This window comes from Nelumbo nucifera, chromosome 1, assembly GCF_055504915.1.
Source record: "Nelumbo nucifera cultivar China Antique chromosome 1, China Antique-T2T, whole genome shotgun sequence".
NCBI classification, from domain to species: domain Eukaryota; kingdom Viridiplantae; phylum Streptophyta; class Magnoliopsida; order Proteales; family Nelumbonaceae; genus Nelumbo; species Nelumbo nucifera.
In genome coordinates this window covers 106,261,884-106,333,972 of record NC_142649.1, presented here as the reverse complement: position 1 = coordinate 106,333,972, position 72,089 = coordinate 106,261,884, and the positions used below count along the sequence as shown (strand labels likewise).

General features: G+C 39.5%; 2 protein-coding genes, 1 long non-coding RNA gene, 1 other non-coding gene and 1 pseudogene across 4 annotated transcripts; 1 reads left to right on the top strand and 4 right to left on the bottom strand.

The window, feature by feature from the left end:
* Nucleotides 1-24,251: 24,251 nt before the first annotated feature.
* On the bottom strand, nt 24,252-28,442 carry LOC148803669 (uncharacterized; annotated as a pseudogene).
* Nucleotides 28,443-28,572: 130 nt separating this feature from the next.
* On the top strand, nt 28,573-28,680 carry LOC148803668 (small nucleolar RNA R71). The gene has a single exon (XR_016081716.1). It is a non-coding gene; the product is annotated as a small nucleolar RNA R71 (small nucleolar RNA).
* A 9,434-nt stretch (nt 28,681-38,114) lies between these two features.
* Nucleotides 38,115-46,074, bottom strand: LOC148803667 (uncharacterized). Its single transcript, XR_016078499.1, has 3 exons — nt 45,204-46,074; nt 41,755-42,370; nt 38,115-38,701 (listed from the first exon to the last, which is right to left on the bottom strand). It is a non-coding gene; the product is annotated as an uncharacterized LOC148803667 (long non-coding RNA).
* A 13,816-nt stretch (nt 46,075-59,890) lies between these two features.
* On the bottom strand, nt 59,891-61,739 carry LOC104590958 (7-deoxyloganetin glucosyltransferase-like). The gene is made up of 2 exons (XM_010249733.3): nt 61,083-61,739; nt 59,891-60,998 (listed from the first exon to the last, which is right to left on the bottom strand). The coding sequence occupies exons 1-2, from the start codon at nt 61,600-61,602 to the stop codon at nt 60,052-60,054; spliced, it is 1,467 nt and encodes a 488-aa protein (XP_010248035.2). The 5' UTR covers nt 61,603-61,739; the 3' UTR covers nt 59,891-60,051.
* A 4,318-nt stretch (nt 61,740-66,057) lies between these two features.
* Nucleotides 66,058-67,937, bottom strand: LOC104608673 (7-deoxyloganetin glucosyltransferase-like). Its single transcript, XM_010274729.3, has 2 exons — nt 67,258-67,937; nt 66,058-67,142 (listed from the first exon to the last, which is right to left on the bottom strand). Exons 1-2 carry the CDS (start codon nt 67,775-67,777, stop codon nt 66,211-66,213), a joined length of 1,452 nt encoding a protein of 483 aa, XP_010273031.2. The 5' UTR covers nt 67,778-67,937; the 3' UTR covers nt 66,058-66,210.
* Between the last annotated feature and the right edge of the window lie 4,152 nt (nt 67,938-72,089).

Sequence of the window (72,089 nt, the reverse complement as noted above, 5' to 3'; positions counted from 1 at the left end):
TTGCATGTATACTTTTATGTCCTGAGTGCAAAATGACAAGAGAGCAAATCAGATGACGGCACTGGTTCCATTTTGCATCGTCAGTGATCCTGAGCCTGATATACTCAACAATGTAAATATGTATTGATAAGGGCTAATTTGGTCCTCTAATGATATGATAATACATGGTATTGCAGAATAGTAGAATGACACGTTGGCATTACGTACGCAGACTCCAAGAGCACTTTGGATGCTTCACAATTGCATCAATGACCTCTGCACCACCCCATGTATCAAGGTGACTTGCTTCTACCGATTTGACTTATTTCTGGTTAGCGACCTACTAGACATGCCGAGCGATCTCCCCCTTAAGTGGGTTATCGCCTTCGAATTTCCCGGGATCATGATGCCACGTAAGAAGAGTTGGTTATCACCTTGTCCACTTCGGGCGGGATTGGATAGACATTACCTGCTTACACAGAGTCCACTTCCAGGTCTGAAACCACCTCCAAACCAGATGGGCTAGAGATCCTTGACGCATTTCGTGAGGCTCACGGCAACTCACCTATATAAGGACCTCACCTCCAACCTCATAAGGTACACACGATTTAGCACTCAAGCTCTCTAGCTCTCTCTTGCTTTCTATCTCTCAAAAAACTCTAGTTCGCTGACTTAAGCATCGGAGTACCCACACCAGGTGAAATAGCTTGGGTACTCTGATCCTTTCTTTCTTTCTTTACAGCTCAACCAAGTGACCTACATAGTCTGGCATCTGAGCTGTCCTCTAGTAGGGAGCATCCAAATCGTGCACCATCAGTTGGCACCGACTATGGGAAACGTACATGAAAGTCGTACTCTCGCACTTCCTTTCCAAGATCAACCCGCTATGCACCTCGGGATCCCCTCTGTGACTTTTGGACAGTTTACCGTGCCCCTGACCTTACAAGGCATTCCCGTCATGTAGAATCCCAACTTCTCTTTCCCCAACGTGAACATACCTCTCTTGCCAGTTGAGTCCTCAGTAGTTTCTATCGAGATCGATGTGCACCAATTCAATGAGTTGATGTAGTAAGTTTGCGGGATAAACCTATAGATGAGGACATGGGAAGGACATTTTACTGCCCTAACAGGGATGCAACATTAACAACAACAATGACAGGATCGAGCCACTGGGCAGAATGCTAGTCAGAACTATAACTAGTAGCCCGACAACCAGAATCATAACCCAATACTTGACCCACCTCATTGCTTTGATGATCGGAACCAGGTCCGAATTGAGGAATTGAGCCAGGCCGTAGCACTGATCGAGACCAAGGCCACCATCTTGATTGAGGAAGGTGCCGCATACGCACACATTGTGCCATAGGAAGGAGATGCCTTGCTCTGAATGACAATGAGGAGGTAGACCGTAGGCTCCATCAAAAGTTGGAACCAATTCATCGACCTGTTTACTATACACTGCGATGAGCAAGCGGTGCCCAAAGTCGGCGACCTGCTTGTTGAATGCCATCTAGTGACCTGATGAGAAGCTCCAGGAGTACATCAAATGATTCAACTTGAAGCGACTTCAGATTCCCAACCTCGACCCAGCCATCCAGCTCACCGCAACGGTTAACAACATCCAACATCCCGACTTCCATTGGGCGGTTGAGTTGAACCCTTCGGCCTCTATGTAGGAGTTCCTCAACCAAGTAGCCAAGTCTACGAAGGCTAAAGAAGCGTTGGGATCTCGATTGGAGTTGAGTAACAAGTGAAAGAGGTCAGAAGACAAGTCAGGGAGCAGCAAATAGCATCAGAACAACAAGTCACCAAGGTGCAACAGGTCCCCTTGCAACCGCCGCAGTAGGTTATCGTGGAAAAGAAGCAAGTCTCCATACAGAAGCAGTAGGCTCTTGGGTCAGCGTTCTTGCACCCTTCCCATCCAGAGGGGAGAGATTCTGATGCAAATCAAGATAGACAAGTATGTCAGATGGCCACCTCATATGAGAGGGGACCCTACCAAAAGAACCTCAACAAATATTGCTACTTCCCTCAAGACATCGGCCACGATATTGAGAATTTTTGTAACCTTAAGGATGAGATTGAGGAGCTGATCCACCGAGGTTATTTGATTCATTTCACCAAGCGAGAGGGCCAAAGTTGACCTACCGACCAGCCAAGAGAAGTGCCATAGTCGAGCAGGGACCAAAATAGAGATCAGCCTCCCTAAGACCCACCACCAACAGAGTGGCCCATCCATGGAATTATCAACATGATCATGGGAGGATCCATAGAGGCAGGATATAGCACCTCGATGGGAAAGAACTCAGTTCATGAGCTTGAGCATGAGGATGAGAACTCACCGAAGTGCCCTCGTGTTGAGGGAGTGATTTAATTCATCGAGGATGATGCTCGTAGGATCCAATATCCGCACAATGATGCCTTTGTAGTCAAGTTAGTCATTAGTGACTTTGAGGTAAAGTGGATTCTATTCGACTTCGGAAGCTCGGCTAATAACATCTTCTTGGAGGCTTTCGAGCAAATGGAGCTCGAGAGGAAGGACTTATAGCCGACTAATGTCCCTCTAGTCAGCTTTAGTGGAGATGTGGTCCGTCCCTTAGTTCGGGTGAGAGTGCTAGTAACAGTGGGATTAGCACCGAACTTAGTACACTTTGATCATGAATTTCTGGTGGTCGTGACCCCCTCACCCTATAACGCCATTATGGGCCGACCTATCTTGCACGCCCTCTGAGTAGTAGTGTTGACCTACTACATGTCGATGAAGTTTCTGATAGACTATGGAGTAGGAGTGGTGCGAGATGATTAGCTTAAGTCTCGCAAGTGATACACGGCCACATTGAAGGGGAAGGGAAAATAGGCCATCGACATCAACTTGGAGCCATCTCTGGAGAATGGTAACGAGAGAGCTCGCCTTATGGAGGACACCACCTTGATGCTAGTCTCGGATACCGACCCTGAGAAGATGGTGCAGTAAAGACCCCTCTGTCATAATATAGATGTTTTTTCTTGGTCGGCAACGGAAATGTCCAGTAAAGACCCCTCTGTCATAATTCATAGGCTAAATGTTGACCCTTTAATTAGATTAGTTTGGTAGAGGAAGAGGAACCATACCCAAGAGCGATGGAGGATAGTAGATGAGGAGGTCAAAAAGTTCCTTGCAATAGACTTTGTTAGAGAGGTCCAATACCCAAGCTAGTTTGCCAACCCAGTGCTCATGAAGAAAGCCAATGGAAAGTGGTGCATGTACGTCGACTATACGGACCGAGCCTACCGAAAGGACAACTTCCCACTCCCTAGGATTGAATTCCTAGTAGATGCGACCTTGGGGTTCAATCTGTTGAGTTTCATGGATGAATACTCCGGTTACAACCAAATCTAGATGGATTCAACCAATTGAAGAAAAGACTACTTTTGTTACCAAAATGGGCTTGTATTGTTATAAAGTTTTGCCCTTTGGTTTAAAAAATGTTGTAGCGACATACCAATGCTTTGTAAACAAAGTATTTTTAGATTTAATTGGAAATAAAATTGAGGGTAATGTTAATGATATTGTTATGAAAATCCAATTTTTAAACTCTTTAATTTCCGATTTTAATTGTGTTTTTGACATTGTAAGAAAATACAACATGAAACTCAACCTAAACAAGTGCGTCTTTGGGGTCATTTGGGAAAGTTCCTTGAGTACATAGTAAATTGACGTGGCATCGAATCCAACCCGGATAAAATTTAGGCCATCCTAGATATGAGACCTCCTAGAACAATAAAAGAAGTACAAAGGATAATGGGTTGAATAGCCACCCTGAACTGGTTTATGTCTATGTCGGTTGGGCAGTGCCTTCCATTCTTTAAACCCATCAAGAAAAACCAAGAATTCAAGTGGACTAAAGAGTGTTAGCTCATGTTTAACGAGCACAAGAGGTACCTCAGTTTGCCACCTTTGTTAACCAAGTCAGAGCTCGAGGATGAACTCAAACACTACCTCTTGGTGAGTGACGATGTAGTTTAGCTTGGTCCTAACTCATGAGGTAGACAGGGTGTAGTGACCTGTCTACTACATAAGTAAAGTCTTGCACACTACCAAGATGAGGTACCCGAATATCGAGAAGCTGGCCTTCTCGGAGGTGTTAGTAGCCTACAAACTGCACCCTTACTTTGAGGCCCACACTATAGTAGTCCTAACTGATCAACCTTTGAGGCAAGTCCTTCAAAAGCTTGAGGTATTGAGAATGTTGACAAAATGGGCAATCAACCTCAGTGAGTATGACATCCAGTTTGAGCCACGCCCAATGATCAAGGCATAGGGCTTGGCTGACTTTGTTGCCAAATGCGCGTTCAACACGCTGACCCCTGAAATTGTCGAGCTTGTTACCATCTCAGAGGCATCAACCAATACGGCACCCAGCCTAACCTGAGACGAAGAGCCCTGGATCCTACATGTGGACGACTCATCCAACTAGCACGGAAGTGGAGCTGGGTTGATACTCTTTAGATTTAGCGAAGTGAAGCTGTAGTGTGCTCTCCGGTTTGCGTTTCAAGTGTTGAATAATAAAGCTGATTATGAGGTGCTAATAGTAGGGCTGTCCATGACAAAGGAGGTCAACACAAAACACATCATCATCTACAATGACTTACAGATAGTAGTCAATCAAGTGAATGAGTAGTATGAGGCCTGGGAGCCCGCCATGTTGGCCTACCTGGCCAAGGTTAGAGAGCTCCTGCCCAATTTCCACTCTTGGTACATCCAACAAGTTTCAAGGTCCGACAACACTAAGGCCGATCCGCTCTTGAAGCTGGCTGGTGCAACAAATGTCACAAAGAGAATGGTCTACATTTAACACCTGCCACGACCTAGCATAGAAAGGGTTGCAGAAGAGGTCACTCTTGTTTTTCTTGTAGAGTCGAGCTGGATGGATCCACTCGTTAACTATTTGCTCCATGGAACCCAACCTACAGAGCGCAATGTAGCTCAAAGGGTAGAGTGGTAGTTAGCTCGCTATGTAATAATTGGCAAGCAACTGTATCGTAGGTCATTCACGCTCCCCTAGTTGCACTACTTGCACCCAACTGAAGCAAGGAAGGTGCTACGTGAGATCCACAAAGGTCTCTGTAGAGGACACTTGGGGGGATAGGGCACTCGCCCAAAAAGTATTACGACAAGACTTCTATTGGCCCACGATGAAGGTGGATGCACTAGAATTAGTTTGGAAGTGCAATAAGTGCCAACAACATGCCAACATACCTCATCAATCTATTGTTGACCTGAGGTACCTTACTAGCCCGTGGTCATTTGCATAGTGGGGGATAGATATCCTTAGTCCCTTTCCACTTGTGACCGGGTAGAGGAGGTTATTTGTCTTTGTGGTTGACTTCTTTACGAAGTGGGTAGAAGCCGAACTGCTGGTATCCATCACAACTTGAAACATGCAAAACTTTTTTCTGGAAGAGCATCCTCTGTAGATTCAAACTCTCTAAGGTGTTGATATCAGACAACAGGAAGCAGTAAAAAGACATAAAATTTCAAAATTAGTGTGCCGAGATGGGAATCCAGCAAAATTTCGTTGTGGAAGCTCACATTTAGGAAAACAGTTAGGCAGAAGTGACAAATAAGGCAATACTTCGCAGACTCAAAGTTCAACTCTCCCGAGCTAAGGGTTTGTGGGTGGACGAGTTGCCCAATGTCATTTGGGTTTACCAAACTGCAATTAAGATGGCGGCTGGCGATACTCCTTTCAACCTAACGTATGAGACGGAGGTTGCCATCCCAACTGAGATCAAGGTTCCAACCTTGCAGTCTGAGATGTTTGATGAGGAGGCTAACGAGGACGAGCTGCAGACCAACCTCAATCTGGTGGAAGAAGTCCATAACATAGCCTATATTTGGACTACGACATATTAGCAACGAGTAACTCGATATTATAGCGCCTAAGTTAAGAGATGCCAATTTCGATTTGGCAAACTAATACTCAAGAAGGTTATGGTACCTCAGCCCAGCATGGGAAAGCTAGGCCAAACTAGGAAGGCCCTTACAAAATTCTCAAGGTGATCAGTGAGGGTACTTACGAGCTCGAAATGTTGGAGGGGAAGCAATTACCACGTGTATGGAACGTTGACAACCTAAGGAGATATTATCCTAGGAAGAGTTTGGAAGTTTCAAGTTGTGTCTGCAAATACTACAAATTTCATTAAGTGTGAAAAATTAGACTGCTTGCCTTGGTGACCTGGTCTAGCCGATCTACGCTATGAGTACTTTGGCTAAGTTGTACGTAAGGGGAAGCTAAACCTCTTTCAACTCTAAGGCCCCCTATGTCGACTTCGGAATACATTGGTAGTTTGATAACTCAACATCATTCTAACTTAGCCAAAATCAAAAGCTTAGTCCCTTTGAAACCTAGGCAATTGGTGCACGTCATTACCCTGACACTTCGGATTGCGTTTCTAAGACTTAGCCTACTTTCTAAGGCAAAATGATAGAGACATAGGTTGTGCAAAAAATCAATTCCATTAAACAGAAGATGGAAAAAGTATATACATGGGGGGTCCAATTCCATTAAGGAAGTCGAGCTTGAAGGCTCAACATATAATGTATATACATGGGGGGTCTAAGAAAAGAGGCAAGAAAGTTAGACATTACGGGGCTCGTTTGCCCCCATGCTCTCCACACCGGCACCTTCCACGATAGCATCAGATCTGCCGACCACACCAACTTCATCCTCCTCCTCCTCGGAGTCAGGCTCTTGATGGACCTGACCCATCATCTCATTCATGCATGTCGAGGAATGAGGCCACTAGCATCTAGCACAACTTGGATCCTTAATGAAAAGCATTGGACCTAAACTCCCCCCTTTCCTTCAAGAAGTTGAGCAAAGTCTTGAATTCTTCAACTGCATGGACCTCGGTAGCATGGACGTCGTTGAGAATCATTAATTGTTCCTCAGTGAGCCCAAGTTCTTTCTCCTGTAACTTATGGTCCTTGAGTCCGAGCTCCTTGGTCAGCTTCTCGATCTCCCTTGTCAGTAGAGGTGTAAAGTGGGTCATGCTGGGCTAGCATAGCACGGCCTACGCAAAGTGCAGGTCGTGCCGCACTGGCCAATGGGCCATCATGGACCATGCTGCCCTCCCTAGTGAAAATTTTGGGGGTCTATGTGGGTCCATGCCTTGGCGTGTTGTGTCGCGGTCCTGGATCAAGCCGGGCCGTGGGCTTGGGTCATGTTGGTCTAGGCCATAGGGCAGGCCTTGGGCCTAGGTTGAACCAGGCCAGACTGATTTTTTACCTTTTTTTTGTTTTTTCTGAAATTTTTTATTTATTTTCTAAGTAAAAGTGTAAAACTAAAATATTTAACTTTCCTTTAAACTTTGGAAACTATTTGAAAAATTAAGAAATGAGAAATGAGAAATGATAAATCTAACACATAAATGAAAAAATATACTTAACCAAATAAGAATGATGGAATAACAAATTGGAAGAAAAATAGGAATTTTATTTCATTCAAATTTTAATGATACAAATTACAAAGCATACAATGGTTGGATACTTGGATGAATGAAATATGAAAATGGAAAAATATAATAAAATATAAAAAATACAATATAGTTACAAATTGAAAATACAAAATTACATTGTTAAAAATAGCAAATAAATTAAATAAAATTAAAACAAAGTTTACAATAAATTGAAAAAAAATAAAAAATTCTATACAAGTAGTCAACTTCATGAATCATGACTTTCATCATCTACTTCAGGTGAAATATATAGTGTAGTATCACACCCTCCTTTGTCTTGTAACCTATCTTTTACATCAAGCCAATCCTTAAAGCAGATGCACATCTCTATACTTTCATCATTCATGCAACTTCTCTTATCGTCCAACACCTAGGTACCTGCACTAAAACAAGACTCCGATGGAACTATAGACACCAGAGGGGTTAGTAGATCACGTGTCATGGTGACGAGAACTGGATAATTTTTTGAATGTCCACTCCACTAAGCTAAAATATCAAAATTATTTGTTTTCTCACCTAAACTAGAAAATATTGCTTGTAAATAAAAATTAAGTTCATTAAATGAACTTGTTGTAGAAGTAGCAGATTTCTGCCTTTTACATATTAAATAAAAACGTTTTTCTCTTCTACTATTGGGGTTAAGATCAAAAGTAGAAGATGTTGTACAAGTTGTAGGATTATTTCCTACTACTTCAGATTCATATAAATTGTACATATCAAATAATAAATTATTAATTTCTTCCTTTTTATTTTCAATTTCAATATTCATATTTTCACAATATATTTCAAGTAAAATATTTAAGCCATATTTCCTAATCCTAGGATCTAATATTATAGCTAAGCAATAATGGGAGAAATGTTTTCCAAATATTTTTTAAATTTATTTTCCATTATTTCAACAATACATTTAAATTGTGGATTATTTCTATATTTTGCAAAACAATTACTAATTAAGGTAAATTACAACTAATTGGATAATAAATACCTGATAATTCATTAGTTGCATCATAAAAATGTTTTAAAAAATCTCTTATACAAACTGCCATTTCCTAGTCTTCCTCGATATCATTAGGCATTTTTGCATTATAAAAATTAGTAAGAATTTGTTTATGAGAAATACAACTTTCTAACATAGCATAGGTTGAATTTCATCTATGTTTAACATCCAATATAAAGTGTTTATATTTTAAACCATAATTTTGACATAAATATTTAAATTCTTGTTTTCTTTCCCCTGAACTTTTAATATATATATATATAATACAACTTCTAATTTTAGAAATATGAGTAGAAATAATATTTAAAGCATCTCGAATACATAAATTTAAAATGTGACATGCACATCTTATAAGGAATAATTTACCATTTAAATATGGTTTAAATTTTGATTTTAAAATATTTATTAATTCTTCTTTTCTTTCCCTTTAACTTTTAATATATATAATACAACTTCTAATTTTAGAAATATGAGTAGAAATAATATTTAAAACATCTCGAATACATAAATTTAAGATGTGACATGCACATCTTATAAGAAATAATTTACTATTTAAATATGGTTTTAATAGAGATTTTAAAATATTTATTATAGAATCATTTTTGTTGGCATTATGAAAATTAATAGAAATTAATTTATTCTCAATTCCATAAGCATGTAAAGTATTTGAAATGCTTGTAGCAATAGTTGGGCCAGTATGTTGCCATTCATGCCTAGTAAAACTTAAAATTCTTCTATTTCAAAGCCAATTTTCATAAATAAAATGGTCAGTAACACAAATATAACTTATGTTAAATTTAGAAGTCCAAAAATCAGAAGTAATTGCAAGTTTAGAATTAAGATTTGATAACAAATAAATTAAATTTTGTTTATATGAATAAAATTTTTTTAAACCATATGATCTAATAGTATTCCTAGAAATTTTTTTATATTGTGGATTTACAGAATTACGTAACCATTTTTCAAGTTTAATATCTTCAGCTAACAAAAATGATTGTTTTGCATGTACAATGTATTTTGGTAATTCTTGTCTCATTTTTTCTTGTGAATATTTAAATGTACCAAAAACCCCCTCCCAAATTGTGCTTGTGTTGTTTCTTTCCTTCTTCTTCTTCCTTCTCACGTGTGAGCAAACGTCTGTTCAAATGGCTAGTACCACCCTTGCTACAATAGCTAAAGTCTTTTCTACATTTTGGTAAACTACTCTTTTTCCCTTCCCCTTAACATCCTCTACCATAAATATTTTCCAAACCGGGCTACTCGACTTAGAGGCCCTCTTTTTCTTTCCCCTAGTATGAGTACCAGGGCTACTCAATAGCATCAATGCTAACACTATCATGATGCGATTGAATATCGTCAACAGTGAACATGTTGGGGAATTGGTTTTGGGAAGAATCGACCTTTTTTTTTTAAATTCTAAAAACATAAAAATTAATTTAATTGGACTTACCCAGATTGCCGGTTTAGAATCCTAACTTGATTTCAACGGTTAAATCCTTTCAACGTCCAAGCCTCCCAAATTGCTAACTTGAGATACTTGAGCTGATTGAGCAAACTTTATTCTTATTGAAACTTTAATAAAGTTGATAATTGGAGAATCAGCCAATTAGACTATTAGATTTCACTCAAATTGCAGAGAATGTATGAGAGGGAGAGAAGAGATTAAGAGAATTGTTGAATTGGTGTAATGAGAATGGTGGAGGATAGGACTATTTATAGGAATTGGAAATAATTTAATTGCCCAAAATACCCTGAAAACTAGTTATTTTTTAGTTGTTGAGAGGGGTATTTTGGTCATTGTAAAGTTATTTATAACTTTACCCAAAAAGCCCCCCTAAACTATTTGTTATATAGCTGTTGGGGGGGCATTTTTGTCATTTTTTCTCCCCTCCATAAGCAAAATACATAAATATCCCTCCTATATAGTTGTTTATAGCTGTTGGGGGTATTTATGTAAAAAACCCCCAAAAAGCATAAACTAGCCATTGGGGGGGGAGGGGGGGGTTCCAATGGCTAGTTTTTGGACGGGTTGAGTGTATCCCGCTACGGGCCCTGCGGGCCATGCCGTGATGGCTCGTGACTGTGCCGGCCTGTGGGCCATGGGTGGGCCGTGTCGTGCCGTGGACTACAAATCCCCGACCCAACATGACACGAACCATCATGCCGGGGTTAGCACGGCCCGCGGGTTGTCGTGTCGTACTGGGCCGGGCCGGTCCAAATTCGTGTTGGGCTGCAGGCGACACAACCTGATTTACACCTCTACTTGTTAGGTCCGCAATGCATCTCTACTCCTTTATGAGCTCATCCTTTTGGTTGCTGATGAAACGGACAGTCCACTCAATTTGGGACCTGTACTCTATTGCTTTCTCCTCAGCAACTTGGGCCCTCACCAAATTTTCCTTAGCCTTCCTCAACAAGGAGTGCGCCAAAGTGTTTGCCTACAAAAGAGAAAAAGGGAAATAAATCGAGAATGGAGATCGGAATGAATACGACAGGAAGTTCAGGAACATATCACCATGAGGCAATGCATAAGCTTTCCACCAAGCTCACTAAGACATGATTTGCGAAGCCTCGCGACCTCTTTGGGAAAGACGACCCCCTCGCTCTTCACTAACGTGGTTGGAAGTCCATGATGGTATGCCTCTCCTCGGATGTATGGGCGGCCTCGGGCTCTAGTGATGTTCTTTCTTGCTGGTTTCCCTCAACTAGGTCATTAATCGGCATGGCCTCAACAGCACTTTGCATGGCAATCTCTGTAGCAGCAACTTGAGGTGCCTCTTGTTGAGTCGAACTATAAAAAGGGAGAAAGTAAAGAAGGAAAGAAAATGCCCAAGACTAAAACGACGACCTACCTAGAGGACTCTACCCGACCTAGATATACTTCTCCACAGCTAAGTAGTCACTTAGCATTGACTTCTGGTCCACTAGGACCTACACTCTTGCCTACATATGTCACTCAAAGTTTCCACTAGGACCTACCCCCTTGTCAAGAATGACCATTTGCTACTTCGGTCAAGGAAGAAATACTTCCTCTTCCAAGCCAGTACCTTGGAGGGAAAGTCGTTCAACAGCTTACACCTAGGGTGGTAAGACAAGTAATAATTATACATCTTGGGAGTACTAGAGAGGATTCTCTTTATATGGCATATGTCGACAATGGTCTTAACATTTATGGGAAGCCGACGTGGTGATAAAAGGAGATGGTGTCGACCAGTGTTCTAATGGAATGGGGATGAAGTTGACTTAAGCTAATGTTATAGTATTTCAGCACCTCGAGAATAAGTGGACGAAGGGGGAATCGAAGACCTACTTTCAAGGCCTCCTCGAAGACAGCAACCTCATCTTCCTCGTGCTTCCATGGGTACTGCTCAAGGGGAAGGGAATATCCGATCTGATTCAGAATCCTATATCGAGCTATGAGCTCGTAGGCGTTCTCGGTAGAGAGCTAATTGGGACTTAACTAGACTAGTGCTTTAACCCTACGGGAAGACAAGACCCTATTATGAGAATCTCGTCGGTCTTGAGCCAAGGTCCTTTCCTCGGCCTAGAAGTACGGACCCCTCTCTTCCCTAGATTCACTATCAGACATTATGAATAAAGCAGAACTAAGGGAGATGACTCACTTAGGACAAGTAAACCGACCTCACCAGCAACACCGACAACGCCGATCTCCGCGATCTCACCAGAACTCCAAAGATAGGGGTGAGAGAAATGGGCCCCTGAGGGTCCTATTTATAGATGGATGAACCGAACTATGGATGGTTGAGATCGGTTGGAAATGGTTCGCAAGGGTGCGATAGTTCATATTCCGAGATGAAATCAGTTTAGCGCATTTTTTACGTCTACACGACCTAATGGTTGTTGCGTGGCATCAGAACGTCCTCGGTACGCTACCTTGTGCCTAGGTCAAACCGACCAAACCAACCCGATCCTAAGCCATTGGTTGGACCATAAACAATGATGGAAATTGGACCAGATCACCTTGGGTTAAGACTACTCCCTCGTTGTACTTAGGAGTGGGGGCAATTAATGAGGGGTAATTTGGTCCTCCAATGATATGAAAACACTTGGCATTGTAGAACAGCAGAATGACACATCGACACCATGTAAGCAGACACTAGGAGCACTTTGGACACTTCACAACTGCATCAGCAACCTTGGCACCACCTTTGGTTGGCTGAACTACAAACATCCGGGCAAGAGCTTAGGTCGGTGTAAGAGGCGACCTGCTTCCATCGATCTAACTTGTTTCCGATTAGCGACCTGCTTGATGTGCCGAGCGACCTCCCCCTTAAGAGGGCTATTCCCTTTGAATTCCCCAAGATCACGACGCCATGTAGGAAGAACTAGTTATCACTCTGCCTGCTTTGGGTGAGATTAGATAGACATTACCTACTTACATGGAGTCCACTTCTAGGCATGAAACCACCTCCAAACCAGATGGACCAGACATTACAGACACGTTTCGTGAGACTCACGACAACTCACTTATATAAAGGCCTCACCTTCAACCTCATAAGGTACGCGAGATTGAGCACTCACGCTCTCTAGATCTCTCTTGCTTTCTAGCTCTCACAAAACTCTAATTCGCTGAATTAAGCATTAGAGTGCCCACATCAAATAAAATAGACTGGGTACTCTGATCCTGTCTCTTTCTTTACAGCTCAACCAACCGACCTACATGGTCTAACATCCAAACTGTCCTCCAGCAGGGAACTTTCAGATTGCACACCATCATGTATTTACACCACAAACAAACGCAGCCTATGAATTAAAACTGGGTTGGGATATGCTTATCTTGCTTGTGCTCATCCTTTCATGAACAAAAGATACCCCACCTTTTCCTATTCCTAGGAGTGGGGATCGATCCGACCAAAACTAGGCCAACATCCAATTGGGTAGCGCTGAAAATGATACTGATGGTTAATACTTAATAATGAATAGAATTCAAATATAGTTATATAGAGATAGGAATTGATTAATAATTTTAGGCTGCATTTGGCATTCGTTATTTTAAGGATTTATTTATTTTTTTTCAGTGAAAAACTGGGTGTTTATAAGGACATTTTAATTATAAAAGGGAGATAAATCCTTAAAATAAGGAATGCCCAACGTTGTAAGACTTGGACCAAACACAAAACGGGAATGATTTTGGGGCTGTGGTCAAATTGTTTGATCATGAGTTATATATTTAATATATTTTATTTTTAAGTTAAAAACACATATGGACATGCTACTTAGGTGGTAGTTGATCTTTTTCGGCCCCAAATGTCTAGGTACAACTCTAGCCATAAGCATTTTATTACATAGATGTACATGTGTTTAAACACAAGTAACAAAACATTTTGAATCTAGTGCTTTTGGATTCGAAGGATTTTTAGTAATATTTTGACATGTCAAGGGTCACTGACTTGTATTAAACTTGAAACCGATTAAACAGTTAATCCTTCAAATGTGAAAGTATTCTTTCTTCAAAAATGAAGAATGTAATGTAGGTGAAAAAACAAAGAAACATTTGGCAAGTTTTATCTTTGACCATGCGAGATTTGTCCGAGTCCCTGGCTCCCTACAACCAAACCAATACATTTGTGTGAGCCTTAGTTTCTCGTTTTTGCCATAGAATCTCCCCCATTTTTCTGATCCTTCCAAGAGGACCAAAACATGAAACTACTTCTGCCACTGAATGTATCGATTCTATGCAAATATTGGGTTCTTCACTTTTGCTTGGAAATGGATCTCGTGTTTATTTTTAATATCTTGTTCTTTGAGCTACAGAATGTCAATCAACATAGTTCATCTTTTGTTATCTACTGGAAATCAGTTTCAAATTCCATGATTAGAATCCTCGGAAGGAAGTTCATTTTTGTGAATCTGATAGATTAAATTGAGGCCTCTTGTTGAGATTCTAATGGTATATATATTTCACTAAATTTGTTCAGTTTCTGAAGATGGAGGCTACCTGAATCAACATATTCTGATACAAGTAGGAATGTTGGTTTAAACCAAAGGTTCCATACCACTAGTTGTCAAATATAGTAAGCAATCTTGCCAATAATTTTTCAGAGATGACCTTTATGTTGCTTTCTGCTGGTTAGAAATAGAGAAGACAAGACATGCAGAAAACAATACAGAGCACAAACACAAAACCAGCATATACAAAAGCATAAACAAATAGAGTAAATGCATACAAAAAGGAACCAACTTTGAAGGGGAAATGCAAAAGCATAAACAAATAGACATAACTAAACCAGCATACAAATATTATTAGAAGAACATTGCTTTTCTCCGGCTATCAAAATAACTCAATAAACAATTTTCAGACGCCAATTTTCGAAAAGAAAGGATGAATCCCAGTCGCCATCCGCAGCTTATTATGTATTATTGGCCTTTGCAATTTATAGTTAACATTTCATCGGTGGATGGAGGCTTTGTTTTCGTTAATAGGTGGGAGAACAGAGTTCGATATCCTAAGGGTTTTATCTTATTTTTCTCTTAATTATTTATTTATAAAATTTTATTTATTGGATTCAGTACTCACAAAAGGGTGCTTACACCATCCTTACAAACCACTTGAGACCTTCTATTCTTCTATATTTTTATTTATGGGAAGATATTTCTCATATTCAAATGTAATTGGCTGTGAGTACGATATAAACACGATTTTGTGACGATTGAATCGAATCTCCTCAGAAAGTTCCGTCCGTTGCAAGTTTAATACAATTTAATTACCATTGACGTGTCAAAATATTATTGGACCGGAAGGGAAAACCCTCCAAGTCCAAACTCATTGGATATTGATAACAAAATGGGTCAGTGGTAATATGTTAAATGGCATAATTAACAAGTGATGAGTTCAAATCTCCCCATTGATGCGTTGGGTGTGGGTCCAGCCCATATGGGGGGCCCACCCCACTTTTACATGCTCCCAAAAGGAGCCGTATTGTGGAAGTCAAAAAGGCTCCCACCTTTTTTTGATTTGGGGCTTATATTTTCGTAACCACCACCTAAGTGAGAAAAGAGAGAAGAAAATAGAGAATCGAGGGTTTTTTGGGTTTTGAGTTTTGTGAAGAAGAGAAGAAAGAGTTGGTTCCTATTACATTCAAGACCAAGTTTGGAGGTGTTTCAAGCCCGTTATTGATGAGTTTAAGTGCTAGAGTTAAGAATCCCACTCCAGTTCAGATTTGTTGACTCTCCCTTCTTCTTCTTCTCAGCTCAGATTTACAACAATTTAGTGAAATCTAAACATTTGTTTTTGTTGTATCCACCTTACATTCGGTGATGTTAATGCTGTACTTGTGAGCCAAGGATTATTTCCTTGATGTTTGTAAGCCTTTAGTTGCAACTAGAGAGGAATGTTGTATCCATTAATTTCTGAATTAGTGGAAGACTTTTACTGACCCATAGGTCCCGTGGTTTTTCCCCGATTTTGGGGTTTTTCACGTAAAAATTCTGGAGTGCTATTGTGTGGTCACTGCTATTTGCATTGTTCTATTACTTGGCTGAATTGCTAATTGTTATCATTGTTGTTGGCAAATCCATTTCGATACACAAACTTAGGGGAAAAGTTCTTGTTATCATAGGTTTGTTTTTTCACTCATTTATGCTACTGTAGTGTACCTTTCCTAACAGTGGTATCAGAGTTGATTAGCTTAAATTAATTATTTGTATTGATATAAATGGAGGAATCCTCGAGTGTTATGATAAAATTAACCTCATTGAACTATGCTATTTGGAAACCCAGAATGGAGGACATTCTTTACTGCAAAGATTTGTACCTACCCATAAGAGGCGATGAAGCAAAGCCATGTGACAAGTCAAGTGATGAATGGGGAATTATGCATAGGAAAACTGTAAGCCAAATTCAACAATGGATCAACCACAGTATCTTTCACCATGTTGCACAAGAAACTAGGGCTGATGTTTTATGGAAAAAATTAGAGTCTACACATGAAAGGAAAACGAGTTTAAACAATGATGCCTTAATTAGAAAATTTGCACACTTGAGATATAAAGATGGAAATAATATGTCTAAACATTTTAGTGATTTTCAAGCTTTAATAAATCAATTGACCACTATGAAATTGAATCTGGATGATGAAGTGCAGGCCTTGTTGTTACTTAGTTCATTGCCTAACAGTTGGAAAACCTTGGTGGTTTCAGTCAGTAATTCAGCCCTTAACAGCATAGTAACCATTGACGCAGTCAAAGATGTCTTGTTAAATGAAGAGTCCAGGAAGAAAGAGCAAGGGACTTACTTAGAATCTCAAGCTCTTGTGGCAGAAAAGAAGGAAAAATAAGGAAGAAGTAAGAGCAGAGATCCCTATAACAAATATGACAAATCTAGAGGAAGATTTAAGTCCAAGAAAAATATCATTTGTCATTACTATAATAAACCAAGACATTACAAGAATGAATACATGATCTGAAAAAGAGGACAAGCCAAAGGAAAAAGTGAAGACAAGAAAGAAGAAAGAGATACTACAACTATTGCAGCCGAGGGTGATGTTATTATTGTTTGTGATGATCATTATGTCAACTTTGCATGCCCAGATAGTGATTGGGTTATATATTTGGGTGTTTCTTTTCATGTTACTTTTCATGGTGAATTTTTCACATCTTACACTACAGGTGATTTTGGACATATTCGTATGGGGGAATACCGGTGCATCCAATATTGTTGGCATGGGAGATATTTGTCTAGATAATAATACCAGTTGCAAATTGATTTTGAAAAATGTTAGACATGTTCCTAATATCCACCTAAATCTTATTTCCATTGGAAGGTTAGATGATGAAGGTTATGAAAACACTTTTAGTAATGGAAAATGAAATCTCAGTCGAGGTTCATACATTGTGGCAAAGGGAAAAAGCACAATACCCTTTATGTGATGCAAACAAGGTTGAGAAAAGGAGAGGTGAATATAGTTCATGATTCATCCATTGAGCTCTGGCACCAGAGGCTTAGACATTTGAGTGAAAATGGCTTCAAATACTTTCAAGAGAAAATCTTCTTCCTTATGTAAAATGTATGCCTCTTGAAACATGTGTACATTGTTTAGCTGGCAAATAAATTAGAGTTGAATTTCATAAACTTCCTTCATCCAAAAAGCCTCATGTTTTAGATTTAGTTCTCATTGATGTTTGTTACATGAAAGATAAATCACATGGTGGTGCATTATATTTTGTGATATCTATTGATGACCACTCCAGAAAAGTGTGGACATTTTCCTTGAAATCCAAGGATCAAGTGTTGGATGTTTTCAAGTATTTTCATGCCAAGGTTGAAAGAGAAACAAGGAAAAAGTTGAAGTGCATTTGAGCTAATAATGGTGGTGAATATAGGGGTCTTTTTGAAGAATATTGTAAGATCCATGGTGTCAGACTTGAGAAAAATGTGCCTAAGACTCCTCAACACAATGGAGTAGCAAAGAAAATGAATAGAACAATTACTGATAAAATTAGATGTATGCTCTCTCATGCTAAGTTACTCAAGTCTTTTGGGGGTGAGGCTATGAGAACTGTAGTTGACCCCATCAACCTTTCTCTTTCGGTTCCTTTGAATGGAGATACTCCAAAGAGAGTCTGGATAGGGAAAGCCATATCATATATTCATTTGAAAGTGTTTGGTTGCAGGGCATTTGTAAATATTCCTAGAGATGAAAGATCCAAGCTTAATGACAAAGCTAAACAGTGCATCTTCTTAGGTTATGGGCATAAAGAGTTTGGGTATAGGTTATGAGATCCAGTGGAAAAGAAGGTGTTCAGAAATAGAGATGTATTTCTTGAGGATTAAACAATTGAAGATATAGAGAAAATTGAGAAACAAAAATCTTCTATTGATGTTTTATTCAACTTGGATATGGTTTCCCCACCTTTCATTGATGGTGATCATGGGGGAGCTATACCAAATGAACAGGATGGTGAAGTTAGTGATGAAACTCCTGTAAATGAAAATATAGAGGAAGTACAAAATGAACAGGTACCTCTAGCCTCTTCATCACAAGTTCAACTTAGAAGGTCCACTAGAGAGAGAAGACCTTCCACTAAGTATCCTCCACATGAATATGTGATGTTGACAAATGGGGGAGATCTAGAGACTTATCAAGAGGCTATGTTATGACAAGAAAGATGAGTGGCTGAAAGCAATGCAAGAGGAATTAAAATCCTTACATGAGAATCACACCTATGACTTGGTGAAATTACCAAAGGGGAAAAGGGCACTCAAAAATAAATGGGTTTACAAACTGAAATCTGATGAGAGTTGCTCACAACTAAAATACAAGGCAATGCTGGTTGTGAAGGGTTTTAGTCAGAAAAAGGGTTTCGACTTTAAAGAAATATTTTCTCTTGTGGTGAAAATGTCTTCTATTCGAGTTGTACTTGGACTATTTGCAAGTCTAAACTTGAAAGTTGAACAACTTGATGTGAAAATTGCATCCCTTCATGATGAAAGCTTGTATGGGTTCAAGTTAAATAAAAGCTTGCAAGTTTAAAATGTCTTTTAGAGAACATTTGGTGTTCAAGTTAAATAAAAGCTTGTATGGGTTGAAACAAACACCAAGGCAGTAGTACAATAAATTTGATTCCTTCATGGTTGGTCATGGGTACACCAGGACCACTTCAGATCATTGTGCATTTGTAAAGAAATTTTCTGATGGTGATTTCATTATTCCCTTGCTTTATGTTGATGATGTGTTGATAGTTGGCCACGATTCTAACAAGATTGACAGGTTGAAAAAGGAGCTTAGCAAGTCTTTTGCAATGAAAGAATTGGGACCAGATAGATAGATTATTGATATGAAGATCTCTCGAGATAAACAAAATGGGAAGTTATGGTTATCACAAGAAAAATATGTTGAGAAGGTTTTTGAAAGGTTCAACATGAGCAATGCAAAACTAGTTACTACTCCACTTGCAGGCCATTTCAAGCTTAACAGTAAACAATGTCCTACAAGTGAGAAAAACAAAGCAGAAATGAAGAAAGTGCCTTAGTATTCAGTAGTTGGTAGTTTAATGCATGCTACGGTGTGTACGAGGCCAAATATTGGTCATGTTGTTGGTACAGTTAGTCGATTTCTCTCTAACCCTGACAAAGAACATTGGATAGCAGTAAAATAGATATTCAGGTATCTTATAAGTACTTTTCAGATATGCTTATGCTTTTGAAATGGTAAAGTCCTGTTGGATGGGTATACAAATGCAGACATGGCTGGTGATGTTGACTCCCAAAAGTCCACTTCGGGATACTTAATGGCTTTTGTAGGGGGAGCAATTTCATGGCAATCCAAACTTCAAAAGTGTGTTGCATTGTCCACCACAGAGGCAGAATACATTGTAGCTATAGAAGCTTGTAAGGAGATCCTATGGTTGAAGTTCTTATAAGAATTGGGCATGAAGCAATAAAGATATGTTCTCTATTGTGATATTCAAAGTGCTATCCATCTCTCTAAAATCCAACTTTTCACTCAAGATCTAAACATATTGATGTAAGGTACCATTGGATTCAAGATGTATTGGATACGGAGTTGTTGAATATTGAGAAAATTCACACTAATGAGAATGGTGTAAACATGTTAACAAAGTCCTTGCCTAGAGACAAATTGAATTCTGCAAAGAAGTTGCGGGCTTGGTGAAGCCCCCCATATGAGATGGAGGGGGAGAATTCTTGGGTGTGGGTGCAGCCCATATGAGGGACCCACCCTACCTTTACATGCTCCCAAAAGCAGTATTGTGGAAGCCAAAAAGACTCCTACCTTTTTTTGATTTGGGGCTTATATTTCTGTAACCACCGAAGTGAGAAAAGAGAGAAGAAAATAGAGAACCGAGGGTTTTCTGGATTTCAAGTTTTGTGAAGAAGAGAAGAAAGAGCTAGTTTCTATTCCATTCAAGGCCAAGTTCGAAGGTGTTGAAGCCCGTTCTTGATGAGTTTAAGTGTAGGAGTTAAGAATCCCACTCCAGTTCAGATTTGTTGGCTCTTCCTTCTTCTTCTTCTCAGCTCAGATTTACAGCAACTTGGTGAGATCTAAGCCTCTGTTTTTGTTGTATCCACTTTACATTCGGTGATGCTAATGTTGTTCTTGTGAGCCAAGGATTATTTCCTTAATGTTTGTAAGTCTTTAGTTGCAACTAGAGAGGACTGTTGTACCCATTAATTTCTGAATTAGTGAAAGACTTTTATTGACCCATAGGTCCCATGGTTTTTCCCTGATTTTGGGGTTCTTCACATAAAAAATCTGGTGTGCTATTGTGTGGCAATTGCTATTTACATTTTTCTACTACTTGGTTGAATTGCTTATTTGTTATCATTGTTGTTGGCAAACCCATTTTGACACACAAACTTAAGGGAATGGTTCTTGTTGTCTCAGGATTATTTTTCATACTCATTTATAATATTGTAGTGTATCTTCCCCAACATGATGTTGTAAGTTAAGCATTTACTGACCTCGTTTTCCAAAACAATTATCACTCCCAACCTCCTATCACCTCGAACCTATCTCTTATTCGTCCTTTCATCAGACTAATTGGATGTAAATATTATGATGATGTTTGGCATTGATGTCGTTTTATGAGAAAATGACGCTATATAGATGTAACATCAGAGAAAGCGGTGCTTCAAACAACGCCCTTTTGTTTGGTACCATTTTTCTCAAGAGAAAACGTTGGTCCATGATGTGTGGCTCATTGTGACACTAGCAAGTGCACTAGCCGCTCAAGTAATAGAGTAGTGAGTAGAGTATCATTCCCACGAGGACTTATGTAGCAAATATTATTAATAAATCAGTCTATTGTTATCTGATCAGCCAAAATGTAAAATTAATGAAAATCTGAAATTCTAACTACAAAGTTATTTCTAACACATTGGACCAAACACCTTGTATGCAAGTGAGGAGACAAGCTAAAGATGCATAGAAAAATAAATTCAGCAACTAGTTTTCTAGGCAATTCGACTAGAATAGGATTCAGCCTTGGTTTGGTGAAATTCCAAAGCAATGAACAGCCTCTCTCGATCGCATGTTCAAACTATGCATGAGTGATGGTCCTTATATCTCTATCAAGGATCTAATCACCATGCATGCATTCAGATCTAGCAATTCTAGGGCTTTATTTCAGCTGGATGATCATCAACTTAGCTGAATGAACACCAATCGAATTGTGCAAGTTATCTCTAACCTTGCACTCAATTCGGCTTTTGATTGGCAGATCTGAAATCTTAGAGTTTTTCTCAAGCACTCTAATTATTCCAAGAAAGAAAAACAATTCGGCCAGACTGAATTAAAGCTACCTAAATTCTTTCTCAAGTAATTCAGGTATTACAAGTTCATGATCTGAAATCACAGATCTGATTTTATAGAATAGCAGTTCGGATCTCACTATTTCATGATCTGAATTTATAGATCTGAGATTGGAAAATAGCAATTCATACCTTGTAAATTCATGATCTAAAATTTCAAAACTGAGATTTCAGAATAGCAGTTCGGTCAACAAACCACAATTGATATTCCAAACAAGAAACTTCAAGATTGAATCTACTTTACTCGAATGAACATAGAAAACAAATTACAGAATTGAATTTGCATAATACATGCTTTGATTACAGCAAGAAAGAAAAATTTGATGGAGAAATTACATAAATCTTAGCTGAATTCAATTACCAATTTGTGCAGAAATCAAGTGAGGACGAAACCTTGATCTCCAAATGTTTTCTGCCCCTTTGAATTCAGCTTCTTCTTCTCTTGAAGCTGCTTGTTCCTCCTCTCTTCTCCTCTCTTGTGCCTATCTCTCTCTCTTATTCTTTCTTAGAACAAGAGCTCAAGGAGAGTTTGAAATCAGATGTTGGACCCTTTTTCCCCCTCTAGAGGCCTCCTTATATAGGCTTTCAAGGAAGCTCTTGTCTCTTCTTGAAGTTTCTAGAATTGGGTGTATTACACCCCTCATGAACGTTCTAGAGTGCTCCCTCCTTCTCTTCAAGAAACTTCTAGGAGTTGCTGCCCCTAGCTCCCTTTGGTCTGTATTTGGGCTGCAACTTAGCTTGCTTTTGAGCACATGTAGGCTGCACTCCAGGCTGTTCTTTGGGCTGAAAATGGGTTGGGCCGAAATTTTCTTCTTGCTAGGCTTCTTCCCTTGGGTTTTCCAAAGAGTTAGCTTGCACTTTTTGGGCCGAATGAAACTCCCTTGCTCTCAAGGCTGGGTTGGGCTGAACTTGATAAATTTTGGGTTTTCTTTTCTTGCTTTTGCCTTCTTTTTCTTGAGTTGGCTGCCCCTGAATTCTTTATTGCAATTAAGATAAAAATAGGGAAAATTTAATTAAGCCGGCATAAAATTTTATGCAAAAACCTCATAAAATATAGATAAATTGTAGGTTCATCAAATACCCCCACACTTAAGCCTTTGCTTGTCCTCAAGCAAAGACATTAGCCATAAACTGAATATTCCGCCCTTTTGTTCTCACTATTTACCTGGTGAACTTTTTAAGAGAGAAACGCATTGAGTAGTCGGGGAACTATTGTAAGTGCTCAACTCTTATTCTTGTAAATTACCATTTAACATATATAAGATCCAAGGAAAGGAGAATACGAATTTCATCAAAGTCCAGCCTTCACTCCTAATCAATATATAATTCAGCTCCTTAATTGTCAAAGTTAATAATCAAATTACACTAAGTTTCACATCTATAATTTTATCTTAATGAGAGTTCAACTTAGTATGCCCACTTGGACCTCAACTATCACCATCATTACTTATTTCTAGGGGTGAGTGCATTTTATGCTCCATCTCACCCTTTTCTTTTTTCTGTGTGAATGCATTTTATGCTCCATCTCACACACATTTTTTTTTTTTCGGTGTGAATGCATTTTATGCTCCATTTCACACTAGTCACATGCTTGAGGTAGATAAAAAGACTTGTGTTCTGAGTTGCTAGTTTTACTATTCAACTCAAAATAGCAGAGTCATTTTGGGTTGAATCTCATGTATCAGTAATTCAGATGTGCACTAGCTTCCTTGACCATTAACAATGAAATCAAGTGCTTTCATACACATGAAGGTAGTTAGGGCTAGTCATGCTGAAAGATATATTTAGCTCCCCTTTTCTCATACATATATCAAACTGAGTTATTCACAAGAATAAAAACTTAACAAGTACCTCAGTCTCCCTCAACTCATTGTATTCCTTCTTAAAAATCACCTAATAAATAGCAATGAACTTGGGGGGTTCCAGTTTACTTGGATATGTCATTGCCTACAAATGTGTGTTGGGGTGAATGAGGTGCATGGCTTCAACCCCCAAATTCTAGTTCTCAGACTCACTCCCTCACACTTAAGATGAACATTGTCCTCAATGTTCATAGTGTTAGGGAATCACACTTTCTAGAGCAAATTGAAGAAAAGAAAAGGATGAACAATGTCCTTAAAGAATTGGAATTTTGAGAAAAAGATCTTTATTTTACTAACTAATATTCTAAAAGGATAAATGACAAAGAGATGCCTTAACCTATTCATGATCAAGCAAAGAGGATTATTGGTTATCAAGATAAACAGTGGATGGAGGGGGTACAGTACCGCCCATTAAATATGGTTTCAGGCGCTGACCATTTACTTTAAATGTGCCCTAAACTGGGTGGGTGACTTCTATAGCCCCATGGGGAAAAACCTGTGAAATGGTAAAGGGTCCAGACCACTTGGATCTCAGCTTACCTAGAAACAAGTAGAGATGGGAATTATATAACAATACCTGTTGTCCTACATAAAAGTCCCATCTCAACAAGTTCTTATCATGTCAGTTTTTGGTTCTTTCTTTATAAACTTTGGCATTCTCATAGGCAGCAAGTCTGAATTCATCCAATTCATTCAATTGCAACTGCCTTTTAGCCCTTATGGCCTGAATGTCAAAATTTAAGAATTTAAAAGCCCAATAGGCCTTGTGTTCTAATTCAACTGGTAAAAGGCATGCTTTACCAAAGACCAATCTGTAGGGGGACATGCTAATGGGTGTCTTAAATGCAGTTTTGTATGCCCACAATGCATCATCTAATTTGATGGACCAATCTTTTTTGGCAGATGCTATGGTCTTTTCCAGAATTCTTTTGAGTTATCTGTTAGCCAACTCCACTTGGCCACTAGTTTGAGGGTGATAAGGGGTAGCTAATTTATGTGTAATTTCATATTTCTGCATTAACCTCTCAAATTGGCTATTGCAGAAGTGAGTTCCCCTATCACTAATTATAGCTCGCGGAGTGCCAAATCGGGAGAATAGCTTCTTTAGGAAGTGTACCACCCTCCTTGAGTCATTTGTGGGTAAAGCCATGGCTTCTACCCATTTGGATACATAGTCAACTGCAATGAGGATGTACTTATTACCAAAAGAATTCGGGAAAGGTTCCATGAAATCTATACCCCAAACATCAAAGATTTCACAAATCAAAATATTGGAAAGGGGCATTTCATTCCGTCGGGAAATGTTTCCCGATCTTTGGCATTTGTCACATGTGGACACGTACCTATGGGCATCTTTGAAAAGTGTGGGCCAATAAAAACCTGATTGCAAAACCTTGGCTGCAGTGCGACTAGCTCCAAAATGACCTCTTGCTCCATCTCCTCCTCGAGGACACATCTCCTTATGATCCGATCTGCACACAATTTATACAAAAAGGGTTCCTCCCACAGATAGTATTTTACATCAGAAATGAATTTCTTTCTCTGTTGATATGAAAGGTTAGGAGGAAGGACTTGTGCAGCTAGATAATTAACAAAATCAGCATACCAAGGATATGAGTATTCCTGTATTGAGTAAAGTTGTTCATCCGGAAATTCTTCTCGAATGTTACTGGTTATCTCCTCTTTTGAGCTTATCTTGTCCAACCGGGAGAGATGGTCAACAGCCAGGTTTGCAGCACCCTTCATGTCTCTAATCTCAATGTCAAACTCTTGCAACAAAAGGATCCACCTGATTAGTCTTGGTTTCGAGTTTTTCTTGGTAAGCAAGTGCCTTAATGCAGAGTGATCTGTGTAGACAACAACCTTGGACAATATCAGATATGAACGAAACTTGTCAAGTGCAAATATTACTGCTAGCAGCTCTTTTTCTGTAGTGGTGTAATTGAGTTGGGGTCCATTCAAGGTTCTGCTAGCATAGTAAATTGGCTGAAAATGTTTGTTCATTCTTTGTCCTAAAACAGCTCCTATAGCAGAATTACTTACATCACACATTAATTCAAATGGAAGGGTCCAATCGGGTGCTACCATGATAGGTGCATGGATTAATTTGTCTTTCAAGATGTTGAAAGCATGAAGGCATTCAATTGAAAATTCAAAAGTCACTTCTTTCTGAAGCAAGGTAGATAATGGCTTGGCAATTTTTGAGAAATCCTTAATAAACCTCCTATAGAATCCGACATGTCCTAAGAAACTTCTCAAAGAACAGACAGATGTTGGGAGTGGCAATTTTTCAATTGCCTCCACCTTGGCCTTGTCGACTTCTATACCTCTTTGAGAGATCTTGTGGCCAAGCACTATGCCTTCTTGCACCATAAAATGACATTTCTCCCAATTCAACACAAGATGTGTTTCTTCGCATTTAGTAAGCACTTGTTCCAGATTATTTAAACATTCATCAAACGAAGAACCAAAAACTAAAAAATCATCCATAAAGATCTCAATAAAATTTTCAACCATATCAGAAAACATAGACATAATACATCGTTGAAAGGTTACTGGGGCATTGCAAAATCCAAAGGGCATCCTTCGGTATGCAAAGGTACCATATGGGCAAGTAAAAGTGGTCTTTTCTTGGTCTTCTGGTGCAATTGGTATCTGGTTGTACCCTGAATATCCATCCAAGAAACAATAATACTCATGCCCAGCTAGCCTCTCTAACATTTGGTCCATAAATGGGAGAGGGAAATGGTCCTTCTAGGTGGCTTCATTTAATTTTCTATAGTCAATACGCACACGCCATCCAGTGACGGTTCTAGTAGGGATGAGTTCATTTTTCTCATTTGGAACAACAGTCATACCCCCTTTTTTGGGCACAACTTGCATAGGGCTTACCCAAGAACTGTCAGAAATAGGATAAATGATCCCGACATTTAACAGCTTAATTATTTCAGCCTTTACCACTTCTTTCATGTTGGGGTTCAGGCGCCTTTGGGGCTGAACGGAAGGCTTGATGTCCTCTTCCATCAAAATTCTGTGAGTACAGATTGATGGATTAATGCCTTTGATATCCTCTACCTTCCAAGCTATAGCATTTTTGTGTTCTCATAGCACTCTTAATAACTTTTCTTTTTGTAAGGGATTTAGTGCTGTGGAAATTATTACGGGGAGATCTGATGGTTCCTCAAGGAAAGCATACTCTAAATGGGAAGGTAATTGCTTCAATTCAAGGGTGGGGGGTTCTTGGGATGATGGCTTACCTGATGGTCCAAGCAATTTGCCTAAGTTCTCTAACTTGAGAAACCCCTTTCCCTTGAATTGAGGCTTATCATTTAGGTATGCTATCATGAGGTTTAATTCTTCATTTTCTCCTTTTTCAAGGTTTCCCTGCTGGAGGCATAGTTCAAGAGGATTAGCTAATCTACTTACCTGGAAGCATTCATCAATTGTCAATTCAATGGCATCAATCATAAAACAAGAATCATCACTAGAGGGTGCATGTTTCATAGTATCAAACATATTAAAAATAACCTCCTCATCTTGTTTCCTAAGGCTGAGTTGTCCTTGTTGGACATCAATCATTGCTTTCTCGGTAGCCAGGAAAGGTCTCCCTAAGATTAGTGGGACTTCTACATCTTCTTGCATGTCTAACACAATGAAATCAACTGGAAAAATGAATTTGTCAACTTTAACTAAAACATCTTCTATGATCCCCGTAGGATGTCTAATGGATCTTTCAGCCAATTGTAATGTCACTCTAGTGGGTTGGGGTTCATTCAATCCCAATTTCATGAAGATAGAATATGGCATTAAATTGATGCTAGCTCCTAGGTCACATAAAGCTTTTTCAATTTTTAGACTGCCTATAGTACAAGGAATAGCGAAACTCCCTGGATCTTTAAGTTTCTGAGGCAGCTTGTTCAGAAGGATAGCAGAACATTCCTCTTTTAAAGCAACTGTAAACACATCTCCCAGTTTCCTTTTGTTTGCCAATAAACACATCAGCAAAAGGAATATTAATGTGTAAACTTTTAAAAATTTCAAGAAACTTACCAAATTCCTTCTCCAATTTCAGTTGCTTCAGCCTGTTAGGGAATGGAACTTGTGGCTGCTGGTGCATCCCTTGTTGTGCTTCTGGGTGTTCCTTCTTCTGTTGTCCAGTCCCAAGACTTGTTTCTGCCTTGGGTTCAGCCCAATTCTTCTTTTCTACCTCGGACAACTCTTTTCAACTTCTTAAGGTAATAGCTTGCACCGGCTCTCGCGGATTCACTTCAGTGTTGCTTGGAAGAGTTCCCGACATTCTGGAAGAGATTAATTGTGCCAATTGCCCCACTTGGTTTTCTAGGTTTTTGATTGAGGCTACCTGGTTCTGGAACCTGGTTTTCGCACTTGTTATAAATTTTGTCATCAGTTCCTCCAAATTGGACTTTGGTTAGGGCTGATTATAAGTCTAGTGGAAAGGCTTTGAAGTATGTTGACTTGGTCAGGAATGATTTGAATGTCCCCTCCATCCTGGGTGAAAGGTATGGTGACTTTGGTAACCCTGCTACCTTAACGAATTACTGACATAGTCGACTTGTTCAGTAGATGGCCTGAACTGATTGCCAACTTGGCAGTCCATGCTGATGTGGCCTTCCCCACACAATTCACGAGTAAGAGGCTGTACATGCATGGCAGCTATCTGCGTTTCATCAATTTTCTTACTGAGTGCTCCTATTTGTGCAGATAGTGTTGTATAAGTATCAACATTATGTAGGCCTTGCTGCTTCCTAGTTTGAGTCCTTTCAGAATGCCCTTGATAGTTGTTGACTGCCATTTCCTCAATAAGTGCATGGGCAACCTCAGGAGTTTTATTATATATGGATCCTCTGGCTGCAACATCTAGTATGGTCTTATTTGAGTCAATAAGACCATTATAGAAAGTCTGCACTTGTAGTCAAATGGGGAGGCCATGGTGAGGAACTCTCCTTAGCAACTCCTTGTATCGTTCCCATGACTCGTATAAAGATTCCCCCTCTTGCTGGAAAAAAGTAGTGATGTCATTCTGAAGGGATGAGAGATCCATCCCATGGACGCCCAAAGATTGTGGAATAAGGGGCGAATTTCAAAAAAAAATTTCTCTCCCTTCAACTGGGAATCACATTCCCTATTTAGAAAATCATATTTTCAAGGATCATTCTTGAACCTTAAACTGAATCAGATCTGAACCAAAAGGAGTAGGGGAGAATTATACCTGATACGGAGAAGTAGTATCTCCCAACGGAGGTGTTCACGCCCAAGGAAGGATCCAAAAACTGCTCCCACTGAAGATGGCGCAGTGCAGGATGGAGCAGAATCAGCAGTGTTTCTTCTCCAAGAACTCTGTCCTTCGCAAGAATCAATAGGATGGTACGTGAGCACAGCTTCTTTTCAATCCTTTCTCAAAGAACTGATGTCAAGATCCAATCTTGACTTCTCCCACAACTGGAGATCGAATTGGCAAACAGGGCGGCAAAAACAAGGAGGCGGCAAGAGAGTATTCGCAGGGTGCAGAATTCTCTCTTCTTGATTTCAGCACTAAAGAAAATCTGATGTTGTGTGTCTTCTCAAGGTTGTCGCCCCCTCCTTCTTTTTTTGTTAACCTAAAAGGATTAGCTCCTAATCCAATTAGGAGCTGCTTATCCAAATCATATTTGGATAAGACTTCTCTTCAGGTGATAGGGATAAACCCTTATCTTATCTGCAAATTAGATTAGCTTTCTCCTAATCTCATTAGGAGGTTTCTAGATCTGAATCATATTCAGATCTGAACTCTCTGAGTGGATAAGATTAAGACCCTATCCTATCTGCTAATCCATCTCAGAATTCGCCCCTTTAATTAACTAAATGAATAGCGCAGTTTGAAATGGGTTTAGGCCCATTAAGCTTATGTGCTCACTTAACCTTCCTAATTGCTGCCTAGTTGGGCTTCCTTGTATGGCGTAGGACCCAAGCATTGATCTACACATCAGCCACATGGGTTTGGCCTAGCCTTTGTTACAAGGCTTGGCCAAATACATTGTTAAAGACAGTGCACCCCCTGAAACCCATCGAATGGGCTCTATGGGCCCAACACTTACCCTAAGTGGTCCCTGGGCCAAGCCACCTTGTAACACCCAGGGACTGTGGGCAGATGCAAGATTAGCCCATCAAGTATTATCTTCAATGGTCTTACACTCAACCTCTCAGCCCATAATGATCACACACTGCCCGACAAGAGAGGACCTCTCCCTCGGCTCCAAGGAACAGTGTTGCACTCTCCAATTATATGGATCCCGGGAATTAAATCCTTTTTGCAAACATTTGAGAAGCCATAATATACTTTTATATCTCATATAAAATATACTTTGCAAAACAAATCTCAATGGTTGAAATCGGCTGCCGGCAGTCTTGGTTTCCATCAGTGAGAGTGCATCCCCGATCATTAATTCTGTCCGACAAAGGGGCTGATCCTGTCACTATGATCACCCACTCAGATGAATTCTCGGACTGTCCCAACATACCCAGGTTTTGACCCCCGCTAAGGATCTCACTGATTGGTATATCAAAGACAGCCCAATCCGACACCTAGTGCAGTATCATAATCGAGTCTAGGGGTCGAGTGTAACTTTCCAGTTTTGCCCATCAATCTCCAAGGTCCAGGGCAATACTGGAAATCTGGTCCAGTTTAAAGATTCAATTAATCCTACACTGTATGTGCCTAGGGTCTCACCCTGGCAGCTGAGACAGGCCACCCCAACCGATTTGGTGGCACCACAGTGTCAGCCTTGTCAGGATAGGTCTCCCCAGACCGACCCACTAGCTGTGAACATTCTAAACTAACACGAGTCTCATTAAGTGTCCAGTTTAAGGGTATTGCACAGAAACATACCAAGGGAACATGAATCAAATATGCACTTTTATTCATTTACAATAAACTCATAAAGTACATCATTTTGATTGAAGCTAAGGGCATACAAAACTGTCTAACAGCTCCCACTTGCACTTAGGTCCAATCAGGTACTAGCCGGAGTCCCATGCTTTCCACGTGTTTCTCAAACACTTTCTATGATAGTGGCTTTGTCAATGGGTCTGCTACATTTTTCGCTGATGCTACCTTCTGAATCAGGACGTCCCTTCTACCAACAATCTCCCAGCAGTACGTGGTACTTCCTCTCGATGTGCTTCGACTTCGAGTGGGCTCGTGGCTCCATAGACCGAGCAATGGCTGTTGTCACACAACAATGGGATGGGTGATGTGCTGGACGGAACTACTCCCAACTCGTGAACGGACTTCTTCATCCACACGGCTTCTTTGGCAGCCTCACTTGCGGTAATGTACTCAGCCTCGGTTGTGGAGTCTGCAGTGGACCCCTGTTTGCTGCTTTTCTAGCAAACAGCACACGATCCTATCGTGAAAACATATCCAGATGTAGACTTTCTATCATCTGGGTCTGACTGGAAATCGGCATCTGTATACCCTTGGATCTGTAGTGAGCTACCATCGAATACTAGACAAAACTCTTTTGTCCTTCAAAGGTACTTAAGTATGTTTTTAACAGCAGTCCAATGCTCCTGCCTTAGGTTGGCCTGAAATCTGCTTACTACACTCACTGCCTGAGCTATGTCAGGACGAGTGCACAGCATGGCATACATGATGCTCCCTACGGCTGAGGCATAAGGAATATCTTTCATGCCATCAATCTCCTCAGAAGTCTTGGGAGACATCTTCTTGGAGAGAGTGACTCCATGCCTGAAAGGAACATTTTCTTTCTTGGAGTTTTCCATGCTATATCTCTTGACTATTTTGTCAATGTAAGTAGATTGGGATAATCCTATTATCCGCTTCGATCTATCTCTATAGATTCGAAGACCTAGTATATAGGAGGGTTCTCCAAGATCTTTCATGGAGAATTGTTGTGATATCCATACTTTCACCGTAGTTAACATTCCTACATCATTCCCAATGAGTAGAATGTCATCAACATACAGAACCAAGGACGTAACCTTATCTCCACTGTACTTCCTATAGACACAGGGTTCATCCGGATTCTGCTCGAAGTCAAACGATTTGACAGCAGAATTAAAACGGATGTTCCAACTTCTAGAAGCTTGCTTAAGTCCATAAATGGATCTGTTAAGTTTACATACCATGTTTTCCTGTCCTGCAGCAATGAAGCCTTACGGCTGCTGCATATAGATATCTTCAGTAAGATCTCCATTCAGGAATGCAGTTTTGACATCCATCTGCTAAATCTCATAATCATGGTATGCTGCTACAGCTAGCAGGATCCTAATGGATTTAAGCATGGCCACAGGCGAAAAGGTTTCCTCATAATCGATGCCCTCTTTCTGAGTGTACCCTTTCGCCACCAGACGAGCCTTGAAGGTCTCAACCTTACCATCGGGGCCCTTCTTCCTCTTGTAAATCCATTTGCAACCGATTGCCTTTACCCCGGAGGGCGGATCTACTAGAGTCCAGACTCCATTGGTCTCCATTGAGTCCATCTCTGCTCTCAGGGCCTCCACCCACTTCTGGAAATCTATGTCCAACATAGCTTCCACGTAAGTCACGGGATCCTCCTCACTAGTCGAGGTTTCCACCAGGTAACTATCCTGGTCATAACCATAACGGACTGGTGGCCTGGATACCCGAGTGGATCTTCTAGGTTGGTCGCTACCTGGAACTTGTGGGACATCTCCCACTGCTCCTGAGCTCTCCTCATCAAGAACAATTTCTTGATGATGAGTGTCCAAAATATAATCAGTTTCCAAGAATTGCGCATTTCGACTGCAGAACACTTTTTGCTCACTTGGGTCATAGAATAGATAACCTACAGAGCCTTTTGGGTAGCCTACAAATAGGCAACGATTGGTCTTGGGTTCCAACCTGTCTGCACTCATTCTTTTAATGTGTGCTAGACAACCTCAAATCTTTAAGTATCTGACACTTGGTTTCTTTCCAGTCCAAAGTTCATATGGAGTATTCGGAACCGATTTGGTTGGAACCCGATTCAGCACATAAATCGCAGTCTCTAATGCGTAACTCCAAAAGGATGTGGGTAACTTTGAGTGTATGAGAAGCGACCGGACCATATCCAATAAGGTCCTATTCCTCCTCTCTGAAACACCGTTAAGTTGTGGTGTAGCAGGAGGAGCTAATTGTGATACTATCCCATTGTCCTTTAAGTAGTCCCTGAATTCGTCAGAGAGATACTCGCCACCTCGATCTGATCGAAGGGCTTTAATTTCTCTCCCTAACTGTTTGTCGACCTCTTGTCTAAACTCTTTGAACTTTTCAAAGGATTCAGACTTGTGTCTCATTAGGTACACGTAACCATATCGTGAAAAATCATCTGTGAAGGTGATGAAATACACGTGTTGATTTCGTGTCCTAACACTCAGGGGACCACATACATCAGTATGTATTAGGTCAAGTGTGCCTGTACATCTTTCAGGCTTACCGTTAAATGGTCATTTCGTCATCTTGCCTTGTAGGCAAGGCTCACAAGTGGGAAGATCTTCTACAGTTAGAAAATCCAAAGGACCATCCTTTACCAATCTTGTGATTCGGTCAACACCGATGTGGCCAAGTTGGTAATGCCACAGACACGTGGGATTAACTGTATCACGGGCTCTCTTCTTGGGGATTTCTGCTGACGTGGTTTCGATTATGTTAGTTTCTAGAGAAGGATGTAGAACATAGAGACCGTTCTCCAGTTCCCCGTATGCGATGAATCTGTTGTTTCTTTTAATTGTAATCATATTACTAAAGAAGACAGAATAACCATCTGCACACAGTTTTGAGATAGAAATCAAAATTCTCCTTAAATTTTGAACATAAAGACAATCTTTCAGTACAATTATTCCTTCTCTAAAAAATAACTCCACGGTTCCTATGGCCGCGGCTGCAACAGTTGCAGTAGTCCCCAAGTAGAGTGTGACTTCTCCTTCACTCAGCCTTCTGCTTACCTTGAACCCTGTAGTGAGTTACACGCATGAGTTGAAGCCCTGGAGTCAATACACTAGGACACAGAAGCTACCAACAAATTGGTTTCTATAACACAAGTTTCGAAGTTACCTTTCTTAGATTCCAGGTAGGCAGGACAATTCCTTTTCCAATGGCCGGTCTTCTTGCAGAAGTGACAGGCATCCGATGCTTTGTCTTTCTTCTGCTTCTTGCTCTTAGTGGCTTTCTTCTGAGGCTTCTTTGCCTTCCTCTTTCTCTTGCCTGTCTTGCTAGCTTCAACAAGCATGGCTACAGGCTCATCCTTTCTAATCAGTTCTTCAGCTCTTTGCAACATATTGCTGAGCTCTTGCAAGCTGACATTCAGCTTGTTCATGTTATAGTTCATGATGAACGGATTAAAGGAAGGAGGCAAAGAATTAAGGATAGCATCTATCTGAGTTGCAAGTTCCAGCCCGGATCCAAGAGCCTCCAGTTCATTGATGTATCCCATCATCCGAAGACAATGGTCATGAACTTGTTGACCCTTGGACATTTGTGCGGTCATGAACTGTTTCAAGACCTTTTGTTGAGTAGAACGATTATGCTCTTCATACATCGTCCTGAGACTGTCCAATATGTCATTGGCAAGTTCGATCTGATCGAACTGTCTCTGTATCGGGTTGTCCAAGGAGGCAATGATGTAACACCGGGCAAGGGAGTTTTTCTCTTCCCATTCTTGATAGTCTCTCCTTCGGGCCTCAGAACCCCTATCACCCGGATGCTCCGGGGCAGGATTCTTTGCCACTTTGTCTAGCTTTTCAGAAGGTAGGACCAGCATAAGGTTCCTATACCAGTCAGCATAGTTTGGGCCCTTCAACTTGTTGTCATCAAGCAGTTTTGCAAATGATACGTTTGCCATTTTCTGATAAAAGAGCAAACATCAGTCCACAACCTAATTTGATTCATGTTCATTTCATAGATATGGATTTTAATCTATGATCCATTTCCATTTATTCATCTCTGAGATTTCCCTCCTTTCTCAGTGACAGAGACTACGAGTTGTCTCTGGAAATGTGGGAAATCACATAGGGTGCATGGAGCCAACTGTTTCAGCTGCATAACCCCATCACCTTTCTGTGAAGGATCATATCCACTCATCATATGAGTTTTCCCTTTGGCCTCTGTCAGGCAAGGTTCAAAGCCGTTTTCAGGTAAACCTTTCTGTCCAATGAGTGCTTACCCATCATATTCGTGAACGCCAAGGTACCATGAGAGAGTTCCCATTTTCTGGTGAAGCCCCTCCCACATCGGTCTATGACGCCCCTATCATCATATGAAACACTCAGACAAGCCCAACAGCAAATGGATAGCCCATTTTCTGGTGCGTTTCCTCATTACTGAAAGACCCATCCTCATGCTAATGATGGAAGGCCTTTAGAGAGTTCATCATATGAATCTCCCTATCACATGCACTCATATTAGCCGGAGGGAACACTTAATTACGCCCTAGTTATTATTTTAGGTCAAACCAAAGTGGCTCCCACTGACTTTCATAAAGCTAGATTTCGGTGGGCCTAAATCGGCTAGGGTTCCGCACGTAACCTCTTGATGAGGTGTGGGGCCCACCACTGAGGGAGGTCATCCAATGACCAAAAGGGACACCATGGCAATGATGTGCATTCAGCCATGGTGTAAGCAAGAGCCACTGTCGATTGAGCATGGGCCAAGTATTTATGGCCCATGTACGTAGCACATCACACATCCATACATCACATGCAGGGATAAATTGATCCAATCAATTAATCATCTGTAAGGCCCATTTGAAGCCCATAATATTAACCATTAATATTATCTAGGTATATGGGCCGAATGGTTCAGCCCATATAGCTTTAAATGTTAAGTGGGCTTTTAGCAGTTTTAACCTTTTAAAACTGGGCCTTTACAGGTTGGGCCGAATTAACCATTTAATTAAACACCAATCCTTAGGCCCATTAGTGGGAAAATTAGGGCTGACTTTCAGCCTTGATTAAACCCTAGATTCGGTTCAAACTATTTGAACCAATCTTGGTTCAAATGGGTCTAGGGTTTGATCTTTAATTAAATCTTTAATTCAAGAAAATAATTTGAAATTAAATACTGATAAAAGAAAAACAAGAATCAGTCAATCAGGGCTATTTGCACAATCCATCCTGCAAAATAGAGGTTAGATCACAGAATGCAGTTTCAAAAACTGCAAATCGCAGATAGCGATTCTCCCATCTGCGAAATCTCCTTCTCTGCGAAATCTCCTTTTCTGCGCCGCCATCTTCGATCCAAAATAAAATAAATAGAAATCCTATTTCTATTAACAATTACATCAGATCGAATACCTATACATTGAGTCTATAAATAAAAAAAAAATTATTTATAGACCAAAATAATTCAAGAACTGCAAAATCGCAGGTTCCCTGCGCAAACCAAGAACTCGATCTCCTCTTGTACGAACAGCCCATAAATCAAGAAAATCATAAAGAACAATTCTAAATAATAATCAGATTTATGTAAAATTAATTTCAGATTATTCGCCCATTCAGTTTGGGAACAAATTTCCCAAAACCCATATCTGCGCAAATCGGGTAGAACACCTTCTGCCCATTTGCGCAGGTTCAGATCTGAAACAAACTGGTTCAAGATTTGAACCTGGCTCTGATACCACTGAAGGGATGAGATCCATCCTATGGACGCCCAAAGATTGCGGAATAAGGGGCGAATTTCAAAAAAAAATTCTCTACCTTCAACTAGGAATCGCATTCCCTATTTAGAAAATCATATTTTCAAGGATCATTCTTGAACCTTAAACTGAATCAGATCTGAACCAAAAGGAGTAGGGGAGAATTATACCTGATACGGAGAAGTAGTATCTCCCAATGGAGATGTTCACGCCCAAGGAAGGATCCAAAAACTGCTCTCATTGAAGATGGCGCAGTGCAGGATGGAGCAGAATTAGTAGTGTTCTTCTCCAAGAACTCTGTCCTTCGCAAGAATCAGCAGGATGATACATGAGCACAACTTCCTTTCAATCCTTTCTCAAAGAACTGATGTCAAGATCCAATCTTGACTTCTCCCACAACTGGAGATCAAATTGGAAACAGAGCGGCAAGAACAAGGAGGCGGCAAGAGAGTATTCGCAGGGTGCAAAATTCTCTCTTCTTGATTTCAGCACTAAAGAAAATCTGATGTTATGTGTCTTCTCAAGGCTGCCGCCCCCTCCTTTTTTTGTTAACCTAAAAGGATTAGCTCCTAATCCAATTAGGAACAGCTTATCCAAATCATATTTGGATAAGACTTCTCTTCAGGTGATAGGGATAAACCCTTATCTTATCTGCAGATTAGATTAGCTTTCTCCTAATCTCATTAGGAGGTTTCTAGATCTGAATCATATTCAGATCTGAACTCTCTGAGTGGATAAGATTAAGACCCTATCCTATCTGCTAATCCATCTCAGAATTTGCCCCTTTAATTAACTAAATGAATAGCCCAGTTCGAAATGGGCTTTAGGCCCATTAAGCTTATGTGCTCACTTAACCTTCCTAACTACTGCCTAGTTGGGCTTCCTTGTATGGCATGGGACCCAAGCATTGATCTACACATCAGCCACATGGGTTCGGCCCAGCCTTTGTTACAAGGCCTGGCCAAATACACTGTTAAAGACAGTGCACCCCCTGAAACCCATTGAATGGGCTCTATGGGCCCAACACTTACCCTAAGTGGTCCCTGGGCCAAGCCACCTTGTAACACCCAGGGACTGTGGGCAGATGCAAGATTAGCCCATCAAGTATTATCCTCAATGGTCTTACACTCAACCTCTCAGCCCATAATGGTCACACACTGCCCGACAAGAGAGGACCTCTCCCTCGACTGCAAGGAACAGTGTTGCACTCTCCACTTATATGGATCCCGGGAATTAAAACATTTTTGCAAACATTTGAGAAACCATAATATACTTTTATATCTCATATAAAATATACTTTGCAAAACAAATTTCAACGGTTGAAATCGGCTGCCGGTAGTCTTGGTTTCCATCAGTGAGAGTGCATCCCCGATCATTACCTTTGTCCGACAAAGGGGCTAATCCTGTCACTATGATCACCCACTCAGATGAATTCTCGGACTGTCCCAACATACCCAGGTTTTGACCCCCGCTAAGGATCTCACTGATTGGTATATCAAAGACAACCCAATCCGACACCTAGTGCAGTATCATAATCGAGTCTAGGGGTCGGGTGTAATTTTCCAGTTTTGCCCATCAATCTCCAAGGTCCAGGGCAATATTGGAAATCTGGTCCAGTTCAAAGATTCAATTAATCCTACACTGTATGTGCCTAGGGTCTCACCCTAGTAGCTGAGACAGGCCACCCCAACCGATTTGGTGGCACCACAGTGTCAGCCTTGTCAGGATAGGTCTCCCCAGACCGACCCACTAGCTGTGAACATTCTAAACTAACACGAGTCTCATTAAGTGTCCAGATTACGGGTATTACACAGAAACATACCAAGGGAACATGAATCAAATATGCACTTTTATTCATTTACAATAAACTCATAAAGTACATCATTCTGATTGAAGCTAAGGGCATACAAAACTGTCTAACACATTCCTCATTTTAGCAGTTTTAGAAGGGGAAAAATATTTAGAGAGAAAGAGGCTGGCCATTTCATCCCACGTAGCTATTGATCCTGCTGGTAATGAATTCAACCATGTTTTGGCTTTATCCTTCAAAGAAAATGGGAATAACCTCAGCCTAATGGCATCATCACTTACTCCATTGTGTTTGAAGGTGTCACATATTTCTAAAAAGTTAGAAATGTGTGCATTGGGATCTTCGTGGGCCAAACCACAGAATTGCACCGTGTTTTGAATTATTTGTATGATGGCTGGTTTGATCTCAAAGTTGTTAGCAGCAATATTGGGCCTGATAATGCTGGAGGCAGCTCCAGTGAGTGTGGGTTTGGCATAATCCATCATAGTCCTCTGTTCAGCTATTTCTTGAGCTTCTTGAGCTTCTTGCTGGACTTGTCTGGCTGCTCTTAGACGGACACAGAGAGTTCTTTCAATCTCTGGGTCGTAGAGGATTTCCTCCAGCTCGACTCTGCTTGTCAGAAACTATGAAAGTTAAGGCAATAAACAAGATAATACAAAAGAATATAAATAACTAACCTTATTACAACTGAAAATGTATAGTGAATTATTGGAATACAAAAACCTACATCCTAAAATAAATAAATGCAGCTATCTAAAAACAGATCTGAACCAACATCTTATTCAATATACAGAATTCAGTAGCAATTTACAAATTCTTAATCAGTAACCTCTGAGAGTAGAACAACAGTTTACAAATTCCTTCTCTTCACATTGCTGAAATCAGTAATGAGATTACACAGATCTGAACTGCTGAGACCTGAAATCTCAGTAGCTACTGAGAACAGTACTATATAGATCTGAAATCAGATCTGAAATCTTAGCAGCTACTGAGGACAGCCATATGCGGATCAGCAGTGACTGTGTTCAGGTCTGAGCTTCAAATGGAAAGGCTACTGCGTGCTACTGAAGGTCAATACACAGAGCTGAAATCAGTGTAAATAGGATTGTGAGATAGCAATTCAGATATCAGTTCTACACAAAATTGAGATCAGATCTGAAATCTCAGAAGCTACTGACAACACCAATAACAACAGCTACTGATACTTAGAACAGTTGTGACTGCTACTGAGATCAGATCTGAATTCGGTAGCCACTGAGAATAGTACAATTGTGTTCAGATCTGATTGCAGAAGTGATAGGTAAGGTAATCAAATCTGAAGTCTCATTATTTTCATAAGAAAAAGCAGACCAAAAAGAGCAGAAGGTAAAGCAACTATACTGAGTTCAGATCTGCAATCTAAGTTCACACCACTAACCTTATTGAGTACAGATGCTATGCATGGTTTTTACACATTCAGATCTGAAATTTATGAGGGTACATGTATAAATCATTTACACATTCAGATCTGCAATCTTAGATTTCAGTAGCTTGCATGGCTGCCATCTACTGTGATCAGGGCTGATGTGAGAATTCAGCAAGGAGAATTGGTGTATACAGATCCGAAATCAGTGGTTATGAATGGTAGCAAAGTTTCAGGTTTGTATATCAGATCTGTTCTAACTTGCTTCTCATAAGACCTGCTAAATCTCCGAATTGATGTAGGTTTCAGATCTGAAATCATGGTGAATACAGGTCTGATTTCAGATTTGAAACTTTGAATTGAAAGCACCAAGTTAAAACAAAAATGCTTCATTAAGTGTTCAAATCTGATTGCAAAAGTGATAAGCAGTGAGATCAGATCTGAACCACAAAATATGCAAGCAATTATAGCAATAAGTTCAGGTCTGAATTCTATAAATCATAGTTAATGCAATCAGAACTGTACTAGCCGCCTATGCATCATTCAACCATATATTGATAATTTTCTTTTTTTTTTCTTTTCTTTTGAGATTAAATAGAAGACAAAGAAGTAATACAACTATACTACTGAACAAAAACAGAAACCAAATATGAAGCAATTCAGCAATAGGAAAGAAGACCAGCTTCATCAGTAATGAAAGCTATTGCATTCAAATCTGAATTCTAAGATGCAGAATTAAAAATCAGCAATGTATGCAGAGCTAAAAATCAGATTAACAGTAATAGGAAAATTCAGATCTGAATTATACTACAGATATCAGAAAATACAGATCTGAATCCTACTACAAAGGAAAGAGAATTCAGATTAACTAGTGTAGAACAAAAAGAAAAGATTACCTAAATCAGTAATGTGAGTGTGTGCAGATCTGAAGGACTACATCTACCAGCTATACTACTGAATTAGAACAGCTATGTATATTTTTTTTCTGGGTATTCAGATCTGAATTCTGATTTCAACAATGAAAAGTAATGTATACAGATCTGAACCACACCCTTTTTATCAAATATGCAAACTAGAATGCAGCTCTACTACTGAGACTAAATCAGAAATCAAAGATGAAGTAGATCATTAATAGGAAAGAGAACTAACTAGATCAGCAATGGAGTTTCATGCATACTAATTTGAACTATAATGCACCGAATTGAAAATTAGATTAACAGTGGCTAATTGTTCCTAATATTGGTACAATAAGTCCCTGGCAACGGCACCAAAAACTTGATGTGTGGCTCATTGTAACACTAGCAAGTGCACTAGCCGCCCAAGTAATAGAGTAGTGAGTAGAGTATCATTCCCACGAAGACTTATGTAGCAACTACTAGTAATAAATCAGTCTACTGTTATCTGATCAGCTGAAATGTAAAACTAATGAAAATCTGAAATTCTAACTACAAAGTTATTTCTAATACATTGGACCAAACACCTTGTATGCAAGTGAGGAGACAAGCTAAAGATGCATAGAAAAATAAATTCAGCAACTAGTTTTCTAGGCAATTCGAGTAGAATAGGATTCAGCCTTGGTTTGGTGAAATCCCAAAGCAATGAACAGCCTCTCTCGAGCACATGTTCAAACTATGCATGAGTGATGGTCCTTATATCTCTATCAAGGATCTAATCACCATGCATGCATTCAGATCTACCAATTCTAGGGCTTCATTCAGCTGGATGATCATCAACTCAGCTGAATGAACACCAACCGAATTGTGCAAGTTATCTCTAACCTTGCACTCAATTCGGCTCTTGATTGGCAGATCTGAAATCTTAGAGTCTTTTTCAAGCACTCTAGTTATTCCAAGAAAGAGAAACAATTCGGCCAAACTGAATTAAAGCTACATGAATTCTTTCTCAAGTAATTCAGGTATTACAAGTTCATGATCTGAAATCACAGATCTGATTTTATAGAATGACAGTTTGGATCTCACTATTTCATGATCTGAATTTACAGATCTGAGATTGGAAAATAGCAATTCATACCTTGTAAATTCATGATCTGAAATTTCAGATCTGAGATTTCAGAATAGCAGTTCGGCCAACAAACCACAATTGATATTCCAAACAAGAAACTTCAAGATTGAATCTACTTTACTCGAATGAACTGAGAAAACAAATTACAGAATTGAATTTGCATAATACATGCTTTGATTACAACAAGAAAGGAAAATTTGATAGAGAAATTACATAAATCTTAGCTGAATTCGATTACCAATTTGTGTAGAAATCAAGTGAGGACGAAACCTTGATCTCCAATTGCTTTCTGCCCCTTCGAATTCAGCTTCTTCTTCTCTTGAATCTGCTTGTTCCTCCTCTCTTCTCCTCTCTTGCGCCTATCTCTCTCTCTTCTCTCTTAGAACAAGAGCTCAAGGAGAGTTTGAAATCAGATGTTGGACCCTTTTTCTCCCTCTAGAGGCCTCCTTATATAGGCTTTCAAGGAAGCTCTTGTTTCTTCTTGAAGTCTCTAGAATTGGGTGTATTACACCCCTCATGAACCTTCTAGAGTGCTCCCTCCTTCTCTTCAAGAAACTTTTAGGAGTTGCCACCCCTAGCTCCCTTTGGGTTGCTATTTGGGCTGCAATTTAGCTTGCTTTTGAGCACATGTGGGCTGCACTCTAGGCTGTTCTTTGGGCTGAAAATGGGTTGGGCCGAAATTTCCTTCTTGCCAGGCTTCTTCCCTTGGGTTTTCCAGAGTTAGCTTGCACTACTTGGGCCGAATGAAACTCCCTTGCTCTCAAGGCTGGGCTGGGCTGGGCTGAATTTGATAAATTTTGGGCTTTCTTTTCTTGCTTTTGCCTTCTTTTTCTTGAGTTGGCTGCCCCTGAATTCTTTATTGCAATTAAGATAAAAATAGGGCAAAATTTAATTAAACCGGCATAAAATTTAATGCAAAAACCTCATAAAATATAGATAAATTGTAGGTTCATCAATCCATATCATGGCTTGGAAATCAGAAAAGTGTAGTCTGGAGCAATGCTAAATTCAATGTTTATCGAGAAAATGGCGTATTACTATCAACAGTGCAATGATGTGACATCATCTTGAACGTTGAATAATATAGATCAATGTTAAAAACGTTACTACCAGCATTGATACCAAACAAAACCAATATTATTTTTTCAAAAAACATCAATATGGTAGCACCGATTCCAAACAAAAAAAATGGTGATTAAAACAATGCAATTAATGTTCCCAGCACTGATACAAACACCTAATATATTGAATGTTCTCATCTTGAGCCAAAGGTCTCCGACGGATCACACCAGGCGTTAGTTTTGGTTTTGCGGTGTCTGACCCCTGAAATTATGGTTCAATTTTTTTCAACTCACACTTTTTTTCTCGATTTTCAGGTTGAAAGAGGATTTGGTCCTGGACCCTGGACCCTTGTAGTATGAAGGTATTTTCTATGCACAGTTGTAAAAGGCTGTACAAACGGTATAAGCACTGAAGCCAATCTCTCAGCTCACACATGATCGGTCTGACATAAAAAAGTTAATGTCGTTATCATTCTTCCATTCCATTTTCTCCCCACCTCCCCTCTCTCAATCTCCATCTTTTTTTTCTTTTCTTTGTTTGCTTTCATATTTGGCATTTCTTTTTTTTTTTGTTAAAGTAATTTTAGATCAGGTAATTGGATGTCCAATGTTGGTCGTCAGGTATTTTCAGAAATTTTTTCTTTTTTAAGGTTTCATTGGAATTGAATTTAAATCGATTTTGTGTGGGATATCCAATAAAATTATCGAATTCAATTCAAATCTTTATTTTACAAATCTATCGTATTTTTATTGAATTTAAATTAAGGCTGTTTACAGGTCGGTTTGATTTATTTATAGTAAAATTTACACAACATTTTGGCAACCAAATTGAACATCTCGAGTTGGCTATTATGCCATCCAACATAAAAATGTTGTCCTTCAAACCAAATCAAGACCTTCTGTAAATACAAATTTTGTGATAAATTTGGAGTACAAAAATTAATGCGGATAAATTTAAAGGAATTTAACTTTTTTTCAGAAATTTAAATGGGATATAAACTCTCTTTTTTTTTGCAAATCAAATTCTCTGATTCTCTTGTCTTGGACGAAAGCCAAAACCGCGACTAGAACTTATAATTATGAAAAGCAAGTAATGCCCAACCTTGTGTTAACAAAGATTTACTCACGCTCAATCAATAATTAGAACGTGAACAACCGAAAGTAATGTCTTCGCTTGTAGAATTGACGGAAGTCTTTTGGATCACGGGAGTTTGAAGATCGGAACTTCATGGGTTGATGTTATAGCAATTTAGGTGCTTCGGCAATTGAAGAGTTAGAGTCCTCCTTTTTTCTTCTTTCGTTTTCAAAAGCAAAAGAAGCGATCAGAGATAGACGGAAACGGTCGGAGATGAACGGAAGTGGTGGTTGAAAGGGGGGAGCCGAATTGGAGAAAGACCATCCAAACAAGTAGACCCCCCATCCCCTTTTATAGTGAAAGACCTTGTCCAATTCAGATTTGATTGAGAATCAAGCATTTAATTTGGGGGACCCACAAGATTTTAATTTGTGGTTTAATTTAAAGACCTATTAAGAAAGGAATTGGATTTGCCCCCCTCCCATTTAAAGACACATGCCACTTGGCAAAAAGGGGTTGGGCCTAATGCAACTTTTACTTTATTTGTACTTCCAAACTTAGCCGAATAATCAATCTCTCTTGTGATAAATTTATGATTCTAATTAGAAGTTAATTAGGAAATGAATTGGATTTATCCTCCTATTTAAAGACCAATGCCACTTGGCAAAGAGGAATTGGATCCATACAATTCCCCAAACTTCTTTTTTTTGGCCGAACTTGACTTCCCAACTTTGGCTTAATCCATCAAGCCTTCTTGTATAATTTCCTTTTTAAATAGGATTCTTTAAGATTTAGGAGATCTGCCCTTTGAATGGCAGGTTTGAATTTAGGACTTCACTTTTTTTTTTTTTTTCCTTAACTACTGCAATAAAAATTTGGAGTTTAAGCCCATGTGCTTAACTCTTTCTTGGGCCAATTCTTTTCAGTGGGCCCAATTGCTCCAAATAGGCTCGTCTCCCTTTCATTTTTTTGTTTTTTTATCAACAAATGCCCCAAGTCGGTGGTTGCTATTGTAATTAGCAATTGCACCTCTCACTGAACCACCCAATTACAAAATACGGAAAGGGGAGATTCACTTTCTATTTAGTTTTTTTTTTATGATTATTATTCTTTTTAACAGCTGCCCTTTTTGACTTTGTAGAAACTTCATATAATGTAATGAGGCTGCCGCACCATGCTTTAAGCACATCTCCCAACTTCTGTCGCACCTCTCAACACTAGGCATCCTTGTATAGTGGACTGACATCAATCCTTCCCGTAACAGTCACTCCTTGTAGAGATCAGGTATCCTCTCCCAACTTCTTGCTTCTCTTCTTTGCTGGATAAACTGATGCCATTGACTTGTTTAGCAACCATCAAGTCTAAGACAAAAGTGACGTTATTGACTCTTCTTCACTTCCTCGTTTCTCGTCTCCTTTTTTATTTATTTATCAAGGCTGTGACTTTGTCTTTAGAATCATCTCTAGAATTACCTTCGAAAATCACTATTCTACTAAAAAAGAATTCGAAAATAAAAATTAAAAAACCAAAAATAAAATAGGATGACTATACCTAAAACTTAATGCAATTAATCTCTCTTTTTTTCTCTTCTGCAGTCCCATAATGCTCCGATACCCCACTTTTCGCTATTACGTCCTGTAAAATCAAAGAGAAATAAGAATTAAATTGAGATAACGGATCAAGTAATCAAACAAAAAAGAAAAAAATAATAAAACAAATCCGGACAAAGTAAATAAAAATTTCTCCGTGCTTCCCCAGCAACGGTGCCAAAAACTTGGTGTGTCCGGAAGCGTGTCGTTAAGCACTTCGGAACACCAGTTTAATATTTATAAAATTTTTTTCGATTCTCAAACAATTACAAACGCGGTAAAATGATGAGAACGGGTCGTATCCACAGGGAAGCGGGGGAAAAATTAATACGTACTCAAATCCGGACAAGAGAACACAAGATGGAAGATGGAAGTGCAGAAATATAAAAATTGATTAATTAAACTAAATAAGATAGCATTCAAACATTGCAGAAATTAAAAGTGCAGAAAAATAAATAAATAAATACAGCAATAATTAAATAAAAGAAACTAATTAAAATGTTTGTAATCCGATTAGAGGTAGCAATCTCTGGATCTCTCCTTCGACTCGAACTTCTCGAGCTAGGCCTTTCGTCTTACCTGGCTGAAATACAGATCTGCAGAAAAGAAAATGAAAATCAAATAGAATGAAAAAAAATTGTAGAAATGAAATAACGAAACTAGAATTAAAAGAACAAAAATAAAATCAAAGACTAATGGTTGGGATCCAAATCCAGAGGTGGTAGTAGTGGTGTTGGCGAACTGCAAGCAAGAACACCTGGGCATCCTCCTCTTCCTCTACCCTTGAACTTCTCAAGATCAACCATGTGTCTTACTTGGGAGCAGAATCCAACCCTTTCTTAGGAGCTATTGGGTCATTTTTATAGAAAAAGGTGGATACAATTGGGATTAGAGAGAAAGAAGGGGGCGGAAGTTGGGTTTTAGCAAAGATATGGGCGCCCTAGGGTTTCTAATGGAGGGTTAGGATGGTTTTGGGGTGATCCTAGGGCTGAGAAGAAAAGGAGATGGCACCCAATATTACGTAGGGCTGAGATTTGGGTGCCTAGAAATGAATGGAAGAGATTGAGGTGCCTAGGGTTGAAAGGTGGAGATTAAAAGATGTGGGTGGTGCCCTAGAGTGGATGGCTGAGATAAAAGATGGAATTGAGGGCTGATATCTAGTGGTTAGGGGCTGAATGGTGAGGATTAGCAGTTAGGTGGTGCCCTAGGGTTTAAAAGCTACAAAAGAGTGACCTAGAATGAATGGTGGAGATTAAGAGTGGAGGGTAGAGATTAAACAGTTGGGGGCGGCTTGGGTTTGCTAAGGAGGAAAAGAATTGGTTAAAAGGCTTCCTAGGGTTTGCTAAGGAGAGGGGAGCATGCTAATATAGTAGGAGGGGCACCAAACTAAGTTTAGCAGATAAGAGGCGCCCTCCTGTTCTCAGTTTTTCACAAAAACACCCCCTCTCTCAGTTGAACTTCACACCAGCTTCCCAAAAACTGCATTTCAGTCGTCTAACTTCCCCAAATTTTCACAAAATTTGTATAGAACCCCTCAGAGGTCACAACATTGAATTTAACTAGGAAAAGGGCATGCTTTGACTATTCTAAGGCCGAAAATACCCTTGAAATGATGCCCTTAAGACATCAAAATGCAGAGTTATCACACCCCCCAACATAACCATTGCTAGTCCCTTAACAATGCGGCCTTAAAATTACACTGATCATAGAGATCCTTCCCATCTCAAGATCATCCCTAATAGAATTAGTCAGGTATCTTGATTCCAGCATTCTCAATCTCTGTATAGATCGGTATTGGGCTTAAGGGGTAAAACTATCTTACTTTGAATATTACAAAAACTTGGCTTAAAAATGTTATTTACCCTTCTATTTGCAGTCTGTCTTAATAAGCTGAGATTGATTTTTAAAATCAGACATGTATTCTTCTTATCATTTTTTATAGTGGATTTCTACCCTGAACTTAATTTGCACAATTATTTCTATTGTTACCTTCCACCGTTTGACGTGAATCTCGACACTTGCCTTAGGTGAAGAGACCCGGTTACTAAGTCTAGGGTATCCATTGACCTTTTATTCTCTCTTTCTCTCTCTCTCTCTCTCTCTTTTTCTTTGCAACACTATTTAGTGCAGTCCACTATTTCTAACAATTTGAAAAATTTTTTTCTAATTTCTCCATCTTTCTCTTCTTATCTTGGTAGAGGCAAACTTGAGAGTATTTTCCAATTTCTAAACGGTTTCAACAATATTCAAATAAGACCAATTTTTACTCCTATCACTTGCTACCAATTTCTACAAAATTTTAAATTCTTTTATCAGTTTCCTTAACTTTTTCTGTTTGGGAATCTCTTTTAATGGAAAAATGTTAATAATTTTTCAGTGAAATTTTAATTCTACATTTGTAAAGGCTTAGCTTCTCATCCTTTTTTTTTCAATTTTTCTCTTTCTCTTTCCTCACCCCCCAACTTAAATGTCATTGTCCCTAATGGCATGACTAGAATGATGCAAAAAAGGATTTGGTCCAAAGGGAACAATGAATAGGGTTTTTTTGAGGGGCTCAAGGTCTGCCACCTGGTCTCGAATCAAAAGAAGAAAAAGAACTCAAATCCTAAAAGCAAAAGTAGTTGAAAACAAGGCTCAGACTGGGCTAACCAAGGGGTAAATAGATTATTTAAAAAGTCATCCACTATATCTACCTTGAACTCATCTTCCCCTAGGTTTGGATACTTAGAGGCACTACAAACGTTTAATCAGACTTTCTGCACCCCTAATGAAAAGTTCATTTCTCCCGATTTACAGTTGATGTGTGTATTGGCCGTTGCTAGAAACAGACAACTTAAGATTATGGGATATGGTTCAATTCCTTGGTTGGGGTCATATTTGGGACGATAAAATCTATTAGGAAGTGACAACCCTCTACCCTGACAATGACGTCCTCAATAACACTTCAAGGAGTCTTGACTGACCAATCAGCGAGTTACAGAATTATCGGGGTAGGTTTTAACTCGCCGGTCCTGAACCTATCATAAATGAACGGAAGTAGATTTCTACTGGCCCCAAGATCCAATAGGGTTCGATCGAAGGTGATTCCAGAGATGACACGACTCGTGAGAGGAGCACCAGGGTCTTTCATTTTACAAGGAAGTTGGTTTAGGAGAATTGCACCAACTCTCATCGTTTGAGTACACAGCTCTTTTAAGAACTTGGCATAGGCCAAGACATGCTGGATCATGTCGAGGAGAGGGAAGTTAATATGGACTTCCCAGTTCTCCTCGTTGCGAGTCTCTTTGTTCTTTTGCGTCGGCCCGACTATGAGTGCAGTTGGAAAGGGGATCATAGGTTGGTTCACTAAAGGCTTGTCTTCTAAAGTTTCCTTTCCTTCTTCTTCTCCCCCCAGCTTAAGGTCTTCTTGCTCCTTTTCACTAACTCTCTTTTTCTCACATGGGTCCTCTAAAATCCTCCCACTCCTTAAGGTTGTAATAGGCTTGGTATTTTCAAGCTGAAGGTTCTTAGGAAGTGGTTGAATTTGTTGAGGAGGAAAACTCGGTGGCTGATTTCTAGGATTCACAACCGGTTGACTTGGTAGTTGCCCTACTTCTCTCCTCTTCTTGGCTTCAGCTAATTGTCTTATTTGGCTCTCTAATCTATCGATGGATTGCTACTAATTTAGGATCAGCTGCATGAATTGGCCATCGACTATGCAGGTCTGAGGAGGTTGTGGGTAAGCCTGATAAGGTTGGGCCGGTTGCTTCCTAGGATACATCTACTAGAATTGGCTCTGCCCTTGTAGCCTCTGAAATTGCTGGGCCATGGAGTTTGATGAGTGGTACTGTTGGGACTGTATATAGGTTTTACATGGTTGAACCGGTTGAGTCCTAGGGTAATCTTTGTACTCCCAGTGGGTCTGGGCTTCAGACCATTGAGAGTGCACATCTGGCAGGGAGGTTTCTTGGGCTTGGGCCCTATAAGTGAAGTTGGGCTGATTTTCCCACCCAGGGTTATATGGACTAAAGAATGGGTTAGCATTAGATTGGAAAAATCTATTGGCCGCATGTCCTTGGTTTGGATTGACTGGTTGACATGAGCATGCCGTAGGGCACTGTCTAACATGATGGGCTGGGCTTGCACAGATGGAACATGATGGATAGGATGACAAGGTTGGGTATAGGCCACTTTGTTGACAATATGCAAGACTTGGTCAATTCTGTGGACCATCCCATTAATCTTGTCTAGTTGTCGAGACACATGGTTCCTAATGGAGGAGAATTTGGCCCGACCTCGTGAAAGGGAGACACGTGGATGTGACTCAGCATAAGCGACAACTCGACGTAATCAAATCGGCACGTGGACATGACTCAACACGGGTGACAAATCAGCATAAATCAGCTGGCTACAAAGGGCACTTCGGCATTCGTGTCAGGGCGGACCTAAGGAACACGAGCTCGAGAAGCTTGCTACCAATCAGCTCGCCTACCGTTCAGACCTCCGCATGGCAACCTCGAGGAGCACACCTCCGTACTTTGTATCCCACAGGACCGTACTTTGTAACGGTTACATTAGTTCACCAACTCCTCGGTTCTGACGGTAAGAGACAGTCTTACCGTTTGACGGCATTTCACCCACCTAACACGCAAGCAAGTCCCATCACAACAGGGATCCAGTAACCGTTCCACCAACCCGCATGGACTCTAGTATATAAAGACTCCGTCCCCCTAGGGGCAAGGGTACGTTCTATTTTTGTTGTTGTGTGTGTAATCTTTGCTCTCTAGCTCTCTCACTGTTATCATCTTCAAGCTCTCTACTACCATTGTGTTCTAACTTAGCCATCGGAGTGTCCCTGCCGGGTGAGCCACCCCAAGGTCTCTGACTCATCTCTTTCAGGAACCCTAGTTCTCGTCGTTGCTGACAGCCAGATCGTATCCAGCAGGGAGCAGCCGGATTATGCCACATCAATTCCAATCCATCTGTGGTTCAGGTTGGAAGTAGTTTCTCATTCCACAAACTCCGACCATTGAATTCATTTTGTTTTAACCCCCTTTTTCTTCTTCTTCTTTTTTTTTGAAATTTAAAATTCAAATTTTGAATTTTAATTTCAAATTTTGATTTTGAAATTTAAACTCAAATTTTTAAATTTCTCCCCTTTTTATGTTTTTATTTTTTTATTTTTTATATTTTTTTATATTTATTATTTTAATTTTCTATCTTTTTTTTTAATTCAAAATTTAAATTTTTGAAATTTAAATTCAAATTCAGATTTTAAAATTTAAATTCAAATTTGAACTTTTAAATTTAAAAAATGCAAGTAAATCAAGCACACAACCTAGGGGATGACCTAGGGTTTCCTAAACTAGTGGTTCAACCAATGTGAATCCTTTTAGGTTCACTTGGAATTACACCACTTCCCTTGGTTAGCTAGGTAAGAGGTGGGGATGTGGGAGGCTCCCCTTGCTCTCGCAAGGACCTAATTAAGTAACCACAAAACCTGCTTAGGCGTAGCTGTTTAACCTCTTTCCTTAGACACCAACCACCAGTTGTGGAAAGTAATTACAAGCTTTCCTAAAATTCAGCACACCTTTGAACCAAATGTGAGGCTTCCCTAAAGGATCTTGCTATCCAAATTTTAAATTAGAGTTTAGAGTGAACCGCATGTGAAAGGTGGTGATTTTTGGGCCAAGGAAGGGTGATGAAATCCCCACCTTATCTTATTTAAGTTGAATGCGCTTAAAATGGATTAACGGAGAAGAAAAATAAACAAAACAAATGCAACTAATTACAATGCATGAACAAGAATTTCTAATATGCAATTCAACAATATAACATAAAAGAATAAAATAAACTAAGCAAGAGAAACAATTAAAATGATAAAAAGAAAGAAAATCCTAACACATTCACAAATAGCAATTATAATTTAACAATTAAATAAACCTATATGATGCATGCTCTAGAATATGAAACCCTAAATGTTGGGATGCAAATGCAAAACTTTTAAAATATTCATTTTTATTTATTTATTTATTTATTATATATTTTTTTAAATTCGAAATTTCAAATTTAAGTTTTGAAATTTGAAATTCAAATTTAGATTCGAATTAAAATTTAAATTTAAATTCAAATTCAAAATTTGAACTCAAAATCGAAAATTTAAACAACTTTATATTTAACGATTAATTATTCAATTAAATAACTAAAAAAGAATTAAATAAGGCAACAAATAATTATAATAAACAGAACTTAAAAGAATTAATTATGATAAAAAGATTAACAACTAACAAAATAAATTCTAATAAGAAAATTGCTATTCTAAAAATTAAGCCAAAAATAAAATAAACAAAAGAAAATTATGCGGCAATAAATAAAATAAAATAAAATAAACAATTTTTTTTATCTGAAATAAAAGAAAAACACAAACCTAATATGATAGAAATTCGAACAAGATATTAAAATAAAGAAAGAAAATTTGATCTAGAAACAAAATGGAAGAAAAATAATACTAAAAAAGTAAATCGAATCTAAAAAAATTAATTAAAAATTCAAAAATCACTATTCTACCAAAAAAAAAAGAGTTCAAAAATAAAAATAAAAAAATTAAAAATAAAATGGGACGACTACACCTAAAACGTAATCCAATTAATCTTCTCTTCTCTTCTCTCCCGCAGTCTCGCAATGCTCCAGTACCCCACCTTTCGCTATTGCGTCCTGCAAAATCAAAGAGAAACAAGAATTAAACTGAGATAACAGATCAAGTAATCAAATGAAAATGAAAAAGATAATGAAACAGATCCGGACAAAGTAAATAAAATTTTTTCTCCGTGCTTCCCCAGCAACGACGTCAAAAAACTTGGTGTGCCCAGAAGTGTGTTGTTAGCACTTCGGAACACTAGTTTAATATTTATAAAACCTTTTCAGTTCTCAAACAATTACAACGTAGTAAAATGATGAGAATGAGTCGTATCCACAGGGAAGCGGAGGAAAAATTACTACGTACTCAAATCCGGACAAGAGAACACAAAATGGAAGTGCAGAAATATAAAAATTAATTAAATTAAATTAAAAAAGATAGCATTCGAACATTGCGGAAATTAAAAGTGCAGAAAAATAAATAAATACAGCAATAAATAAATAAAAGAAAATGCCTATAATCCGATCAGAGGTAGAAGTCTCCGGATCTCTCCTTCGACCCTCGAACTAGGCCTTCCGTCTTACCTGGCCAAATTTCAGATCTGTAGAAAAGAAAACGAAGATCAAACAAAATGAAAATAAATTGCAGAAATGAAATAATGAAACTAGAATGGAAAGAACAAAAATTAAATCTAGACTAATGGTTGGGATCCGAATTCAGAGGTGGTAATAGATGTGTTAGCAAACTACAAGCAGGAACCCCTCCTCTTGCTTGGGCTTCCTCCTCTTTCTCTACCCTTGAACTTCTCAAGATCAGCATTCCATCTTACCTAGGGGCAGAATCCAACCCTTTCTCAGGAGCTCTTGGGTCCTATTTATAGAGAAGGGTGGATACAATTGGGATTAGGGAGAAAGAAGGGGGCGGCAACTGGGTTTTAGCAATGATATGGGCGCCCTAGGGTTTCTAATAGAGGGTTATGATGGTTTTGGAGTGATCCTAGGGCTGAGAAGAAAAGGAGAGGGCGCCCAATATTATGTAGGGCTGAGATTTGGGTGCCCAAAAATGAATGGAGGAGATTGAGGCACCTAGGGTTGAAAGGTGGAGATTAAATGAGGTGGGTGGCGCCCTAGAGTGGATGGCTGAGATAGAAGATGGAATGGAGGGATAAGATCTAGTGGTTAGGGGCTGAATGGTGAGGATTAGCAGTTAGGTGGTGCCCTTGGGTTTAAAAGCTACATAAAGAGTGCCCTAGAATGAGTGGTGGGGACTAGAAGGAGTGGAGAGTGGAGATTAAATAGCTGGGGGCGGCTATGGTTTGCTAAGGAGAGGGGAGCATGCTAATACAGTAGGAGGGGCGCCAAACTGAGTTTAGCAGATAGGAGGCGCCCTCCTGTTCTCAGCTTTTCACAAAAACACCCCCTCTCTCAGCTGGACTTCACACTAGCTTCCCAAAAACTACATTTCAGCCATGTAACTTCCCCAGTTTCCCACAAAATTTACACAGAGCCCCTAAGAGGTCACAACATTGAATTTAATTGGGAAAAAGGCATACTTTGACTATTCTAAGGCCGAAAATACCCCTAAAATGATGCCCTTAAGACATCAAAATGCAGAGTTATCACTTATCTGAAAGAATGGTAGGATCCATCTAATGGACGCCATAAAGGTTGCGGAATGGGTGGGCGAATTTCAAAAATTTCCTACCTTCTCCCAACTGGGAATCATATTCCCTAAATTTAGAATACAATATTCAAGGATCTACTTGAACCCTAATCAAACCAGATCTGTACCAAAAGATAAATGGGAGGATTGTACCTGATCCAGAGAAGCAGTATCTCCCAAAGTTGGTGTTCATGCCCAAAGAATGCTCCAAGATCTGTCCCTGCTGAAGATGACACAGCTGTGGATGGAACAGAACCAGCAGGGTGCGTCCTACACACTGGATCCTTCACAAGAATCCCCTGGATGTACTAAACACTGAATTCTTTCAGTCTTTCTTGCAAGACTGATGTCAAGAACTGGTTCCTTGACTTTCTTTTCTGCAAAGATCGAATCTTGCAATGTTGCAGATGGCGGCAGCAGGAGGAGATCTCTAGAAAACGAAAAAGGTTGAACTGTTTTTCTTTTCTGGAGAGTATGAGATCTAATCTCAAATCGCAGGAACCCTTCTTGCGATCTTGCTTGGTTCGAAATCTGATATTTCTCCCTCTTAGTTGGTTCGAAATCTCCTCCTTTCTTCTTGATTAAGAAATCTCCTCCTTAGGAGTTATCCCAATCCAAATTAGTATTTGGATAGGGGATGATCTTAATCCCTTTCCCAGATAGAGTTAGCTTACTCCTGATCTTATCAGGAGGTTACCAGATTCAAATCTGATTTGAATTTGGTCTCTAAGAGTGGATAGAGCTAAGAGCCCAATCCTTTTACTAACTTCAATCTAAAATTCGCCCCCTGGATGGGTGATCATATCAGCCCACCTCGAAATGGGCTTTTGGCCCATTAAGTGTTCAGTGTTTAATTAGCTTCCAATCTGCTGCCCAGTTGGGCTTCTTTGTATGGCGTGGGACCCAAGCATTGATCTACACACCAGCCACATGGGTTCGGCCTAGCCTTTAATACAAGGCCCAGCCGAATTCACTGAAAAACTCAATGAACCCCTTGAGTCCATCGTATGGACCCTATGGGCCCAACACTTACATTAAGTGGTCCCTGGGCCAAGCCATCTTATAAAAACCCAGGGACTGTGGGCAGGTGCAAGATTAGCCCATCAGGTATTATCCTAAATGGTCTTACACTTAACCTCTCAGCCCTTAATGATCAAGCACTGCCCGACAAGAGAGGACCTCTCCCTCGGCTGCAAGGAACAGTGCCACACTCTCCTCTCACATGGATCCCGGGAATTAAAACCATTTGCAAACATTTTGAAACCGTACATATATATGTAAATATATTAATTTTGCAAAACAAAATTCCAACGATTGAAATCAACTACCAGCAGTTTGGTTTCCATCAGAGAGAGTGCATTCCCGATCATTACCCTTTGTCCGACAAAGTGGCTGATTCTGTCACTATGACCACCCACTCAGATGAATTCTCAAACTGCCCCAACATACCCAGGTTTTGATCCCCACTAAGGATCTCACTGATTGGCATATCAAAGGCAGCCTGATCCAGCACCTAGTGAAGTGTCAAAATCGAGTCTAGGGGTCAGGTGTAACTTTCCAGTTTTGCCAATCTATCTCCAAGGTCCAGGGCAAGACTGGAAATCTGGTCCGATTCAAGGATTCAAGTAATCCCATACTGCTTGTGCCTCGGGTCTTACCCTGATGGCTGAGACAGGCCATCCCAACACTTGGTGGCACACCAGCATCAGCCTTGGCAGGATAAATCTCCCCAGACTTATCCAACGGCTGTGAACATTTAAAACTAACATGAGTCTCTACAAATGTCTAGTTTTAGGGTTTTACACAGAATTAAACCAAACAACATGAATCAAACATGCACTTTATTTATTTCCACTAAATAACAAAAGTACATCAAATTAGATTGAAGCTAAGGGCATACATGAACTGTCTAACATTATCTTCTCCAATGACACACTTCTAGATGACATCCTGGTAGTACTTAAAGCATTGATGTAATGTAGAAGGAATTACCCCAGTCTCATGCAACCAAGGGCGTCCGAGAAGTTAGTGGTATAAGGTTCTAGTATCAATGATATGAAACAACGCTGAAGATGTCAAGTCTCCAATGGTGAGTTTAAGGTAGATCATGCCAATAACCTGTTGTCCTCCTTGATTAAAACCTTGAAGCATTAGCCTACTCTTGGTTAGCTCATCTCGGGAGATGCCGATCTCTTTCATTGTTCGGATTGGCATGATATTAATAGCTGATCCACAATCAAGGAGTATCCGACATATCTTTTGATCTCAAACATATCCCGTGACGTACAAGGGTCTATTATGAGGATGGGACCCTAGTTGTAAATCTTCATCTGAGAAGGTAATGGTGGCCATGCACAAGGAAAGTTCCTTTCAACTGGCGATCCTCTCCTTGTATTCATTAGGATTTGTAAGAACACAACTAAGAGCACGTCGAACCCCTTCTGGCAATTGTAGTGTTGCGTATAGACTAAATTGTGTTGGAATTTCATTAAGCTAATCGAAGACTTCATCAATATCCATAACTTTTTAATTTTTATTTGATCCTAGTTTTGGTGATTCATTCGCTTTTGAGGATACATCTTCCACATGCATGGCGTAACATGTTACCATGTGCACCTCCGCACACTCTCTGAAAAAGAAGCTTACTGGAATATACTCTCGTAGAGTGATTGGGAAAATGGGAAGCAGGGGGTTTGTTGCTCACATGTTGACTGATCAAAAATACTTTTTCTCCTCACTTTCTTGCTCTTGGGTGGTATATGCGATTGAACCTTTCTGACTTGCTTAGGTTGCTCGTAGGGTAGGTTGGGTAGACGTGTAACACAATGCTTTCGTCGAGTGACGATAGTCCAACCCTCATCATCTAAAGGTGATATGATGGAACGGGGTTAAGGAATTTCCTCCAAACTAAGATCTCGTACTTGTATTTGGCTTAGTAGTGCCCCTGATGTAGGATGACATACAATGGGGTCAAAAGTATTGAACAAGATTTCATATGGCGGTACGACTGATGACCAGTGAGTTTCTAAGGGGACTTAGTACCAGGGGACCCAAACGTAACAGTTGTCATGTTGGTAGCCACTGTATCCTCATTTATATCCAACTCAACCATCCCTAATTTAGCTAACCGCATTATTTTGTCTTTGAGAACAAAACACTTTTCAATTGGGTGACTAATTATCCAAAGGTAGCGACAATACTTGGGGTGGTCAATTTGCCCCTCTTCTTCTAGGCACTTGCAATCAGGTAGCTCTATTAATTTTTGGGCTAGAAGAGCATCTAGCATCCCTGGCACATTAGAGTCTGGGAATGGGTACACCTTTTCTTCTAACTCCTTTAGAGTGAGCTTTGGTTTTTCCATTTCTTGGCGAGTGATTAAATTTGTCTGTTCCTTTCCCCTTTTGCTCTCGAAAACCTTAAGAGGGGCTGTTGAAGTTGTCAAAACTTCATTTAGTTTAGATGTTTTTACCTCCCTTTTTTCGTCTTTCTTTTCTTTTTCCTTTCGAAAGTCTTGTGATCGTTGTTCTCCAAAGGTGGCTAAGCTAAGCTCCATGTCATGATCACAGGTGGCCAGTTCTTCGAACGTTCGAGGTTTTATCCCTTTCAGGATGTAATGTAACTCCCAATGCATACCCTAAATACAGGTATCTATGGTTGACGCCTCAATGAGCTTGTCTCGATAGAGATTTCTCCACCTGTCGATGTAGTCAACGACTGGTTCATCTTTCTTTTGTTTTGTGGTGGTAAGTTCATACATGCTTACAGTATGCCAAGTACTATAGAAGCGATCCAAGAACTCTCTTTCTAATTGGTCCCAGCCATCAATTGACATGGAAGGGAGGTTGGTGTACCAATCGAACGCATTCCCTCGTAGGGATCGAAACTGTTTTACCATCAGATCGTCGTAAGTTCTGGCATTGTTGCATGTCTCCACAAAGTGTGCAATGTGTTGCCTAGGGTTACCTTTCCCGTCAAATTGTTGAAACTTTGGGGGTTGGTACCCTAATGGCATAGGAATATGATCAATGCGCTCGTTGTATGGCTTAGTATACACCGAGGATGATTGTGGAATACCGCCATACTAAGCACGTATTGTGTTAGCTATCATGTTTTAGAGTTATTGTACTGGGAGGGAGGCAACCAAGGCATGTTGGGCATCCCATATGTTAGTACATTCTGGAAACCTCTCGGGGAGGGTCTACTTGCGGGGTGAACCCTAGTGGGTGTGAAGGCCCCTGGATGGATGCCGTTGTTTGCATATGTTCCATCCGATTCATGAGAGAAGCAATCTAAAGGTCCTTCTCTTCCACTATCTTTGTCAACTTAGCGATGGCTGCAGCCATCTCAGCGAGTTGTTCTTCCACTGTAGTAGCACCTACCATCGTGATAGGTGCTACCAAGGTTTAGGAGCGAGTCTGCTTGTAATCAGACCCTCCAGTCTTCGAAGAGTTGGGATGGGAGCCAAACCTTGACCCGGTGCTTGATTCCGCATCCGACATGGGCATTCCTTCACTTGGATACTCAAGTGGATTTGTTGTGATGAACTCTTTTGTCAAGGCTACCCCCTTCATATTAACGTCCCTTGCCATTGGCAACCCTGAAGGTCCCTCTTTGGCATTTTGGACTTTTGAAGGGACCCCTTGAGTTTCATAAAAGGCGAGAGGTGCAACCAGTTGGGAATCCCTAGACCTTGTCATAAGGCGGGTGGTTGGTCTCTCATAGTTGGAGGTTAAAAATGCACTTGATTCAGATGAGCTTGAGCTATATGTGGTGTTTTTCTTGTTCTTGACAGCACTTGAAACAATTTTCTTTGGAGCCATGTGTCTAAACCGTTTGTAAAAAATAAACTTGATGTGTTGACTTGAGAGATGAGAGGAAAGAGAAGTCCCACTGAGCATGCTAGAAATTTGTCAACACAAATTTCGTGCTAAATTTGGAGCACAAAAATTAATGCGAACAAATTCAAAGGAATTTTATTTTATTTTTGCAGAAATTTAAATGGGATACAAACTCTCTTTTTCTTTCTGCAAAGCAAACCCTTTGATTCTCTTGTCTTGGACAAAAGCCGAAACCGCGACTAGAACTTGCAATTATGAGAAGCAAGTAATGCCCAACCTTGTGTTAACGAAGATTTACTCATGCTCAATCAATGATTAGAACGTGAATAGCTGAAAGCAATGTCCTCACTTGTAGAATTGACGGAAGTCTTTTGGATCACTGAAGTTTGAAGATTGGAACTTCACGGGTTGATGTTGTAGCAATTTCGGTGCTTCGGCAGTTGAAAACTTAGAGCCTTTCTTCTTTCTTCCTTGATCTTAGTGCAACCCATTTCTTCTCCTTTTTCAAAAGCAAAGGAAGCGGTCAGAGACGAACGGAAACGATCGGAGACGAACGGAAGTGGTGATTGAACGGGGGGAGCCAAATTGGAAAAAGACCATCCGAACAAGAAGACCCCCCATCCCCTTTTATAGTGAAAGAGCTTGCCCAATTCAGATTGATTGGGAATCAAGCATTTAATTTGGGGGACCCACAAGATTTTAATTTGTGATTTAATTTAAAGACTTGTTAAGAAAGGAATTGGATTTGCCCTCCTCCCATTTAAAGACACATGACACTTGGCAAAAAGGGGTTGGGCCTATGCAACTTCTAATTTATTTGTCTGGACTTGACTTCCAAACTTAGCCGAATAATCAATGTCTCTTGTGATCAATTTGTGATTCCAATTAGAAGCTAATTAGGAAATGGCTTGGATTTGTCCCCTTTCCAAATTTAAAGACCAATGCCACTTGGCAAAGAGGAATTGGATCCATGCAATTCCCAAAACTTCTTTTTCTTGGTCGAACTTGACTTCCCAACTTTGGCTTAATCCATCAAGCCTTCTTGTATAATTTCCTATTTTAAATAGGTGGAGATTGTCAATCATATCTTTCTCCACTGCCGAATGGCTAACCTAAACCATTATGGGTTGACAATGAGTATGGCCCAATTGAATCCATAGAAATGAGGACACTAAAGATGAGTATGGCCGAATGGCTATATGTAGTTAGCAAATCAATACGAATACGCACCATAAAGCTTGGGCAGCTTTAGAGGTTGACGTAATCGCCGAAAGGTTGATCCATTTACAATCCTATAATTCGGGATTGTGGTTTTAATTTAATTTTTCTTTTGGCATTTGGTGGGGTCTGAGGTACTACTAATAACCCCTTTTTTTCAAATCGATAGTTGTAGTTAGGAAACAATTCTAAGGAACGAACCAACGAGCCACTCCTCGATTGGTTAATTTGTTGCTGGATCACGAGTTTGAGCCGATTAATTCTTGCCCAAATGCTGACTAACCAATATTTTTTGACAATATGTACTAGTTAATGTGAAAAACCAAATATTAAAACTTTATTTATTACAACTGAAGAAAAATAGAAAATACAAATTCAGTTATTACGGCAATATGTTAAGATCTGCACCCCACTGAGCGCGCCCCACATGAAAACTACACGGTTGGAATGTGCTGTGAGGCGCAGATGTGAATTGGTTACATGGTTGTGTATTTTGAGAGAAGCACTTCGTTGATCATTTTGTCTAAATTGGTATGAGATGGATCACCACCCTGATACGCGGCTTCTTCTGCTCTCCTCTTCCATTCCATGGCTTTGTACTTCATCTCCTTGCCCTTTTCCCCCTCCATCAACTCCCTAATCAGACTTTCCACTTCATCCCTCTTGACATTGCTATCAATCTCCATGCCCACGCCCCATTCGGTACAAGCGTAACGACAGATCGTTTGTTGGTCTGCGAAGAATGGCCAACAAATCATAGGCACCCCAGAACAAATGCTTTCGACAGTCGAATTCCACCCATTATGCGTTAAAAAGCCCCCAACAGATGGGTGATTGAGGACTTGTTTTTGTGGGCACCAGCTCGCTAGTAGACTTCTTTCTTTGGTATCTCTTATGAACTCAGGAGGTAGAAGCGCAGAGTCGCCCACCACGAGATCTGGTCGAATAACCCACAAGAAGGTTTGATTGCTATTAGCGAGTCCCCAGGCAAATTCCACAAGCTGTTCACGCGTCATCACAGTGATGCTGCCAAAATTCACATACACAACTGAGTTGGGTTTCTGGGAATCGAGCCACTCCAGACATCCCAATTCTTCTTGCCATAGATTGGACCCTATAGACTCCAAACCATTATCGGAGATCTGATCGTGGAGCAACGGAAGTGGACCTATGGAATAAACACGAGGAAACATAGACGAAAGTGCATCCAAGACATCCTGCTCAAGGGCATCAAAGGTGTTAAGAATGATGGCCTGAGCTCTTTTAGATCTCTCAGCTTCTCCCTTTAAAAAGTTGAGCATTATATCATGGGGATCAGTAGTTCGAATGAAGCTCGGAAGATCCCTTAAACGAATATCTTTGATCAATCCCGGAATCCAGTCGATGGTGGTGTCCAAATACCCATTTGTTAAGTAGCTTTCATCTGCAAATTATCATACTGTTAGTTTGGTCATCAAGGTAATCAAAATAAAAGAAGGGAGATGGCTTTGTATAAGTTTATACGTACCTCTAAGTGGCGTAAGACCTCGCTCAATGAGATGGGAATAGTGCAGAAAACTCATGAAGCTACAAGCGCTGGTCGGCCATAGCAGAACTTCAGGGATACCGAGTTCTTGAGCAGCATCAAGAGTGAAGCTCATGACCCCATCGGAGACGATGCAAGTAACCAAAGGAATATTGTCGGAGTTGGAAGAATCATTGAGTCTAGAAAGCAGACTGCGAAAGGGGACTAGGCAGGTGTTCCTAGTTGAGTCACAGAGGGATGGAATGTCTTGTGTGGCATCGACATCAGAGGGTGGAAGACCATCAGGGATGGTTTCAAACCTGAAACCAGGTAATCCCTTTATAGAATCAGGGCCCCTGGACTTGACCATGCGACGGAGATTGTATTCAGTGTGAACAAAGGTTACATGGAAACCTTTGTAATGGAGGAGCTTTGCTAGCTTCAACATAGGGTTGATATGGCCCTGTGCTGGGTAAGGGATACAAACGGCGTGAGGCTTTTCAACAACCTTGATAGAACCCATTACTCTCTATCTGTGTGTGTCCAAGCACAATCTTCTTGGAGTGCACTGATTTATAAAGAAAAGCTGAGAATTGATTGCCGAGCAAATAAAATATCTGATCGATTGGGTTGCTTGTAGATGTGGTTTACGAGTAGAAGATATGGTCAACCACGCACTGAAATAATAGACAAATTATTTCAACAATAGGAAGAGAATTGAAGTTGTCTTTCACATAGGTTAATTGGGCATTCTGTTAATTTAATGGAATCCGCAAATGTTGGTTGCTGATGACTTGATTCTATTTTCTTACTGCATTCTTCATTCTACATTGAGATTGGTAGTCGAGGACGGGGATTTGCTAAAAAACAAACACAAGGTCATAACGGTTATCACATAACCAAATCAACAAGTAAAAATGTTATTTGTTATTTTATAATGGGTAAATTTCTTTAAGGCTCAGTTTGGAAGGAGTACAAATACAAATTTTTAGAGTACCAAACCTTGTATTTTGTATTATTTTAAATGAATTTGCGAAGTACATATTTGTATTTGTACTTTTTTCAAACTGAACCTAAAGTACCCTTATGGTTTAGCTAATTGATTAAGTGTATATTTATTACTGTGAGAAGATATCCTTGTAGCTTTGAAGTCAAAAGACTCATTGAGCTTTTGACATAAAATAGAGAAGGACTTTGTATGGCATGCATTAAAATAGAGAAAATGTTTAACAGTTAAATTTATATAATTATGACAAGTAATTGAATGTGGTGTGATGGTAAATTTGATGCTTTTCAACCAAAAATCCAAATTTGAATCTTTTTCAATAAGAGGTTGTGGGTTATGCGGTTAATGAATGTAGTGTTGTAATAAGCTCATATTCGATCATATTCAGTAGGGCTGTTCACGGGTCAGGTTGGGTCGGTTTATTGGCGTTTTTTCAATCGACCCGACCGGGTCGATTTACCTAGAAATGAAACCGAAACCGACCCAGTACTAAGTAAAATCGACCTGGTCGGTTTGAATCGGTTTGGGTCGGTTTTGTGAATGATTCTCTCGATGTGAATGGTAAAGGAATCAAGTCTAAGAAAGCAAAGGCTAGATGCTTAGAAATTAAAAATGATTTGATGGATTAAAACTGATATTTTATATATCTGAAATTTTATATATAATATGTATATTTCTGAAATAAAGCTAATATATTTTAATATATATATATATATATATTTCCACAAATATATATCTGAAATATATATTAAAACTGAAATATATATATATATATAGTAAAACTGAAATATATCAAACCGAAACCGAACCGAACCATCGGTTTATAATTTTTTGTTACCCGAAACCGACCGATGCTAAAGAAAAACCGACCAACTCGGATTGGATCGGTCCGGGTTGATCGGTTTAATCGGTTTGGGTCTTGTTATGAACAGCCCTAATATTCAGCCACGGTTTTGCCAGGCCTAATCATAAGAATTGGGCCTAAAACTATTTAACTATTTAACCTGAACTTAGCATGCTCTAAAAATTTGATGCATTGGGGCCCAGGCCAGGCTCAAATTAGTCAACCAAAAAAAATTTGAAAACCCAAACTTTTGAATCGGTTTGGCTCAAATTAGGCCCACCCAACTTGCACCCCTAATATAAACCAATTAAATTTTAATCTACCCATCCAAATCTATTTGCAACAAGTAAAAGAAATAGATACCAGAGACAACTATGAAGCTAGACATAGTTTGCATTTAAAACCAGATCTCTTACAAACAAAAACTCTACACACAAACAGCATCTAGTTGCACAACCGAAATGGTTCCTACACATAAAGATCATGCTTAATTACAAATTACAGAGCTTTTCTTTGCAAAATATGCGGTCGCGATTGCACCCTATCACCCGTGCTCGCTAGCAAAACTTATTTACAGCAGATGCTTTTACGTCACTTTTGTAAAGGAGCCCAAATTCGATTTCATGTCACTTTTGTGAGTTTGGGTAGGCTCCCCACAAAACGTGGCCCAGAGCCCATCCCCGTGCATTGGGCTGTGGGGCACATGTCGGGTCATCGGGTGCATTTTGCGAGGAGTTCATCGAAATTCCTCTTTTGTATACGGTCATTCATCAAACATATTATTAATTAAGGGTGTCATTGGACTGGTTTTGGAGGACCCCGTTCAGTCCAAAATTTAATTTAGACGGATCGGATAGACCAATAAGATATTGATTATATGAATGTGGTCCAAAATAATAAATGTATATTAAATTGGGTTGGATTAAGGTAATATTTGATCATTGAGATAAGATAAGAATATAGGTGTCAATAGATCGGATTTGAATTGAAATCAATCTAATGAATTTAAATAGATTGGACGGTCCAAAATATTTAATAAACAGTTAGATTACAATGCCCACTTTATCATCACTTCAACTATTTCAAGGTGGGACCATATCAAAACAATGAAGGTCATGAATTCATATCAGCCTTACGCCACGTCAATGTCACAAATACTAGTCAAGACTTGTGCGATGGATTTTGGGATCGTTTGGTAAATCTTTTTTGAAAGATCTTCTAGAAGCTTTTATATTCAAAAGACGATGTGAGATTTTGCATTAAGATCTTAACAATTTGAAGACTGTTTAGTTAAGGCGCGTTTGTTCGCACATCTTTCCGTGCAAAGATGAGTTGAGAAAAAGGCAAAAAGCCCTTTTTGGAACTTCTCGAAAATAGCCCAAAATGGGTTCTTGTGTCTTTTCAGGGTTGCGGCTTTTGGCAGCTAGATCTTTTTTCAACCAAACGGGAAAAGACCAAAATGCGAACTTCCGAGCTTCTAAAAAGGTGACAACCCACGTGAAAAAACGCACCAAACGGGGCCTTTGTTAAGAGGCATTGAAGCAAAAAAAGTTTATAACGTTGCCAAGTAAGCTAAGACAGTCCATGTCCAATCCAACTGTTATTTTGTTAATATTTAATTTTAATAACTTTTAAATGGAATTTAAATTAATGAGAACAAATTTGCAAACTAATAAATCTGCATTCTTTTATATTTTATTTATTTATTTATTTATCGTAATTTCTAATTTTATTATTGGTAGATATTTTTTGTATTAATTTTTCTTTAAAAATACATGCTTGTTTTCCCTATTTTATTTGACTATCATTTTTTCTCTATTTATTAATATTTTTAATTATCTCTAATTAAGTCAATTAAGTTTAGCTAGTTAACTACCACTAAACAACTTTTTTATTTATTAATACTAAATAATTACTAATATTATATAATACTATCCATTACATTCTATAATATATGATAGTATTATATGATATTCTACATTATTATTTCCATAAATTATAAATAGGTTGTTTAACCTATTTACAATAAAGTCGTACAAAAAGATACTTGCGCCATCCTATGCATTGTATGAGTAAGAAATTAGATCTTGACCACTTGATACGTGGTGTATGGATTGCTGGAAACAGGTAAACGATAACCCATTAATTTCCCCTTCCTCACCTGATTAAGAATACGGGTTCCCTGAAACCAGAAAATGGATTACAATGGAACAACAAATGTTGAAGTCATTACTTTGTCGGTGGCATTTTAAACCATTTTCCCATTCATGTTTAAATGATCTATTACAACTTACAACATTTTTTTTTTCCTGAAAACCAAATGCAAAGTATAATGCAGAAGTAGAGAATGAAAAATTCACAGAAAAGCCTACAACCCCTAATCCAAAATAGCAACTGTTAAAGTTTTGGATTTTGCAACATTCAAAGTAGAACTATGACGACCTTAAAAACTGAAGCAATTATTAAATATAAAAGGGGAAACTACGTTCTCCATGATTCCTCCTATCTCATGGCCAAATATTGGAGGAAATATAGGAATCTGTCCCTTTGGGCCCCCAAAAGTAAATAATGACAATGTGATAGAGGGAATGAATCTCCATTGCCTATCAAGGGGCCACCTCCAATTCGTTGAACGCCAATTGCTTTCCTTCTTCTTCCTAAGCCACCACAATTTTCCATTGTATGACCTTGATCAACCGTACTTGGCGTCTCAAACTTTCTTCCTTCAAAATCCTTCCTATGATTTGCCCAGGGTAAAAGCTGTAGAAAAGAGGCCATTTGTTTTTATTTTCAATGGCGATTCTCTTTTGCAGCTTTAAGTTTCACTCCATGGTAAATGTTAGTGTAATTTACAGCAAAAAGAAAAAAACGGAAAAGAATTTTATATTAACAATATAATACACTAAAAATCAAGACACACATTAATACACTAAAAAGTCCTTAAAAAAATATATTAACAATAATAAAAAGAATTTTATATGATTATAACTAATATAATTATTTATGGTTTCGTTGGACTAATCATTTTCATTTCTAAACAAAGACATTATATATGTTATGGGGTTCATATATAGGGATCTTTCGTGATGATCCGAAAAACTGTATATATACAGAGAGAGAGAGAGAGATTTGGAACTCGGTTCAAATGCTCAATTATCAAAAGTAGTGTATAGCTTAAAATATATTGATTATAGAAGCAGATAAAAAAAGTAGAAAAATACAAACACGGATAGTATGCCACAGGGAGGGAAAGACAAAGAGATGTCATTTACTGTAGTTGCTTATTTTGAGAGAAGCACTTCTTTAATCATTTTGTCCAAATTGGAATAAGACGAACCATCCTGATATGTGGCCTCTTCTGCTTTCTTCTTCCATTCCAGAGTCCTCTTCTTCATTTCCTTGCCCTTTTCTCCCTCCATTATTTGTTTGACGAGACTTTCGACTTCATCCCTCTTGACGTTGCTATCAATCTCCATTCCCATGCCCCATTCAGTACAAACGTAACGACAGTTGGTTTGTTGTTCGGCAAAGAATGGCCAGCAGATCATAGGCACCCCACCACAAATGCTTTCGATTGTAGAATTCCACCCATTATGTGTTAAAAAGGCTCCAATGGATGGATGGTTTAGGACCTGTTCTTGTGGGCACCAACTAGCTAGTAGACCTCTTTCTCTGGTATCTGTTATGAACTTGGGAGGTAGAAGTGCGGAGTCACCGACCACGAGATCAGGTCGAATTACCCACAAGAAGGTTTGATTGCTGTTAGCGAGTCCCCAGGCAAACTCCACAAGTTGTTCAGGCGTCATGACGGTGATGCTGCCAAAATTCACATACACAACCGAGTTGGGTTTCTGGGAATCCAGCCAGTCTAGACACCCTGGTTGTTCTTGCCATAGATTGGACCCAATAGATTTTAACCCATTCTCCGGGATCTGGTTGTGGAGCAACTGAAGTGGACCTATGGAGTAAACGCGGGGAAACATGAATGAAAGTACATTTAAGACATCGTGTTCAAGAGCATCAAAGGTGTTGAGAATAATGGCCTCAGCTTTTTTAGCTCTCTGCACTTCTCCCTTTACAAAGTCAAGCATGATGTCGTCGGGATCAGTAGTCCGCAGAAAGCTTGGAAGATCCCTTAAACGAATATCCTTGACCAATCCAGGAATCCAGTCGATGGTGGTGTCCAAATACCCATTTGTTAAGTAGTTGATGTCTGCAAATTATTATAGCTAGATGCAGTTAGTTCAATATATATATATATATATATATATATATATATATATGAAGTTTAAATAATTAAAGTGAATAAGCTTTGTATTTGATTATACCTTTGAGTGGCGTAAGACCTCTGTGGATGAGATGGGGATAGTGTACATAGCTCATGAAGCCACAAGCGCTAGTAGTCCAGAACAAAACTTCGGGGATACCACACTCTTGAGCGGCAGTGAGAGTGAAGCTCATGACCCCATCGGAGACGATGCAACTAACCGGAGGAGTGTCAGATGACGAAGAATCATTAAGTTTGGAAAGGAGATTGCGAAAAGGAGATAAGCAGGTTTTTCTAGTTGAGTCACAAAGGGATGGGATGTGTTGGGTGGCTTCAATGTCATCAGAGTGTGGAAGACCGTCAGGAATGGTTTCAAACCTGAAGCCGGGTAAGCCTTTAACAGAATCAGGGCCCCTAGACTTGACCAAGCGGCGGTGATTGTATTCAGTGTTAACAAAGGTTACATGGAAGCCTTTGTAATGGAGGAGCTTTGCTAGCTTCAACATAGGGTTGATGTGGCCCTGTGCTGGGTATGGGATACAAACCACATGAGGCTTCTTGACGACCCCAAGAAAACCCATAACTCACAAGTCACAACTCTCTCTCTCTCTGAGTAGGGAGCACAATCTTTTCTCAAGGGTGCCGAGAAGTTTGGGTTCCTCCCAGATCTCTGTCTCTCCAAAACTTTGGAAGTCTCCAGTGCTTTTATTGACGGCTACAAGCTATGGTCAACCACGATACTAAATTGATAAAATATTGACGAATAAATAATTTTACAATTTTCAAAGGATGTACACTTAACGGAATTTGGAGTTGTCTACTCCATTATCTTTCCAAACTCTAAAAAAAACAAAGTATGTCTAAAAAGTTACAAGGACTGGAGATTTTGTTGATTTGGTCGGAGCCCACAATGGTTGATTTGGTTGGAGTTGGCAATTTGGCATAGCCATTCTTGTTAATTTGGTCAGAGCCCGCAATGGTTGATTTTGTTGATTCTACCTTCTCATTGCACCTGGTCGATCAGTCGAGTTCTGTTCAGCTCTGCTATGGTTGGATCCGCTAGCAAACAAGATTATTGCACTGTACGATCTTGATCTCTGATTTTTCATATTTGTACTCTTCCCTCGTGGCTTAATTGAAAACTGTCATAGGTGACGTGTAGTCGGGGACACTCAACCCATGATCCCAAAGCAATTTGTCTCTTCAAACACCCGAAACAACTATCAAAATAAAAAACAGAGAGTGGGCAACTGCAACTATTTCCATGGTACTGAATAATACGTATGCATTGAATCCATTGATTCATTTATTAGTAGTGGTTGAAGGGTTATTATGTGAAATTGGTGGATGAATGTAAATTGATTTGAATTGTGGATGGTTCAATTCACACTTATAATTAATGGTATTATGTAGGTGATTATATATTTTATGAAAGGATTTATGCGGGTGATCATAAATATTTAAGTTTTAAATTTTATATAATAAATAAATTGGAAAAGACATCAATAAATTCATAGTAATCAATAAATAATTATTTCAACAAAATGGTAATAAAAGAATTTAACAACAAAAAAAAATTATTATTTTATTGATTTAAAAAAAGAGAATGGACTGATAAAGAGATGTATTACAATGAACAGACTGATAGAATAAAAATTATTATTTTGCTTGCAACGAACAGATTCGCGGTCGAGAAGGAGCATCTAATGGTAATGGTAAAGAGTGAAAAATAGCATAGGGCACAATAACCAAATGATGTACAGTATCATGAAAAAGAGTGAAAAATAGTGGACCAATTATAACCACAGTCCACAATATATATGTTGAGGAGATTTTAAGGTGTGAACAGGGTTGATCCTGTCCACACCAAATCGAACGCCGTAATCATCATGTGACATGGATCGAAATCGTCCATCCATAAGATGATCATATAGTGAAAAAATTTGGAAGCCCAAAAGTGCCTTTCGATTGTTATGATATTTATATACAAATTCGATAGAGTTCTTGCTCTCTAAAACTTTCTAAAAACAAAAGACTTCCTAATCCAAAAAATTCCTAATCCAAAAGATCCCAAAACTCGATGGAGTTCAGAAAACGAACCACATGCAATGCCGCATCCCAATGATCAACATGAGGACACTGCATTAATTGAGTCAAGACATGGATGAAATAACTGAGCTCCGACCGTGTAATGGTTAAATAAATCAAACGACCCACAAGACGTCGATATCGTTCAGGGTCATCCAGGAGCGCTCTGTCAGTAGGAGCAGGTTTATGATTCTGAGTAATAGGAAAGTGAGTAGGTTTGGACCCCAATAAGTCAGTTTCTGCAATAATATCAAGTGCATACTTTCTTTGGCAAAGAAATATCCCCGATGATCCGCGAGTCACTTCGATGCCTAGAAAATATTTAAGAACACCCAAGTCCTTCATGTGAAAACACCGATTCATATATTGTTTAAATTTGTGTATGAACTCTGGGTTATTCCCACCAACGATTAACTCATCAACATAAACCAGAACATGCAAGACAAGCCCATTCTTGCGATATGTAAATAAGGAATAATCGAAATAGCACTGATCAAACCCAAAAGTTTTCAAGGCATCACCTAATTTAGAAAACCAGTTCCGGGGAGCTTGCCATAGACCATACAAAGATTTTCGAATTTTGCATACCTTTCCAGTCCCAGAGGTCGAAAAACCTGGAGAAGGTTTCATATAGACCTCCTCATAGAGATCACCGTGTAGGAAAGGATTGTAGACATCCATCTAATGCAATTCCCAATGTTGGGCCGCAGCAACTGCTAAGAAGGTTTGAACTGTGACCATTTCAGCCACAGGGGCAAAGGTCTCGTTGTAATCAAGACCTTCAACTTGAGTGTTGCCCAAGACTACCAACCGTGCTCTAAATCTTTCAATGGATCAGAGTTGTACTTGATTTTGTAGACCCATTTACATTTGATTGCCTTTTTTTCCAAGTGGGAGGTCTTCCAAGGTCCATGTCCCATTGTCTTCCAAGGCCTGTATCTCTTGGTGCATAGCCTCGCGCCACCGAGCATAAGTCATTGCCTCATAGAAACGAGTAGGTTCTCGGCCTACAGTAACAGCTGCTAAGAAATGCCTGTGTTTCATAGAAAAATTATCATACATCACATAATGAGTTATGGGATAAGGAGTACCTGAGGACTGAGATGATGCAGGAGAAATAGCGGAGGGGTCTAAACGATGAGCAGAGTGTGTGACAAAGTCCTGCAAATAGCTGGGGGTCCGCTTTTCTCAATGTCCGTGACCTAATAACTCCGTGGTGGGCTGAGGAGCAGCTTGAGTTTCATTATTCCTGCAATCTGTATGGCTCCTTGTCTCATCAGCAGGACCTGCCTCCTCATCATTACTCGTGTTTTCATGTCCTTCTTCATCGATTGTGTTGCTCCCCCTGACTTCTATATGAGGTGACTCAGATACCATGTCAGGAGGAGTGGTCGCAGAGTTTGGTGGTTGGACAGCCCAAGGCCACCCAACATTTTCTTTGGCTATGGAAGGACTAGTTACTAAGGGTTGATGTTCCGGAGAGAAGGGAAATTTGGCCTCACTAAACACCACATCTCGTGAGACGAAGTAATCACCAGACTCAAGATTGTATAATTTCCACCCCTTTTTCCCAAAAGGGTACCCAACAAAGACACATTTCCTACTCCTAGTGGCAAATTTGTCACAGTCCTGAGTATGCGAGAAACACAAGTAACCAAAAACTCTGAGATGTTTATAAGAAGGACTTTGTCCGAATAGCATCTCGTAAGGTGTTTTACCACCAAGAAGGGTCGAAGGTGTCTGGTTAATCAAGTACCCTGCGGTCAAAACACACTCACCACAGAAATTGATCGGAAGATGTGCTTGAAACCTGAGCGCTCTGACCACATTCAAAATATGACGATGTTTTTTGTCCACACGACCATTTTGTTGTGGTGTTCCAACACAGGAAGTTTGAAACAAAAATCCTTGCTCGTCAAAATATGATTTCAAGGATTTAAACTCTGTTCCATTATCACTTCTCACCACCTTAACCTTCTTATTAAATTGTCGTTCAATCATTGCATAGAAAATTTTGAGTGTTCGACCAACTTCACTTTTTCCAGCCAGCAAATAAATCCAAACCACTCGAGAATAATCATCAATAATTGTAAAAAAATATGCAGCACCACAAGATGCAGGTACTCTATAAGTCACAATGAATCAATGCAAAACAATCAGTCACTTTATTGCTGCTTTGAATAAAAACATATCTAGTTTGCTTTGCCTTCAAACAAACATCACAGGTTTTGTTCTTACTATTACTGATATTAAGAAGTAAACTAACCATTTGATAAGAAGGGTGTTTCAATCACCGATGCCACAAATCGCATGACCCAATTCCATCTGTCTTGTAAGCAAGAACTGGTGCCACACCCTTGAAGACATAGACCCCATCAAGCTGTTCACCCGCACCAATCAGAGTCCTCGAGAGGCGGTCCTGTATCACACACAACTTATTAGTAAACATCACAATACAATCTGTGTCATGAAGTAACCGACCTACTGACAATAAATTACAATTGAGTTTTGGGACATATAATACGTGCAGCAATTTAAAATTCTTTCCAAGTTCAACAGTGCCTTCTTTCACGGCCTCGGTGTGTGCACCGTTGGGTAACCTAACAAGACAAGGTGCAACATCATAGGTGTACATTTAAATTCCCTGTCATGTGATGTGACGTCCCAGAGTCAATAATCCATTCAGTGGAGTAATTCTTACCAGAGAGTTTTTCCTTAGTCCTGATTTTGTAAGCATTAAGCATGCTTACAAGAGTCTGCCATTGCTCGTCATTAAGCCCGCTCAGTCCGGTCTGGTCTCCATCA

Coding starts and splice junctions, on each gene's coding strand:
- LOC104590958 (XM_010249733.3), bottom strand. CDS start 61,602: ATGGGTTCTATCAAGGTTGTTGAAAAGCCTCACGCCGTTTGTATCCCT. Junction 60,999..61,082: donor AGGTCTTACGCCACTTAGAG/GTACGTATAAAC, acceptor GATAATTTGCAG/ATGAAAGCTACTTAACAAAT.
- LOC104608673 (XM_010274729.3), bottom strand. CDS start 67,777: ATGGGTTTTCTTGGGGTCGTCAAGAAGCCTCATGTGGTTTGTATCCCA. Junction 67,143..67,257: donor AGGTCTTACGCCACTCAAAG/GTATAATCAAAT, acceptor AATAATTTGCAG/ACATCAACTACTTAACAAAT.